Raw genomic sequence first — 71,524 nt, 5'->3', positions numbered from 1 at the left:
CCAGGGCCCCCTGCCATCTAAGTGGAATGCACACACAAGGATTTCTGCCATTCTTCTGCCTGCTCTAGGCAATCCCAGGAAGGGGAAGGGAGGAAGCTTGACTCCTCTTTCATGATTTACGTCACCTTTTCAACCAATGAGCCATGTAATTGGAAAACTCAAAACCCGCCATTCTCTGAAAACAGTAGAAAAACCTCTCCAGGGCCAGGCAGGAGGATCAGTGCTAGACAATGCTCCTGGACAGAATGGATTTTCCCTTCTGCCCAACACTGTCCAAGGAGACTAAACAATGTTCGCTAGGTCTTTTTTAGAAGGAGTAAAGACAGCTTCTAAAAAGATTTCCTTTGTTACCCAGATGGTTCCAGATATTAGGAAAAAATAAGTCATAAAAGTTAGAAAAATGTAAAGGTATACATAGGTCCCAGCTAAATACCCTCTGAGTGTTTAACAACAGGGAACTGACTGGGACAAGACCTTTTGCATAAACTGAAAGCCACCATCACCTTCTCTGATACAGGACAGCTTAGACTTACAGATACCCAGCAAAATTGTGGTGTCTTCCCCTGTTAGAAGAGAACCTCCTAGCTGAAAATTCTGTCCCCAGTTAAAAGATATAGTCTCTCAGATTGACAACCAAGATTCCCGGGGGTTTGGGCAGAAACGGTCCCCACAGGACTGGCCCAACCCCAAGTTCTTATAGTTGCTCAACTAATCAGTTCAACTACCCCTGTCTAGATTTAAAAATACCTAATAAGCCTAGAAACCAAAGGGGAAAATGCAGTTCATCTTGCCTGGCTTAGAGAGACAGGCATTCTGGTACCCTGCCAGTCACCATGGAATACATCTCTCCTGCCTGTGGAGAAACCTGGGACTTCTGATTCTCATGAGTATGACTGTTCCAGAGAAACAGGTGTACACTGTTGTGGACCAGAAAGATACATTCTTCAGCCTCACATTGGCAGAGGTGAGTCAACTCATCTTTGCTTTTGAATGAAAAGACCCAGAGGGAGGTTACAGGGCAGTTTACATGGACTAGGTTACCCCAAGGATTTAAAAATTCTCCAACCCAGTTTGATGAGACAATAAATACTGACCTCTTGCCCGTCTGTCAGAGGTTTTCTGGGAAAATAGATTATGAAAGGGCCACTGAGGAACTTCTGCAGGAGTTACAGACCTTGGCTACAGAATGCCGGCTAAGAAAGCTTTGTACATCAGAGGCTGCCTATCTTGGCTACAAGCTGTGGGCAGGCAAAAGGAGCCTGTTTCATAGTAGGATTGCCACTGTCCTTCAGATTCTAACTCCAAAGGCTAAGACACAGGTTTGAGAGTTCCTGGGTGCAGCTGGGTATCGCTGCCTCTGGATACTAGTTTGTGGAAATAGCGAGGCCTCTATACACCAGCACAAAGTGGGTGGGCACCAAGCCCCAAATCTGGACTGAGACTAAACAAAGGCATACGAGGCTTTAAAACCAGTTCTGACTTCAGCTCCAGCCCTAGCACTTCCAGATGCCTCAAAACCTTTTCATCTGTTTGCCCAGGAAGCAGATGGCTTACAAGGGGGGTTTAACCCAAACTTTGGGTCATGGAAATGCACTGTGACATAACCATCCAAATGACTGGATCCAGGAGCCACAGGATGGCTCACCTGTCTAAGAGATGCGGCAGCTACTGCTAGTGTAATGAAAAACAAACGAACAAACAAAACAATGAAGTTAACACTGGGTCAAGATCATATACTCACAGCACCCCATGTCACTGAGCCCCTTCTCCAAGGAACACCAGAACACCGGCTGTCTAATGACTGTCCCCGAGTCCAGCAAAGGGTGAATAGATCTCCTTCCTTTCCTTTGCTTTGGGCACCCTGAGCCCCGTATAGGCAGGGATTTACCTGCTATGAGATTATGTTGGGAAGAGCTCCCCCACTGCTTCCCAGGCTCAGAGACCAGCAGTTGGCAGCTCTCCAACCATCCCTTTCCCAAGTCGCCACAGGCCCTCCAGTCCATACACGCTATTCACTGGACTGAGAGACTCAGCCGAGACTCTGAGTCCTTCACTAGCTTCCCCTCGTTAGAGTTCAGTGATAGCATCTGGGTCAGGCAGGTAGCCTAAGGGGCACTGGAACTAACTTGGAAAGGATCCTGCAAGGTGGTCCCTCCACTTCTATGTCGGTGAAGGAAGCTAATATTACACCGGATCCACCACATCCAGGTCAAGAAAGCAGAAGCCACAGATCTGCTGCCAAAGGGACTGTCTCCGGACTATGGACCCATTAAAATTAAAGTTCCATCAGGCCTCAGGCCCTTCCACTCCCTCCCCTCTACCTCCTCCTGAGTCTTCTGTTTGGTATGAACACAGAGTCATGGTCCAGTACCCGCCACTCACAGGCCTGGACCTGGGAACCGAGGAAGACAGGTACAGGGGAGGCATTAGGTAGTGTGGTTACAGACCAGCAACTCTTACTCATCTTGACCTCTGCTTACTGGTGCCCACATGAAGTGTCTACATTGGAGAAAGGGAGGATGTGGGAGTCTATCTTGTGAGACAGGAATACAGAGTTTACAATTCTATTCATGCCCTGCAGCTGGGCCCCCTAATTCCCAGGAACAGGAGAATTTCCAGTGCAAGAACTGGGGCTGTGAAACTGAAGCTTCCTGGAAAATTCCTTTAAAATGATTGTGGCCTTTGGGAAACAGGGAGGACTTGGGGGATCAGATTCCATGCCACAGAAAGGGACCCTGGGGATCAGGTTAATCATTCCCAGCTAGAAACTGGCCAAGACTGCTGGTTACTCTTAGACACTCGGCCCTTGCGCTACACAGAGATTGGAGCTCAGACTTACTTCTCACGAGATACAGGAAACTATGTGTGGCTTTGGGAGAAGCCTGTCTGTTGTTTTATGTTAATCAATCAGGAGTAATTAAAAAAAAAATCTTGCCATGGTTGGGGAAAATCTCAACCAAAGAGAAAAAGAAACAAAGACACGAACCAGGTAATTGGTACCAGTTTCTGCTCTCTTGGTCCCCTGGCAAACTACTCTGCTATCAGCACTGGCTGGGCCTTTCTCATTCTGATTGGATTAACAGTGGGGCACCATCTTACACTATAAGGCCAATTTTGTATCAGTTCATTAAAATCAATGGTCCTTAGGAGCAACTATACCTCCTTAAAGCATCATGAGTCCACAGTTTGTCTCATTCACTAAGATCAGTGGGGGATAGGACAGGGCCTCTTTAACACGCCTGATTCCATGATGGAAGTGCCATTCAGGCTATAAAACTCAGCACGTCGACAGCATCACTTGCCAAAATGAAAATAAAGACTTAATCCATCAAGTCCGTAGTTCTGGGAAAGTCGTGCTTCCTGCCATGATGACAATAGACTAAACCTCTGAACTGTCAGCCAGTCCCAGTTAAATGCTTTCCTTTATAAGAGCTGCTGTGGTCATGGTGTCTCTTCACAGCAATAGAACATTGACCAAGGCATGATTTTTGTTGAAAATATTTTCTGTACCTCTGGCCTGGGTTTCTTCTCCTTCCTTTATTCCTATAATGCATAAATTTCACCTTTCTAGCATCCCAGATTTCCTGAATGTTTTGTGCCTGAACGTCTTTAGATTTAACGTCTTCTTTGGTGGAGGTAACCATTTCTTCTATCGTGTCTGAAATGCCTGAGATCTCTCCCATCTTTTGTATCCTGTTGGTAAGGCAGGCTCTGAGGCCTTTTGACCTCTTAACATTTTTTATTTCAGTGTTATCTGTTTGGGTTTTCTTCTGTCATGTCTTGAGCTGTTTTCATTATTTCTTTCCACTGTTTGTGTTTTCACAGACTTCATTAACGGACTCACTCATACCCTCTTTAAGGCCCTTGAGCACATTCTGTCATTCTTTTGAAGTCCTTGTCTCATGCTGCAGTTCTATTTCTCAGGTCTACTACAGCAGGACCACTGGGTTCTAGGGGAGAGGTCTTGTCTTGGCTGCTAGTGATTTTTTTTTTATGCTAGTGTCTAGGCTTCTAGGTTGGGATGGTGAGGTTATTTTAGGTGTTGACATCTGGTCTTCGTTGGGTGGGTGCTCTGTTCTTTGGTTTCTGTTGCCCTCTGGAGCTTAGGACCGTGTGATGGCTGTGGGTGGCAGGTTAGGGAGTGAGTGCCTCTGAGGGTCTGTAAGGTAAGCGGCAGGTTAGGGAGTGAGTACCTCTGCAGGTCGGTAAGTGGCAGGTTAGGGAGTGAGTACCTCTGCGGGTCGGTAAGCGGTGGAGAGGAATAGAGGTTGGCTAGGTGAAAAAACTGAGAAGCTTGAGGACAGAGCTAGGCAGATCCTGTTCATACCTAAGAGTCAGGGTCCACAGAGAGTAGAGGGGTAAGAAGAGGGAATCCTGTAAGTAGGGTGCAGTAAGGCAGTGAATTATCTGGAGAGATGGGGCGCAAGGGTTAGGGAGACCCTGGGTCTGAATAAAGAGTGGGAGTCTCCAGTAAATGGAGGGGAGGTGGGAGGAGGGGCCTGTAAGAAGGGGAAGGACTTATAAGAAGGGGAGGGGCCTGTAAGAAAGGGAGGGGCTTGTAAGAAGGTTGTTATTGGACTGAAAGTGAGAATGGAAAGTTCATAAATGAGGACAGGAAAAACAGTGTGATTTACCTACCTGAGTCCCTACCACATATGGCCACTGGGGATCCTGTAGAGAGTGTTTCTAGGTATAGCCAGCACCAAAGAAGGCGGGGTGGGGATCAGGGAAGCTGTGTCCCCCACAAGTTTTGGCAGAGTGCCCAAGGAATGAAGCTATGGAGGAGGAGAGGGCCCTGTAAACCTGTAGTGCATGTTCTTGATTGACAGCTGATGTAGGTGGCCCAGCTCACTAGGGTGGTACCACTCCTGGGCTGGTGGTGCTTGGTGCTCTAATAAGGCAAGCTGAGCAAGCCAGTAAGCAGTGTTCTTCCATGGCCTCTGCATCAGGTTCCTGCCTCCAGGTTCCTGGCTTGAGTTTCTGTCCTTGTTGGAAGAGAACTCCCACCACATGCAAAATCAACACTTAAACAGCCAAACAAATCAAACTGGTGTGTTCAGTCACAACTTCATAGAGATGACTTGGAGCTCAGAGAGAAAATCCAATATTGGGAGCCTAGTACCATTGTTTAGACGTTCATAGGTGGAAAGTACTAGCTTTGCTAATGGGGTAATGGGTGTGCTCATTGGATCAGGTCTACGGGTCCCATTCTCAAACCCAATTTAACTTCAGTGCTTCAGAGGCCTTATCTCCAAATACGGCCACTCTAGGAATTAAAGCTTTAACATATGGATTGGGAAGGGGGACAGAATATTCAGTCCATAATAGTGAGAGCAAGAGAGGGGGGTGGCAGGAGTAGACAGATTTCCTTTTTCTTTATTCTCTCATACAATACATCTTGACCTCAGCCTCCCCTTCCTCCCCTCTTCCTGGACCCCCCTCCACTCTCCCTAAGATTCAGAAAAGAACAGGCCTCTCAATGATATCAGCCCAATATGGCATAACAAGATACAGTAAGACTAGATACAAGGCCTAATAACAAGACTGGCTGAGGCAACAGAGTAGGAGGAAAAGGGTCCCAAGAGCAGGCAGAAGAGTCAGAGACACGCCCACTGCCTCTGATAGGAGTCCCACAAAAACCCCAAGCTACACAACCGTGATGTATCTACAGAGGGCCTGGCGCAGAGCCATGGAGGCTCTCGGAGCCCCTGTGAGCCGTGTTTAACTGATTCTGTGGGCAGCGTTCTCTTGGTGTCCCAGACCCCTTTGGCTCCACAATCCTTTCTCCACCTCCTGCAGGTATTCCTGAGTGTTTCCTAATGTTTGGCTGTGGGTATCAGTATCTGCTCACATCAGTTGCTGGAGGAAGCCTCTCTATTGACCATTGGACTATACTGTCAGTATAGCAGAGTATCATTATGACTTTTTTTTTTTTGAACAGTCATGTTTGTTTCTACCCTAGGTCTCTGAGCCATTAAGCTTCCAGATCCTGGCCATTCAGAAAGTGTCGGTCATGTGCTCCCATTCACGGCTTGAGCCTCAAGTTAGCCTGTCAGAATGGCTAAGATCAATAGCACAAATGACAGCTTATGCCGGCCAGAATGCGGAGCAAGGGAAACACTCCTCCATTGCTCGTGGGAGTGCAAACTTGTACAACCACTAAGAAAATTAATATGATGGTTCCTCAGAAAACTGGAAATGGATCTACCTCAGGATCCAGCTGTACCACTCATGGGCATATCCCCAAAAGATGCCTCATCCTACCACAAGGACACTTGTTCAACTGTGTTTATAAAGTTTGATTCATAATAGCCAGAACCTGGAAACAACCTAGATGTCTCTCAACCAAAGAATGGGATAAAGAAAATGTTATATATTTACACAATGGAGTGCCCCCACAAAATCTTCTCTTTACATATTATATAGATTACATATTATCCACTCTCTGATGTTCTGTTACAGCCACAGAAAATGAGCTAAGGGTATCAGTGAGATTTCTTGGGTGAAGGTGCCTGCCATTAAACCTGGTGATCTGAGCTCCATCCTAAGGACACACAGGGCAGGAGGAGAGAACCCACTCCCTCAACTTGTCCTTTGACCTCTACACGCACACCCTAGCATGTGCCTTCCCTCCATGCGCACAAAACAATAGCTGTAATAAAAGCTTTATTAATGGACTAATAGAGGACCCTGGGGAGTCCTCAGGAAGGCGATTTAGTTAGACTGTGGGAGGAAATCAAGAGGCCAGGTAACACAGATGAAAATATATTGGAACCAAATGATGGAGGGCCTGAGTGCCCGGGTGAGGAGTATTCTTCACTTGAGGAGGCTGTAAGCAGACGATGATCTGGCCAGAGCCCCTGGTTTGGAAGAGTTAGCTACAGCTTCCCAGTGTAAGCCAGGGAAGAGTTCTGAAAGCAGAGTGGAAGTGCCTCAGGGGTTCAGGACAGAGGTGAGTTCCAGGAGACAGCAGTGTGCTCACGTGGGAGGAGAGACATGGAGACAATGTAGGGAATGCTCAGGTGTGGTGTGTGCTAAGTGGAATGAGGGAGACAGAAATAGTCACAGGTAAGGTTTCTAGCTTAGAAAGCCATGACATAACAGGGAAAACAGGTCGGGTAGTTCAGGACAGGAGATGAGGCAGATAAAGAGCTCAGTGTGGATGCACTGAGCTTGAGGAACTGTTGGGACACTTAGAAGACATTCCACAGGGTATTGAAAATCAAAGTCTGGTTCAAGAGACACAAGGTTCAACTTCCAGTAATGAGAGGCAAACATTCTGTTTATGTTGGTCTTTTCCCCTCCCTCCCTCCCTCCTTCCCTCGCTCTCCCTCTCTCTCTTTCTTCTCTCTTTTACAAAGGGTTTCTTGCAGCCCAGTCTGGTTTTGACCTTGCAGTGTGGTTGAACATGACCTTGAACTAGTAGTTCCGCTTCCCCAATGGTGGGATTCCAGTGTGCACCACTCTGCTTGGCTAGTAATAAACATTCCATCAAGGAAAATTAGAAGTGTTTGGCAAAAGGATTTTGTTTTTTAGTATATGAGTCCGTGCATGCATATTCATGTCGGAGTGTGGGGATGTGCCACGGCTGTGTGCAGAGGTCAGAGGCAAGTCCCAGGAAGCAGCCTTCACCTCCTACTTGGCACGTTTTTGCCACTTCCTACAGCAGGCTCGTCGGCTTGTGTGCCTCAGGGAGGGACTCTCCTGTGCGTGCTTCTTCCCATCTCACTGTAGAGCTGCAGGGTTGCAGACTTGCTGTGTCCACGCCAGCTAGGGATTTGAACTCAGGTCTTCACACTTGGAGAGCAAGCACTTCCCTGAAGCATGGTCCTAATTAGTCTTATCAATTAAAAGCAGGAGTCGGATATCGGGGTAATAACCTGAAAGACCAGAGCAGCCACTAGAGACTCCTTACCTCTGCGAATCCTCAGACTGAATGAACAGAGATCCTGTCTCCATCTGCTTGATGTTCCTGCCTCCATCTCCCGATTGTGCTGGGATAAAAGACATGAGCCTCCCAATGACTGGGATCAAAGGCGTGAGCCTTCCAAGTGCTGGGATTAAAGGCGGAGCCGCCACCAACTGGCCTCTATGGTTCTGTTGATCTAGTTTTTTTTTTTTTTTTTTTTTTTTTTTTTTGGTTTTCTGCTCTTGCGCTTTCTACTTGTAGTCTCAACTCAGAGATCGCTGCTCTGCTCCGATCTGATTGCTCCAAGGCAAGCAAGCTTTATTAGATCACAAACAAAATATCACACAACACTCCCCCTGCAAAAAAGATTTTGTTTTATGTATTTATTTTCTGGTGTTTTGAGACAGAGTCTCTCTAGGTAGTTCTGGCTATCCTAGAATTCACTATGTAGACCAGGCTGGCCTTGAACTCATAGAGATCCACCTGCTTATATCTCCTAAGTGCTAAGATTAAAGGCATATGTCACCATGCCCAGATCCACTCCATTTTTTTTAAAAACAATTTGTTTTAGTTTGTGGACTTTTTAAAATTAGATTTACTTATTTATGTATACAGTATTCTGCCTGCATTTTTCCTGCATGCCAGAAGAGGGCATCAGATCTCATTATAGATGGTTGTGAGCTACCATGTGATTGCTGGGAATTGAACTCAGGACCTCTGAAAGAACAGTCAGTGCTCTTAACCTCTGAGCCATCTCTCCAGTCCAATGCACTCCAGTTTTTGAGACTGGGTTTCTCAGTGAACTGGGAACTTGCTGTTTCAGCTAGACTGGCTGACCATAGAGCTCAGGTCCCCCATCTTTGCCTTGCCTAGTACTAGAGTTACAGATGCACACACCAGCACAGCCAGTTTTTATGTGGGGCCTGAGGATGAGAATTCAGGTCCTCGTAATTGTACAGCAGGTAATTGACCGGCCGACTGATCCATGTGCCCACACCTGTGTTGCTTTCTAGTGGCATTCCAGGGTCTGGAGAGATGGCTCAGCTGTTGAAAGCACTTTTGGCTCTTACAGAGGACCCGAGTTTGGTCCCAGCACCAAAGTCAAGTAGTACACAACTACCTGTAGCTCCAGCTTCAGGAGATCCAACACCTTGTTCTGACCTCTGTGGGCACCTGCACATGTCACACACACACACACACACAAAAAAAAAAAAAAAAAAAAATTAACTCTTTAAAATAATGGACTTGGCAGTGGTGGCACACACCTTTAATTCCAGCACTTAGGAGTCAGAGGCAGGCAGATCTCTGTGAGTTTGAGGCCAGCCTGGTCTACAAAATGAGTTCCAGGACATCCAGAGCTGTTACACAGAGAAACCCTGTTGTAGCTGGTCTTTCTTTGGACTGCCAGCCAGCTCCTAAATAATGACATGGAGACTTCTTATTATGAAAGCTTGTTCCCAACCAGCTCTTAGAACTTAAATTAACCCATTAATATTAATCTATGTTCTGACACATGGCTCATTACCTCTGCGTAGTTCCATGTGTCCCATATCCTCCATGTCTGGCTAGCCAATCTTAGCTTCTCTTCTTCCCAGAGTTCCTCTCTCTTCCCAGAAATCCTGCCTATCCTCTCCTGCCTAGCTATTGGCCATTTGGCTCTTTATTAAACCAATCACATGTGGCAGAGGCAGATCTTCACAGTGTACAAAAGATTATCCCACAACACCCTGTCTTGAAAAACAAAACAAGCACAGAAACAAACAAAAATAATAAATAAAAAATATCTGATAGAGGGAAGTGAATCTCTATGAATTCCTGGCCAGCTGCGGGTACTCAATGAGACTGTCTAAACTAAACTAAACATAATGGGATCTAAATTTGAGATCTACTAAAAGTACCAATGAATGGGGGTGTGGCTCACTAGTAAAGCGCTTGCCTAGAACATAGAAGGCCCTAAGTTCCGTCTCCAACAGAAGACGTTGAAGACCCCCGTGTTCTGTCATCGTACTTGCCCCTGAATTCTGTCTTCAGGAGAGTTTTTTGTGTGCTTTGACTTTTGTTGGTCCATCCTCTTCATATGTCCAACTCACTTTTTATTTATTTATTTTTGGTGTTTTGAGAGGCAGACTCACTCTATAATTCATGCTGGCCTTGAACTCAAGGCCATTGTCCTGCCTCAGCTTCCTGAGTTCTGGGATTGCCAGTGTTGACTACCATGCTCTATTGATATCTCTCTAGAAACACTTATGATTATAAGGCTCTAATTGTTAAAAATTCCGTGTTGGGGGTTGGAGGTAGCTAGCATTGTAAGGTCCCAGATTTGATCCCAGCACCACAGAACAAACATTTTTTCCCCCGTATTGACTTTCATTACACTTTCAGTGTACATTTCATCAGAGGTACATAATATACCAGAAAAGTAATAACAAGGAACTATTAAGTGTTATATAGAAATGATTAAACTATTAAATATTACATAGAAATTTCTGTCTTAGAGGGATGGGTAACTTGTATTGTCTGTTGCTGTGTAGTGATTATCTCAAAATCTAGCACCTTCATAACAAACATCTCACATGGTCTTTCAGGCCAGCATCTGGACCAGCACAGCTGGGCAGCTCTGGCTCAGGAATGCTCCTGAGGCTGTAGTCAAGATGTTGACCAGGGCTGCAGCCCTTGAAAAGCTTCCCTGAGGCATGGACAGTCACGTCAAGGTCACTCATTGGGTTGTCAGTGAAAGCCTTCTGTTCTGAGTTACAGGGTCCTCTCCACAAGGCTGCTCACAGCACAGAACTCGACATCATCAAAGTGAGTGATGCAAGTGAGATGACCAAGACAGAAGCCAGGATCATTTTTTAAATAGATTTATTGAGATAGACTTTACATACCCTACCATATTCATTCATATATTCAGGGTTTTGTATCCAGCAATGATGAGCAATTATAATCATGCTAAGACATTCCCAACACCTCCAGAAGATCACAGCCCTTGACAGTGGCTTCTTCAAGCCCTTCTAGGCCTGGGAAACCACAGTCTACAGGACCTCACTCTGTAGGCTAGGCCTGCCTGGAACTCCCGAGATAGTCAGGAATGACCTCTTACTCCCTGCTCCTGCCTCCTCCTCCCACAAGCTGCGAGTGCAGGCCTGTGCCACCAAGTCTGGCCATCACTGAAGGTTTTAACCTTAAACTCAGCAGGCTAAGGTGCTTGCCAAGCCTGACAACTTAACTTTGATTCCTGGGTTTCATATGGTGGAAGGAGAAAGCTGAGTCCTGAGAGGGGCCCTCTCTGTGTTAAAAATGACAAGCGGTGCTGGTTACCAGGCAGAAAGGTCATGAGGCATAAGCAATGACGAAACCCAGTATCAGAGCTTAATTAGGAGGGGGGGGGGCACAAAAGACTCAGGCCTGGGGGAGAAGCACGTGCAGGGAGCAGAGAGAGGGGGAGGGGGGGCAGGAGAGAACAGAGCAGAGGAAGAGGAGGAGTCTGTGTCCGGCTTTTTAAGGCACAGTCGGGCTTATGGAGCTACGCCATGCATGTGCAGATTGTGTGACCATGCCGCCGTGCACACGTAATCACCAGCGCACACTGACAATGTAAGATGCAAGACCCCTTGCTTAGCTCCTGAGTTGTGCATGTGCAGTCTTGCAGCTGGAGTGGGGGCAGAATTCTAACATTGCAGATTTTTTGCTTATTATAAAAAAGTGGGTGAACAGGAATAGGGGCATCGTTTCTCCCAGAAAAACTGCTTCCAGCTGACTTGGTGGGTGTCGGTTGACTCTTGGGGGGGTAGGGAAGGGGGCTTCTGAGGTAGACAGGCGTCCTGGGATGGTGGGCTGTCATCTGCCTCGGAGCTGTTCATCTTTCTTGGCTTGGCACTCTGGCTGCTTTTGTGGCTGACAGGATGCTGGTGAGACAGAAAAGCTTAGAAAAGGGAGTTATTATTATTATTATTATTTTCCTTTGGGAAGGTTCCCAGGGTGATAGAGGGGGTCCTGAGACCAGGAAAGTTTGGGTTTGGCACTTATCTTGAAGTAGATCCAACCTATTGGATGGGTTTAAGCTGGTTTCTGGAGCTTAGGAAAAAAATTAAACATTACGAAGCAGTCACAAGAAAATTAAGTCCTTGGCTGGTGACCACTGTAGTGTTTGGTACTCTGTTTATGTTGGTTAGTATTGAGAGAAAGAGAGAGAGAGAGAGAGAGAGAGAGAGAGAGAGAGAGAGAAAGAGAGAAATTGGAACATGTTTTTAATTTTTACCTGAGATAAGCTTTATCAGAGACAGATTATTTTAAGGCACCTGTTTCCTTTATTAGTTCAGCATCCAGGAGACACAGGTGATCAATTGCTGAGAGCATTTAACAGTAATAGATTGTTATATTAAAGTCTGTTTTTGCAGAGCCCAGACACTTTTTTGGTCTGGGGGTGTAAATACCTTTTAAATGTTACTGTTTCTTTACCACCTAGGTATATATTTGATGATCCTTGGACTCCAGCTCTATGGTATTCCTTAATTAGCTGAGTAGTTAATTAGAAGAGGGAACCAGGAAGAGAAAAGCTTGTGGGGTGAGACCTCAGTCTTCTGGAATTGGTGACAAGGCAGTGGATCCTGATGTCCTCTGGAACTTGAGAGAGAGCCGGGCCCTGTCTGTATCCCTGTGCATGAGAAGCACTGCTGGCCGGTCTGGAGTAAGGCACATGGAGGGAGCAAATGAACTGAAAGCTCCTACCTTAGCTGGAAATCTCTTCCCATTAAGTAACCCTGGAAATACAATTAAGTCTGGTGAGGTGGGTAAGGCTACATCCCCCACCCTGATAATAGGGAAATGAGGAGAGGTGGGACCCCAAAACTCCCTCAGGACTGAGTAAGTGGCTCCGGTGTCCAGAAAGAAGGAGTTAGGTCACCCAGATATTATTATTACTACCCTGGGTTCCCTGTGTGAGATGGGAGTGGCCGGGCTGGGAAACGGGCAGCTTCAGTCTTTGCTGAAGGGCAAGCCTAGGAAGTCAGCTGGAGGGGAGTCCTGAGCTGATATCCCCATGCCGCTAGGTACACTGAGGCAGTCAGCTGACCAGTGGCCCTTCTAGCATAGTTTCGGGCAAGGCCCTATGGGTGCCCCCCACTGTGGGGCAGTGGTGCAAGTCGGAGCCCAATGGACTTCTTTTCCACACTTAAAACAGGGACCTGGCAGCTTTCGGGGAGCTAGTCGGATAGCGTGTACCAACATTTGGCAGTTTTGTTTTTGGTTTTGTTTTGTTTCATCTCTCCCATGGTACACTTTAAATGCCACCGCTAACACTTCTGCCTGTGGGGTCAGGAGCCTTGCTCTCCAGATGCTTAAGTTTTAGTCCTAAGGTCAGGGAGCTTTTCGAGACAAGCGACAGATTTTATTCCGTGTCTTGAATTTTTTTTTTTTTTTTTTTTTTTTTTTTTTGTTGTTGTTGTTGTTGTTGTTGATAGTTTGCTGGCTTGAGGACAGGAAGACCTGCCAGGAGGCAGGCTGTAAACTGATTTCTGGCTAAAGAGTCATCCAGATTATTGTGATCCCCATGTGGGTCCTGGTTGTAAACTTATTTGCATGCATCCTAGCCTGCTTCCAGACCTGTCCGTGCTTAGCGGCCCGTCTGGTACCAGAGAACAGATAAGATAAGGTTCTTTGGAGTCAGAGATTCCTTAGGTTCAGGAATGCAAGTGGGCAGGAGAGAGAATCAGAAAGGAAGGGTTTAGAGCTTAGGTAAAAGTGTGGGGAGAAGGTAACTCTCTTCATTTGTCCGTTCGCTGGCAGAAGTTAGATAATCCTGTGAAATATTGGGGTTCAAGCAGCCATTACACAGCCAAATTTACTGGTATCTGGGGATATTTAAGGCATTTGTCAGAGGTCGAGTGGAAGAAGCCTCCATGTCCCATGACTGCAGCAAAGGGAAAAAAAAAATTAAAAGAACAAACAGGATCCCAGGCTCCCGTCTCAAGTGTCCTTGAGGATAGGCAGTCTGTGGACTGGCATTAACAGCACAAATTACCCAAACCGCCGTCACAGAAGGGGTAAGGGCTGGGCATACATACCAGAGGACCCCCTGGGAGTCCAGACAGCATTCAATACTTAGTCAAGAGAGAGTGTCCTGTTACAGAGCAGAGGACCCCTGGTGGTCCAGCACGAAGAATATATCTCAGGCTACAGTCACGGGAAATGACGGGGGTGGGGGTGGGGGTGGGGGTGGGGGTGGGGGGGGTGGGATCAGAAAGGGGAAACTCACCAATCTGGCTAGCCGGTGTGTTGTGAGGAGTGGTCCCCAGGCTGGGCAAATGAAAAAGTGGAGCGGCAGTCGCAGTACAGGATTCAGGTCGCAGAGCCCGGGACACAGAGCTCGGGAAGAGCCTGTCTCGTTACAGCACCAATGATAAGCAGTGCTGGTTACCATGCAGAAAGGTCATGAGGCACGAGCCATGATGAAACCCAGTATCGGAGCTTTATTGGGGGGTGGGGTGGCACAAAAGACCCAGGCCTGGGGGAGAAGCACGTGCAGGGAGCAGAGAGAGGAAAAGAGAGAGAGAGAGTGGGGGCAGGAGAGAACAGAGCAGAGGAAGAGGAAGAGTCTGTGTCTGGCTTTTTAAGGCACAGGTGGGCTTATGGAGCTACGCCACACGCATGTAATCACCAGCGCGAACTGATGATGTAAGACGCAAGACCCCCTGCTTAGCTGAACTGTGCATGTGCAGTCATGCAGCTGGAGTGGGGGCAGAATCCTAACACTATGACTCTCACAGCATGTACACACACACACACACACACACTCATGCAGGCACACACACACCACAGAATTAAAAACTGTAATGAAAATTTAAAGGCATTGTAATGATAATAAGGTACAGAAACTTTTATATAACATTTAAAATTTGGGCTAGATGTAGTGGCTCACACCCATAATCCCAACATTGGAAGGCTGAGGCAGGAGAGTTTCTACTCATCCAAGGACAATCTGGAGTACATTGTGAGACCTTGTCTCAAAAACCGAGGAAACAATATGGAGAAATATAATTGACGTTTTCTGAGCAGTAAATGTAATATAATGACTTTAAAATCCATGCATGTGCAAAAACAATGTGTTCATTAGTGAAAACATCAGTCTTCACAAATACTTTGAATTTTGTTTTAAAAGGCCATAGTTATATGGGATTAGCACAATCTTGATAAGAAACAAAGCTACAGACATACTGTATTACTGGAAAAGGCCTGGACAGAGCTACGTGACATACACTTCCGGTCTCTTCTCTGTAATGAAGCTGCAAACCCAACACAGAGTTCATGGAGAAGACAAACTTGGAGTCTGTAAAGTACGAAGATCAAACTGTGAAGAATCAATCTTGGGGCCTGGAGAGGTGGCCTAGTCCTCAAGGCCCTGCTGCTCTTCAGAGGACCAGACTTCCATTCCAGTCCCAGCACCCATACAGTCTGGCTTATAACTACTTGTAATTCCAGCTCCAGGGGATCCAGGGCCACTGTGGGCACCTTCATACATTCATACACACATATAAATAAAATGTTTATCTAAAAAATAGACAAAACAACAACAACAACACACACACACACACACACACACACACACACACAAACAAACAAGGCCAGGTGTGGTGGTGCACACCTTTGTCCCAGCACCCAGGAAGTAGAGGTAGGTAGATCTCTGTGAGTTCAAGGCCACGCTGATCTATAAATGAGCCAGGGGACAAAGATATTTGGGGAATTCAAAACACCTGAAAACAACACATTTTGAGCCGAATGAAGGAAAACAGCACTTATGAGATGAAGTTGAAGCTTTGAGTGAAGCTTGTGGTATTTAAACGGTAATAGTAAGGGGAAATATCTTGACTAAGATTCCAGTTTAAACTGGAAAAAAAGAGCAATGTGAGCACAAAGCAAGAGGAAAATGAAGAGGTTCACAAATAATAAAAACAGATAAAGCTAGAGAAGCGAGGCGTGGAGACGCGTGCCTGTGATACCAGCTCTTGAGAGGTGGGAGCAGAAAGTCAGGAGTTCAGGGTCGTCCTGTCTCCAAAACACCCAGCAACAACAAGACTAGAGAAATTAATGAAATCAAAAGCTGGTTCTTATAAAAAAAAAAAAAAAAAAAAAAAAAAAAAAAAAAAAAAAAAAAAAAAAAAAAAACCTCTCTAGCCAGACTAACCCAGAAACAAAAAAGATAAAGACAATATAAATTATCAGTACAGAAATGAAATTGCCTGCAAACTAACAGTTAATAAGAGAACACATGAACAACTCCACCTGCATGGATCTGACAAACTGAGTGAAGTGGAAGAAGAATTCTTTAATTATCATAAACTACCCACTAGAGATAAGACAAACTATCTGAGCAGGCCTATAACTATTTAAGAAATTCTGTTTGCAAGACCTCATGAAGATCACCTGCGGTGGTTTGAATGTAACTGGTCTCCATTAGCTCATAGGGAGTGGCACTATTAGGAGGCGTGGCCTTGTTGGAGCCAGTGTGTCACTGTGGGGTGGGCTTTGAGGTCTCCTTTGCTCAAGCTACACCCAGTGTGGACACAGACTCCTTCTATTACTTCTGATCATGATATAGAACTCTCAGCTCCTTCTCCAGCACCATGTCTGCCTGCATACTGCCATGTCCCACCATGATGATAATGGACTAAACTTCTGAAGCCATCCCAATTAAATGTTTTCCTTCATAAGAGTTGCCATGGTCGGCCAGGCGGCGGCACACGCCTTTAATCCCAGCACTCTGGAGGCAGAGCCAGGCGGATCTCTGTGAGTTCGAGGCCAGCCTAGGCTACCAAGTGAGCTCCAGGAAAGGCGCAAAACTACACAGAGAAACACTGTCTCAAAAACCAAAAAAAAAAAAAAAAAAAAAAAGAGTTGCATGGTCATGATGTCTCTTCACAGCAATAGAAACCCTAACTAAGACACCACCCCTAGCTCAGGAGCTATTAGCAGTGATGGCTGCTGGAGGGAGGGTCAGTTCAGGATTGAATGTGGTACACATATATACATGCCGGCCAAAGTGTCCATACACATAAAATAATAAAATAAAATAAAATAAAACGGATACAACTAAAGAAAGACCAACTATCCAGTTGCCAGGTGTGGGGGCACACACCTCTAATTCCAGCACTTGTGAGGCAGAGACAATCTGATGTTTGTGAGTTCCAGGCTAGCCTGGTCAACATAGGGACTTCCAGACCAGACACAGTTACATCATAAGACCCTGTCTCAATACAAATAAAAGTGGACGGAAGGAAGGAAGAAAAGAAAGAAAACCCTGTACATGAGTGCTTGTATTGTTTTGTTTCTTTTCACAAATACCTGAAACTGAAAACAACTCGGAGTTCTGCAGAGGCTGTTGGTAGTGCAGGGGAAAGGGATGAATGGTCGATACAGAGAACTACTTAGATCAATCTCAAAAGCATGGGCTGAAAAGCTCTCAAAAGTCACAGGGCATCCTTAGAAAGATGAGCCTCTGGTGAAGGAAAAGCTCTTGTTTTATTTTGATTGCAAAATGATTAATTTTATCCATGTCAGATAGCTCATAATTGCCTCTGGCCTGTAGGCATCTGTGTGCGCGTGTCTGTCTGTCTGTCTGTCTGTCTCTCTCTCTCTCTCTTTCTGTGTGTGTGTGTGTGTGTGGTGTGTGTGTGTGTGTGTGTGTGTGTGTGATTCTTAGAGACAGGGTTTCTCTGTGTGGCCATGGCTGTCCTGGAACTCACTCTGTGGACCAGGCTGGCCTTGAACTCAGAGACCCACCTGCCTCTGCCTCCCGAGTGCTGGCTTGAAGGCTGAGCCACCACCGCCCGGCTGGCACCTGTACTTATAAGGCATACACCTACACAGAGAAAGACAACCCCACAACACTTAATTAAAAACAAATATTTGAAGAGAGTGAATACTAGTACACAGACAGTAGAATAATCCCTAAACCCAATAATTATATAAAAATCATCCATGCAACTTGGAATGATATATAATTTGTCCCAAACAAGATTTATCCAAGGAATGAAAGGAAAATTTTACATCAACAAATTAGTACTAAAAATGTGTCCTATTAATAGGTAGGAGAGAAAATGCATGCTCACTTCAGAATATGGCAAGTTGATATTGATATTGATATTGGCATTGATAACATGCAACGTCCATCTGATAACCCAGCACTCAGGAGTCTGAGGCAGGAGCATCCTGAGTTTCTAAGCCAGCCTAGACTAAATAGCAACACACATTCTCCATCTCTCAAAAAGAGAATCCGTCTTGATATTGTAAATATATTAGTTTTCTCTAACTGGATCTATAATACCAACAAAGTAGTAACAGATTCTCAACAGGTCTGTGTAGATACAGACAGCCTGATTCTAAACTGTGCTGGATCTGACAATGCTGTGTTTAGGGGGACTATGCTAATGGCATACGGCCAAAGAGGTGTGGTGAGAGAGCATGTAAACACAAACGCATCCCTGCAGAGGAGGGCCAGGGCCAGTGTCTGTTTGGTAAAAACAACAACAACAACAACAACCCCACTTATAAACACACACACACACACACACACACACACACACACACACACACACATATGCACGCACACACGATCAATCAATCAAACAATTTCTTGCAGGTTTCAGACCTCAGTATGAAGGGCTACCAACCATGTTTTCCAGAGAGACTGGAAAGGAACACTACAGGACTTTAAGGTATCAAGTGACTTCTTCAAGCAACCCAGAGGAATCAAACAAGATGGGCATAGTGGCAGACACTTGACTCCCAGCCCTTGGGAACAGTTGACAGAATGGTCACCTCAAGTGAGGTCTGGGCTAATCAGGGATACAAAGAGATGCTTTCTTAAACAAAACAAAACAAAAAACAAAAAACAAACAAAAAAACATAAGACGTACAAAGCAATAACAACAAAAGACAAATCAAAATGAAAACATTCCACTTTGGATGAAAGGCGGCAGAGGAGGAGGGTGGTGTACAAATGGTAGTGTCTTTTAGTCCCAGCACATCAGGAACTCCTGATAAAAGCAGACAACCAAGAATAATGACTTTGTGAAAAAAACTAAACAATTACTAACACACACACATACACACATACACACACACACACACACACACACACACACACACACACACGAGCTTAATTAAGTAGCAATCAGTGCAAATAAAAAACATGTTGAGATTTTATACCACACTAAATATAATTAAAAAGCAAGGCAATACCAACTATTGACCAGCAAGAAAGTAACAGGGCTTTTCATATACTGCTGATTGCAGATAAACTGGCACAATCACTTTGCAAAATGTTTTATCATGAGCAACAAAGCGATTCTACTACTGAATATACAGGGTAGATAAACTCAAGTACGTGTATATGAACAGACTTACGTAAGACAGCACTGTTTGTAATCTCCCGACCTGGAAACAACTCAAATGTTCATTTGTCGACTGGGCAAATCAAAGGACACATTAGTATGACAGAATGCAGAAGTGAAATGGAAAAACACCTGTGAGCAGTAACATATAAAAACTGAGGCTGGAGAGGTGTTTCAGTGGTTAAGCACATTGGCTGCTTGTATAGAGGACCTGGGTTGAATTCCTAGCACCTACATGACATCCCACAACAGTAACTCCAGTTCCAGGGAGTCTGGTGCCCTCTTCTGGCCTCCACAGGCTCTGCATGCACTTGGTGCACATATCTACATGCAGAGAAACACATATGCATGTAACACAAAAATTTTTAAAAAAAATAATTTTGAGTAAGCAAACTGGACACAAAAGAATCTCTGCTATACAGTTCCCTTATGTGTAGTGTTGAATAGAGCAAACAGATTCCTATGTCAGGCCTGGTAGCACAGGTCTGTAATACCAGGTGTCGGGGGCTGAGGCTAAGACAGGATTATTGCAAGTTCATGGTCAGCCAGGGCTACAGAGGTAGCTCAAGGATAGTTCGGACAGTTTAGTGAGACTCTTTCTCAAAAAGTTAAAAGAGGGCAGGGGAATGGACATAGTTGCACGATAACGTACCTGCCTAGCGTGTGTGACGATCAACCTTTAGCCCCCACATGGTCTCTTTAAGGGGTAAAATTACGTAGAGAAGAAACACAGCACAGGTTCATGAGAAAGGAGGTCTAGTCAGGCCGATGACCACGCAGCACACGCCAGGGGTAGCGGAGGCTCTGTTTTCCGGAGCAGAGGTTACATAGATATTTACAGTAACTTTTACCCTGTACAGTTCCATATCATGTATTCGTCTACGTGTGTATTATATTCATTTTTTTCTAATTTTTTTTTCAGGTAGGGTTTCCCTCTGTAGCCCTGGCTGTCCTGGAACTCTCTCTGTAGACCAGGCTAGCCTCAAACTCAGAGATCCACCTACTTCTGCCTCCCAAGTGCTAGGATTAAAGGTGTGTGCTACCATCACCCAGCTTCTTTTTTTTTTAAGTTATATTTATTCATTTTTATTTTATGTGTGTTTTGCCTGAATGCACATGTGTCTGTGCACCAAGTGGGTGCCTGTTGCCTGAGGAGGTCAGAAGATGGCATGGGATCCCCTGGAACTGGAGTAACAGATGGTTGTGAGCCACCATGTGGGTGCTGGGAACTGAGCCTTGATCCTCTGTGGAGAGAGCAAATGCTCTTATCCCCCAAACCATCTCTCCAGTCCCTGTATGTTCTTTTTTGTTTGTGTTTTTTGTTTTTGGTTTTGTTTTGTTTTGTTTTTGAGACAGGGCTTCTCTGTGTAGCCCTGGCTGTCTTGGAACTCACTTTATGGACCAGGCTGGCCTTGAACCCAGAGATCTACCTGCCTCCACCTCTCAAGTGCTGGGATTAAAGGTGTGCGCCACAACACCTGGTTCCAACTCTGTTGCTGAGGACTGGTGGTGTCAGTCAGGGACAGCACAGTTATTAGCATGTGTCAGGCTGTGCATAGGGTCCCCAGCACTACTACAAAAGAAAGTTCAGAGTGTGTCTTCAGAGTCTGCATAGGTGTCCCAACATAGTCAATATACAGCCACTTTTTCAAAGAATTTTTTAAATTATACTTTGTGTGTGAGGGGTGCACGTGCACATGTAGAGGTCAAAGGACAACTTGTGGGAATCAGTTCCCTCCTTCCACATGTGGGTCTTGGGGATCAAACCCAAGGCGTCAGGCTTGGCAGCAAGCCTTTACCCTCTGAGCCATCTTGCCGGCCCTCAAAGATGCCTTCTTCAAAGAATTTTTGCAAAATAAATATAAACTTGTTGTTGTTGTTGTTGTTAGGTTTTGAGACAGGGTCTTGCTATGCAGCACTGGCCTAGGACCCCCTAGAAGCTCAGACTGGCCTCTGACCTTCAGCAATGCTCCCCGTCTCAGCCTCCCAAGCACTAGGGTTCCCAGCCTTGCATCGCCAGTCTAGATGTCTTTTAGATGATACGTAATATGCAGTTAGACATGAAAGGATGGGAGCTTGTTCTCACAGCTAAGAAGGTCAGAATGCTGAGAGGACAGATATGATAGCAAATATTTTCCTAACATTCTCTCTCTCTTTCTCCTCTCTCTTGTTTTGTTTGAGACAGCATCTCTCTGTATAGCCCTGGCTGCCCTAAAATTCACTATGTAGACTAGGCTAGCCTCAGCCTCACAGAAATCTGTCTGCCTCTACCCCTCAAGTGCTGGGACTAAAGATGTATGCCACCATGATTGGCTTATAGCATACTCTTAGCAAGTCTGGACTGTGCTTACAGAGACTGACAGACGTAGAGACTCCCCATTATTCTGTGGTCTGAAATGATACCCTATGGTCTTCCAAGACTCTCAGCTATACTCTTTGTTTTGTCCTTATAAACCTCTTCCTCAGCACTCAGAAGGATGAGTTCAAGACCAACTTCATAAGATTCTCAGATAAAACCTCAGATAAAAATTCTCAGAAAATCCGTTTTTCTTTGACAGAAACAATTTCTCTGATAGCAGTTAAGTACAGAAGAGGCAAGGTTATTTAATAACTGTCATCAAATAAAGGTGTTCTTTGTCTTTAACTATCAGGGAAATGCAAATCAAACCCACGATGAGATGCCACTTTGCATCCTTATTCAGAAAGATAAGATGTGTGAGTGAAGGCATGGGAGACTGCAGCCCTCCAAGCCCTCATGTGCGCTGGTAGAAACTGATACCAGTTATTTTGGAAATCAAGTCCATCATTTTCTCCATTGGTTAAACACAGAATTACTAGATATACCTTCCTAGGTATGCACCCAAGAGAAATGAAAACATACATTGTCATAAAAATGTGTATACTAATGTTCATAGCAGCAGCATCCATAATGGCTCCAAAGTAAAAAATCATCCAAATGTTTATCAGCCAAGCATGCTATAAAAAGTGTAGCACTCTGTTGGGATAATCTTTTGTACACTGTGTGAAGATGTCCCTGTCCTTTCTCACCTGCCTAAGGCACCTTATGATTGGTTTAATAAAGAGCTGAATGGCCAGTAGCTAGGCAGAAGAAGATAGGCAGGACTTGCAGGGAGAGATAGGAACTCCGGGAAAGAATCTCAGGTTCACCAGTCACATGTAAAGGAAGTCAGACGTATGATATTGAAAGGTAACAAGCCATATGGCAGAATGTAGATTAAGATAAATGGGTTAATTTAAGTTATAAGAGCTATTTGGGAATAAGTCTAAGCTAAAGGCCAAGTTCTCATAATTAATAAAAAGTCTCCGTGTCATTATTTGGGAGCTGGTGGTCAAATGGAAGACCTGTTATATTTGGTACCCAAATGTGGGGCCCATATATCTAAACATAGGGCCTGAGAAAGCTGAGAAAAGTTCTGGATAAGGAGCCAGATGCAGCTTGCTAGCAACTGCAGTCTCTCAGGCAAGCCTGGTGCTTCTAGCATATAGAGGTGTGGCTCCTTTAAGAGACCCTGCTGTGTAGCTGAGCACTTGAGTGGAACCTTTGAACAACCAGTGTGCTACCCAGTGGAAGACTAGGGGCCTAGCAACTTCCCAGAGGTGGGGCGGGTAGGCAAGCCTCCTGGCTGTAAGGATGGGACTTGCCATAACACCAGGCGTTTGGACCTTAGATAGTGCTACATTAGATGGTTTAAAAATAGAAACAGAAGATGAGAAGATAAATGACTTAACTGAGATTGGCTTAGTAGCGATTATGATTACTATCATCTTGGTATTTCATATTCTATTCTTACTAGCCATAGTGGCTTTCTATGCCCTCTCAAAGAAAAAAAGCTTTATAAATACAGGAAAAAAGAAAAATATAAAAAGTGGATTGATAAAAGACAAGCCTGATAAGTAAAAATAAGAAAGATACTAAGACAGAGACAGAGGAGTTGCTAGATTTAAAAAAAATAAAGATGTAATTTCATATGGTATGCATTTACCACTTGTGAAACAGATATTAAATTCTTGGGCAATTCAAAATAGAGTAATCCCCCAAGACTAGAAAGATATGATAAAAACAGTACTAGAGGCTGGTCTTCAGTGACCGTGGCAATCATGGTGGAAGGAAGAAGCAAGGAGAGAGAACAGAGAAATGGGGCTAGAGGCATCAACATTTCCCAAGATCAATTTTTGGTGAAGGTCAATATGCTGAGATACAAATGCAGGGTGAATATGACGATACCACCTTGGTGCTGTGTTGTACAGTAGCTTTAAGTGCTTGGGACAAGGTTGAAGAAGCAGAAGAAAGATCTGAACCATTTACTAAAATTATACAAGGTCTAAGGGAAGCATTCACTGAGGTGTTTTTTTTTTTGTTTTTTTTTTTTTTTTTTTACAAAGATTGACTTCAGCTGTAAATAGAAGATTATCAAATTCAGAAGCTAGGCAAGTATTAATCAAATCTTTGGCTTTTGAAAATGCCAATTCTGAATGCAAAAAAGTTATTAGACCTTTAAAGACAAGATAAACAACAGATGAATAGATTAGAAATACGGCTGATATCAGATCTCATACTTATGATGCAACTTTAATGGGAGAAGTAATCTCTAAAGGTTTTAAGAAAAGCCAAACTGTAGCATGTCTTGGCTGTGGCAAGCAAGGTCATTTCAAAAGAGATTGTGGATAAGGCATTCCTAGAAACAATGTTTTTTCTAGAGATAATTAAAAAAGAAAGCCCTAGCCTTCTGGAGTATGCAGAAGGTGTGGCAAAGGCTGGTATTGGACTAATGAATGCAAATCATCAAGGGACAGGCAAGGTAACCCCTTGTCAGAAAATACTCTTGGGGGGGGCCTCTTGATGGCCCTGTTGGCCATTTCAAGTTAGCAGCAGAGAAACCACAGAGCAGTTAAACAGCACTGCTCTGAAGATAGCCATTAATAACTCAGATATCAAAGTCAAAGCAGCTTCAGGATATAAAACAGGAAACTCAAGAGAGGCTAGAAAACAAGTATTTTGGCAAGCTGCTATAATGATCAGAGGCCAAAACTAAAAGTATTTTTAAATGATATTGAAATTGTAGCTTTGATAGACACAGGAGCAGATGTAACAATAATTTCACCAAAATCTTGGCCTCTATATTGGCATCTCCAGGAGGCAAATATTCAGCTCCTAGGAACTGGTTCATTGTCTCAGGTAACAGAAAGTCTAAAATGGATTAAATGTGTGGGACCAGAAGGTCAAATAGGAAAATTAAAACCACGTGTGGCTAATATAGCTGTAGATCTATGGGAAAGAGATCATACAAGAGTGGGAAGCACAGATTAGCATTCTTCCAACTCCAGAGACAGGCTGTAAAGAAGAGATGTTCCCAATAAAGAAATTAAAAGATGTTATTAATGACAGTCACAGACTGTCCAGGTTGTCCATAAGCAGGACACAGCAGAGGCTGGCACTTCCACTGCTGATAGAACACCAGCTGCCCCACCAGTGAAGTGGTTAACTGACAAGCCAGTTTGGGTAGGGCAATGGCCTATTAAAAAGAAAGGTTACAGCTCTGGAACAGCTAGTCCAAGAACAGCTGGAGGCTCAACATATAGAAGAGTCCACCAGCCCTTAGAATTCCCATATGTTTGTCATTAAAAAGAAATATGAAAAAAAGGAAGATGTTAACAGATCTGAGAGCAATCAATACAGTCATTCAGCCTATGGGTTCCTTACAACCTGGAATCTCCTTAACTTCTTTATTACCTAAGGCATGGCCTATTACAATAATTGATTCAAAAGATTGCTTTTTCACAATCCCTTTGCATGAACAAGATAGAGAAAATTTTACTTTCACAATGCCTCCATATACTAATTCTCAACCTGTTGAAAGGTACCATTGGAGGGTCTTGACATAAGGATTGTTAAAGTCCTACCTATGTCAATACTTTGTACAACAGCCATTAGAAGTAATTCATAAACAGTTTCCTTAATCTATAATTTACCATTGTATAGATGAACTTGATTAGCTATTAAAAGGAAGTGTGCTAAAAGTCTCAGAATTTGACAAGAAACAACATGTTAACTGCAAAGGTTTAAAAAAAGATTATTTGGCAACAAGCCAAGGTAGTTATAAGGAAATACCCTACTTGTTCTTTGTATAACCAAACTCCATTACCTACAGGAAGTAACCCAAAAGGTATCCAAAGAAATGAAATTTGGCAAGTGGATGTGTTTCATTTTTCAGAGTTTGGAAAATTAATGTGTGTGCACCATACCATAGATACAAATTCAGGGTTTCAATGGGCGACTGCTTTAAATTCTGAAAAGACTGATTCTATAATTATACATTTATTAGAAGTTATGGCTATTATGGGTATACCTGTACAAATTAAGACTGACAATGCTCCAGCATATGTCTCTAGTAAAATGAAACTGTTTTTTTGCATATTACAGCATAAAGCATATTACAGGCATACCACATAATCCTACAGGACGAGCATGTGTAGAAAGATCCAATCCTACTTTAAAAGAAATGCTTAGGGGCTAGAAAGATGGCCCCTAAAGCATTTGAGAGCACTGTCTGCTCTTCCAGAAAACCCAGGTTCAATTCCCAGCACCCACATGACAGCTCACAAACTGTCTGTAAACTCCAGTTCCAGGGGATCTGATACCCTGACACAGACACACATGCAGGCAAAACACCAATGAGCATAAAAAATAAATAAATGCTTAATAAACAGAAAGGGGTAACAGAGACCCTCAGAGATAGATTACATAATGTTTTATTAACTTTAAATTTTTGAAATGCTAATGAGCAAAAAATAACAACTGCTGAGAGACATCAGATTATGGAAAAACAGCTGAATGATCAAACTAGCCTATGTATTTTAAGGATGTTTTAACTTCAGAATAGGAGTTAAGAAATGTGTTACATTGGGAGAGACCTTTGTCTCCACAGGAAACAAAAAGCTATGAATTCCTTCAAAATTAATAAAGATCAGATTTGACCTGGGGAGACCTCCTGAAAATCTTAGCTGCAGATATAAAGGAAGAAACCAAGAAAAACTACAAGACAGATGACATGTATGCTGATCCCTCTACACGGGAACAGCTCTGAGACTGGATGAGACATAAATTTTGTTGGCTACAGAGTCTTCATGGCTTATTATTGCATGTCACCCTTTTACATGGCATGGATGGAGATTTATACTACAGTTTCCTTATGCAGTCCAAATGGACCTATAATATTAACAGATGCCTTTTACCTGCCCAAACATAAAACAAAAAATCATCTTTAACTGACTTGTGCACACCGCACATTGCATACCTGTGTTAATGCAGATATATACATGTTACCTTTAAAGTTAGTGTGTTTTCAGAAAAAACAAAGAGAGAGAGACCAGACACCAATGAAGACAAGTAGCCCAGGGGATCCAGCCTCACAGAGTGCCTCTGTTGCCATTTCCTCAGAAATCTGCATCCAGAACAACTTCAAAGCTGCTAGCTAAGATGATCCTGCCTCATGCACTTCTCCAGCCAAGACTTCAGTTAAGCCCCGCCCTTTCCTGTCACACAGAGACAACAAATGAGACACCTGGTTCTCCCAGGACTTGACCGTTATTCTAACTTTCTCCTCAGGGTCCCCTAAAGATGCTGTCACCCCCCAGACAACAGGAAACAATTTTAAGAACATGATGCTCACATTCCTGAGAGGTGAGCTGAGGAGTTTTGGTCATTCAGTGGATTATTGGCATTTGTAGTCATTTAGGGGGTTGGTTGCAAGTTGTTATTGATCATGGTCAAGGAAGAAACTAAGCAAAGATGGTTAGATTAAGGGATCTCTTTCTATCTTTTTATTTCCTCTATCCTTTATCTCCTGTATTGTATTGGGGGGAGGAGGGACAAGGGATGAAAAGAAAAAAAAGGGGTACATAGGAATGATAGGATAAAGGAGTAGATTATTGAATCTACTTTTAAACTAAAAAGCAACTACTAGTTTCAAATATTTTACATTGGTATGGATTTTTGTATATTGATACAAATTTAAGATTATTTTTGCTACAACATACTGTATATATGTTTCTACTCTTGGTTAAGATAGTGTACCCATGCAACTCATTTAAAAAAGTTATGATGCTCCAGTTCTTGAAAGTTACTATTACAAAGTGTTTGGGATAAGTAAGAAACGCAGGTTAGTAGTTAGTGACCTGTAACAATCAAACCTGTAGTCATGTTAGGCATGTTTTCAAGGTTAAACAGAGACATTGTAGACTGGTGGTCTTCTGCAAGAGCAGCCCGTGATCTCGACTGCTGAGCATTCCACACGCGCTAATTCACTGAAACTCCCCCTTACACTGGTAGGCAGGCTGGCTCATTATCTCTCTGTTACAGAAAAGGAAATTAAGACAGAGAGATAAATTAACTGACCCAGAATGACCTAGTGGGTGTTTGAACTGGTCCTCAAACCGCACACCTGCTCCCTCTCACAGCACCCACAAGCTTCATCCCGCTCTAGGTAAGGATTTCTCTCTTCTCCCTTTACTGCTGGCTCTTCCACCTCCCAGTTCAAACCCCACGATCCCGGGGAGGGTCCTCAGTGAACCTTTCCTATCAGAAGAGGTTGTAAACAATCCTCAGCTTCCCCACAAATGAGACACCCAACCACCCCAGTACACAAACAGGACAGGGCTGTCGACCCTGCTTGTCCCTTGTCCCTGAGCTTTGCCCACACACCACCTTCCTCCCCAGACCCAGAATGGGCCCTTTTTGCCTCCCTGGAAGACCAGAAGCAAACATATGCTGGAAGAGCCCGCAGCATCACAACTCCAAACAGACACTTTCTTGTCAGTCTAGCAGACCACTGAGAGGTAACTACAGGGGTAGAGAAGGGGGCGGGTTGGACATCTTCTAGCCAGGGTCTAGAAGGAACTTCAACCCCCCCCATACCCTGAGGGCTCCTTTTCCTGTCTCAGTTTGGAGTAACTCTAAAAACATTCTACCTGCTAAGGGACCAGTACCTGAGAGATGTTGCCGCCCCACCGACCAGAGACTCCACACCAGCTAGCCCAGACCTTCTCCTCACTGGGAGCATCCCCAGCCCAGAAGCTCCACTTTCAGACCCAAGCATTGACTAACACTAAAAGGAACTCAAAGGCCACATTTCCTCTCTTGCTCTTTGTCATTAAATTGTGAATAATAATGCATTTACTTATTCTCCCACTTAAAAAGTTGTTTAAATTCTTTGAAGAATCTTGCAAGGTAGCTTGGCTAAACAGCAAGCAGGACAGTCCAGGGCCTCAGGTGGGGAGGCGAGGATCTTCCATTCACCTATCTTTTGGTCCAGCAAGTAAGCATTAGGATTGATGGTGTAGTCCTTTGTCTGGACATCGCTGGCTGTGGTGACACCCCCACATACAAATACCTTGTTGTCCCCAATGGAGCAGATAGCGTGGGACACATCCAAGGGACAACTGTTAGGCAGCAGAGGCACTGAGGATGTTGACTTGTTGGCCTTTATCTTCTGTAAGTTGATTTCCACGCTCTGCCGGTGGCTGTGCACACGGAGGATGTTGTCCTGATGGAAGGAGAGCAGGGGCCGGTGGTTGAACTCAATGGGGAAAGTGATACACTGGACCACTTCCCCTGTGGTGGTGTCAAAGCAGTCGACTACACCGACCCGGGAGATGTAGCCCTTCACCAGGCATCGCCCAGTGACGATGTACAGGTTCCGGTCACCCTTGGTGATCACTGCTGTGCCATCCATAGGGATGCTCATCTTCCCTGCCAGGCACCAGGCCTCCTTGCGTTCATCATAGCGATAGATGTTGGAGACGTACCGGCGTGGGGCAATACTCCCACCCACTGAGTACACCGTTCCCCCGCAGGTCACCATGGTGTGGAAGACAAGCCCAATGGGTAGGTCGGGTAGCTTGGTCCAGGAGTTGTCATCCATGTCATACCGCCATGCCGTCTTGAGGCCTGAGATCTGTTCAGTGGTGCCACCGGAGATATAGATGTAACGGCCGGCGGCTGTGGCACTCAGGGCGGCTGCGCGGTAGGGCATCTCTGAGAGCTTCAGCCACAGGTTCTCCTGGATGATATAAGCAAACACTCCATCGTTGAACTTGCCATGGGCCTTCTGGCCACCAAGGATGACCACTGAATCGAGCAGGGCCCCCTTCCGCTGGTAGCTCAGCAGGCTGCAGGGGCGCTCCTGCTTGCGGTCCATTAGGACACTCTCGATCAAGGTCACGTGGGCGGAGTTGTTCTCCAAGCTCGTCAGCTTGTTGCTGGCAAACATCAGCGTCTTGTTGGAGACAGCATTGAGATTGATGTAATTGAAGAACTTCTTGAAGTATTTTTCCCGTTCCTCCTGCCGGAAGTACACCCAATTGATGAGGGCGCTGAGAGCCTGGTCCTCGTTGAGCACATGAAGGTTTTCATCCCGGAGCAGGCGGCCGAAGATGACAGGGGGGCAGCGCATGAAGTGCATGGAGCCCTCGGGACTGGCCCAGAAGTGGAAGTTGTCACGAATGCCGGAGTAGGCCAAGTCTGATACTTCTTTGAGCTCGAACAGCTCAGCCAAGAAGAGGTAGCGCAAGCAGTTGGCACGTCGAATGGACTTAATAAGGAAGTCATTGCAGTGAATCCGGAGGCGTGGGGTGTTGAAATACTGAGCGCCCCGCAGCAGCTCCTCCACGTTCTGCTCTGAGATCACCACTTTGCCGCTGTAGAAGTAGTCCAGGAGCTGGTCCACCGTGCAGGCGCTCAGGTAGTTGGGGTCAATGGTGATGAAGAGCTCGTCGGTGGTCTTCATGTCGTTGCTGGAGATGAGACTTTTGACCAGTGGAGAGACAGCAGCCAGCACGTTGCGATGTGCGAAGAAGACGTGGTGGTCCACAGTCAGGGCCATGTCCCAGTACTCTTTGCGTTTCCTCTGTTTGTTCAAGTTTTGCAGCACAAAGCTGTTGTAGTTCTTCTCTGTGAATTCCAGTTTCATGGTGCTTCCTCGTTGGCTGAGACAGAGATCAGTGGCAGGGACTGGAGGACAGACTTTTTCAGGCCTTTGGGATTCGGACTGATGGTTGTTTGCAGAGCAGCTGACCAGAGAGGAGTGGGGGTGGGGGGTGAGAGAGAGGCTGATGTCACAGAGCGGATGAGGTCATCATAATGCAGCCCCCTCCCCACCCCGGGGCCTTTGTTGGGGACATGGAGCCTTTCTCTGCTCAGCTGGATTCCACCTGCTGAGGTCATAAGGACCTAGTTCAGGCCCGAGCTCCAGAGGGAGCTCAGGGGATGGACCACGGTGTCCGCCTGGGGCTTTCCAGTCTCAGTCCAAGGCTCCGTTAGGAATGTCAGTGCGGGTTTGGGTGGGGGAAGAAGGCAGCTGTGTGTAGTGGAGATAATGGAAGGGAGAACATCTAGAAGCCTCCCATTTCACCAGTCCTGATAAGAAAGGGCTGCCCGGTGTCATAGAGGCAGCTGGAGGCAGAGCAGGCCGAGAACTCCAGTGGTGTGTAGGGCATCACCCCCTCCCCCTTCACCCTTCCAGGAAGCCGGAACCACCCAGTTTCCATGTTCTGATTCTTAGACCCTTTCTCTGCCAAGGTCCCTGGACATCTGAGAAGACAAACCCTTGGCTCCGGACCTTGGTAGTCAGGACACCATTTTCGTTCAAAATGGAGAGGTGGGAGACACTAGGGCAGAAACGGAGAGGACGGCCAGCTCCGGGAAGATGGGGGGTGGGGGGCTTGGGAATGGCCTGCTCCAGATTTCCGAGTATCTAGTAAAATGCTGGGACAGTGCCGGGCCGGTTCTCTCCATCCAGAGTTACTTGGACAAGTTCGCTCGGGTCTCAGAATTCTTCTCTGTGAGATGGGAATAAATAGCTGGGCAGCAGTAGGCACCGTGCTTACTTAGCTTGGGGCAAAAGTTCTAATAAATGCCAGCTGTTTCTTTAGTCAACATTACCGCCGCTAGGGGGCGCTGGTGGCAGGCTGTGGGCGTCCCCGACGCTCTCGGCGGCTTGCAGGAGCCTGCTGCGGCCGCACGGTGGGGCGGCAGGTCACCTCCCGGCTGGGAGCCCCGGCTCCCTCAACCGCCCCAACCGTTTAGCGAGAGGAAACCCGCCGCTGGGGCCCCTTTCCGCCTGCTCTGTCGCGCCGGGGACTCCTTAGTGTGGGAGCGACCCGGAAACGCACAGGTCTGGACCCAGGGCGCACAGTCTGGCAGACCCACATCTGTTCTCACTTTCCAGATGTGGACAGAGCCCAGAGGGGGTGCGTGAGCGCTAACCAAGAGCCTTGTCGTTTGGGCCCTTGTACTGGTCAGGAGGGCCTGGCTCGGTTAGGTCCTCCCGAGTGCCCCCCAGGGAGACTCTCAGCTTCACCCCGACCACTCTCCAGCCCTTCTCTCGTTGGCTTTGATTCTCATTCATCTTTTCATTCAAAACCGGGCCTTTTTTTTCTATTTGGTGGCTTGGTAATTTAAAGTTTATTTTTAAAGCAACAATTGCTCTTTAATATTGAATTTACACATCTTGATGCCTAATTTCCGGGACAGATAGTCTCTTTAGATGTGATACCAAAGAAAGGCTCAGAACTTCTGTCTCCCCATTTGGAGGAATACTTGGGTTCCAGCTCCATTCCAGAGAACTCCCTGTGTGGCTCAGCTCAGTTCCCCCACAGTCCAGTCTCTGTCTCTGGGAGAGTTTTTCAGCTCTGCACGCCTCTCCCGATCTCATCACCTGAGAAGCAGAGGCCACTTGCCCGGAGAAAGCATCATGATGCTGATAAGGATGCTTGACTCCCTGCGGCATCCTGGCTGCCAGACCCCACTTGCTGGGACATTTACCAGACGCAGAAGGTCATCAGACCCCCCAGCACCAGGACAGGAAGGAGCACACTCACTGTGAGCCTCCAGCCAGAGATCATGGCCGTCCAGGGACACCTGACAGATCTGATATCTGAGGCCTGGAGAGCAGAGGCTTGCTCAACTCAAGTTCAGCGGCCATGCACTCTGATCTTAATTGTAGGGCTTGCCATCCTCAACAAACTCAAGACAGAAAGCTCAGAATCCCCGTTAGTTGGGAGGCAGAGGCAGGAGGATCTTTGAGCTCAGGAGTTTAGGTCAGCCTGGGTAACATAGAGAGACCGTAACACAAAACAAAAAGTGGGCTGTGGTGGTCCAAACGTGTCTGAGCCCTCGGGAGACTGAGAAAGGATAGTAAGTTCAGGCCAGCCTGGGTAACATAATAGGCTGTCTCAAGGTTAAAAATTTCAAAAGGAAAAAGAACTGGAACACTAAACTGGACCTGGTCTATAGCTCAGTGGGTAGAGAGCTTGTCTGCCACACACAAAGCCCTGGGTTGGACCCCTAGAACCACATAAACTAGGCACGGTGGCACATGCCTGTGTAACCCAAGCACTTGAGAGATGAAAACAGAAGGACTGGGAGTTCAAGGTCACCCTTAGCTTTATAGTCTTGAGTTCTAGGCCAGCCTGGAGTACTTGAGATTACAAAAAAGAAGTATGTGTAAGGGGGTGCTACTGAGGTGGCTTTGCAGGTAAGATGCTTGCCCGACAAGCCTGACCACCCAAATTCAATTCCTGGAACCCACATAAAGGCGGAAGGACACAAGCAACCCCACAAGTTGTTCTTACACACACACACACACACACACACACACACACACACACACACACACAGAGTTTTGCTTTGAGACAGGGTGTTTTGGTCGACCTGGATGCATCTGTGAAGAGGGAATCTCAATTGAGAAAATATCTCCACTAGATTGGCCTGTATGCGAGTCTGGGAGGTATTGCCTTGATTAATGATTGATGTGGAGGACCTAGCTCACTGTGGTTGTTACCATCCTTGGGCAGGGGTCTTGGATGGTAAAACAGGCTGAGCAAGCCAGTAAATAGCATTCCTCCATGGACTCAGCTTCCAGGTTCCTGCCTCCAGGTTCCTGCCCTGACTTCCCTCAGTGATGGAGTGTGACCTGAAAGTGTAAGATGCAATAAACCCTTCCCTCCCAAGCTGCTTTTGATCATGGTGTTTTAGCACAGTAATAAAAACCCTAAGATACAGGATCTCTGTAGGAAGCCTGGGCTGTCCTGGTACTTGCTAGGTAGACCAGGCTGGCTTGGAACTCACAGACAATTGCTTGTGTTTGTCTGCCTCTGTTGGGACTAAAGGCGTGTGTGGAGGGGCCCCAAAACAGCTTGACCACACAGCTGCCATGACAGGCTTAGAGGCCCAGACACAGCTTCTGACAGGCAACACCTGAACCCTGGAAAAGCCATAAACTGACCCTACCCAGGGAAGGCCTGCATCTGAGGGGAAATACCTGATATTTTAAACATTTTCTATACCCTAGACAAATGTCAGCCAATCAGGGTCCTGAACTCTGGAAATCGCCTCACCCCAACCTCTGCTATGATAAAAAAAAACCCCACCCCACCTGAGCTCAGGGCTCTCTGTTCTCACCACTACGTCAGACAGACAGAGAGACCAAGCTCCAGAGCTTGAGGGTAATAAAGGCTCTTTGCTTTTACATACAGGATTCAGTCTTTGTGGCGGTCTTCTGGGGGTCCCCTTGATCTGGGCATAACAGTGTACACCCCCATGACTGGTTAATAAAACATTCTTTAAAAGAAGGAATGAGCTGGGGTAGAATTACCAGTTTGAGGCCAGCCTCGTCTACAGAGCTAAGCCAGTCAGGGCTACTCCATTAGACTGTCCAAATAGAAAGAGGAAAATGGGTGTGCCCGTGTCCATCATCTGTTCAGCCAGCGTCACTGCCTGGCTCTTCTCCAGTCCTGGAAAGCAGCTTTGTCCTTAGTCCCAACCTACTGTGGAAACAGACTCCAGCTTATTGACTGGCTTTGGGCCATCTTCCGCCACCTGGTCATATGTATGTTGCCGTTCCTAGGAGTCACCAGGAAATCAGTGGCTGTTTGCTTGGTGTGGCCAGAAAAGGGTCCCTTTCAGATCTCTGCATTCCACTCCCTCTCTCTTCCGCCCTGCTCAGAATGTTCCATATTTGGGGATTTCCTGGGGAGGAGGCCCTAATATTCTAATCTTTATAGATTGATATTGTACTGCAAACCCTTAATCGAGGGCATTTTCAAAGATATACAGAATTACAAGTAGGAAGGTCGGGGTCTCAGCATCTACTCTTCTCGAAACTTTCTCTGAGGCCCCGGGGCTTGACGATAGAGCCTCAGGCGGGCAAGCCTTTTCTTTTTAAGACAGAGTCTCACTAAATTGTCCAGGCTGGCCTTGAACTTCTGGTCTCACTGCTTCTGTTTTCAGAGTAGCTAGGATTCCAGGCTTGTGCCTCCAGACCAGGCTCACCTGTCTTTACCATTAATAATTGGACTCCAAATAGCTTAGGTCTGCTGGGGCTCTATTTTAAACTTCCACCACCCTTATGTTTTCAGCTCTACTAGTAAATTCTCGCCATGTGTCTAGGCTCAAATTCCTTGTCCCTGGCATGCCTAGGTTCTGTCTGTCCTCAGATCAGGGCCTGTCTGCCTTCAGATCAGGTAGTCCATTCATCTGTGAGCTAGTAGGTCACAGGCTTCCAGTGTGGCTATTTGGGCAGCACAGTCCCCTAGGGAGGGGCTGGGGAGGTGGCGTGGTTCAAGATGGGCCAGAGTTCTGAATGATCTCAGCCATAGACCAAAAGCATTAGAGGAAGAGATTACACAAAAGGAAAGGATTTTATTGTCTCGTTAGGAGATACCCCCGGACGAACCAAGTGGCACAGCGTGACACTGTTCACAGTGTAACGAAGACCCGCCAGCCTCCTCTGTCCTTAGGTCAACAACCTCTTCCTGGAGCCCTTAGGTTGGCAGAAGGAGATACCATCATTCCAGGGACACTCAACTGGACCTCTGGCTTGGTCCCTCCCGAGTGGACCTGGTTAAACAGCTGTTCAGAGGGAACTCTGTATAGTCTGAGGCAAAACACAGAATCGAATTAGCGTTCTTGAGCTCCCGGTTTGGGAATGCTCCGGGGAGCATTTGGGCTTGTCACACATTCCAGGACAGCTCAGCGGCAGCTGCCGGGACGAGCCTGGGTGGTCACTGCCTGCTGGGGTGGGGAAGGACAGAGGCTGTGGGGTTTCCTCCAGGGCCCCCAAGTGAGCTCATCCTCCCCCCTACACCACTGACTTCATAGTCCAAGGCCTTGGCCAAAAGCCCAAGCAGTGTGAGGGTCCAATGAGATGAGGGTGGGGGGCAGGGCTGCATTCCAGCCCTACCCCCACCCCCAGAAGCCAGAGCTAGAGCTGTAAGCACTGGAACTTTAAAAAAAAATGTGTGAGGTGTGAATCGTGCTAGTGGCTGTGGTATTTGCTCTTTAAAGGGTAAAAACTGCAAGGAAGTAAGGTTGGTTTTTTTTTTTTTTTTCCTCTTTCCTTCTCCGTTTGCTCTTTGGCAATTCCATTAGGGAATCCCAGAGGATGTGGGATGATATCATGTCTTCCCACTGAGAACGAAAAATCTCACTGACTCTATGAGATGGAGCTGGTCACGTGTCTCTAACGCAAGTTGTTTTATGTCACATTTAAAGGAAGGTTTAATACTCTTCAATATCCACCAAAAGGAGATTACAGTGCAGGATGATCATGTAACATGACCTCACCGCTCAGCATGGCAAATATTCAGAACACACAAAGTCCGAGGATGGATATTAGAAGTAAGAAAGATACGAAAGAAGTCTGCTTAAAAAAATAACAGCCAAAAGATGTCATAATTGATCATACTCAAATCTAAGTAATTGTGGTCTAGGTAACCCTCTGGATAAATGCTTCAGATGCCCGTCCTTTAACTGGAAATGAGCTCATGCGCAGCTGCCTGGAGTGTCTGCACATGAGATGCTCCAGAGTACACAGGCCCACGGGGACAGACGCTCGGCTGGTTCTTTGTTGTTCTATAGGCACTTCGTATGTGTCTCCGCCTTCTTTTACGTTTGAGAGTTACTTCTTTGGAGGTGGCACATTTTCTTCGAAGAAGCCCTGGTTGACGACATTCCCTGCTGGGAAGTACCTGGCCACCACAAAGGAGGACCCATCACTTGCAGACGCCTTGCCTATGCCTATCTTCTTTGTATTCTTCCATACCATGGCTGTGAAGTGTCCTGTGGGAGACAAGAGAGGAGCAGTGATGAGCCAGCAGAACCCTGAAAAGGATGCTTCGGGGACCCTCAGAGTCCTGCATGCTCTGGTCAGGCTCAGGCAGTAAGATATTTGCAGATGCCAATCACGAAGAAGAAACAAAGCACGTGGCGGCATGTCCTGCCCATCGGCCACACAGACCTCAGCCACCTCAACACTCTCTCACGTTCTTTCTGAGATCACCAGGAAGCACGGTGATCCAGCACCCGTGACATCAGCTTACCAACTTCCAATGGTGCCCCAAACTGAACTCTTTATTTTTTAGACTTTTAAATTTTATTTTATGCATATGAATGTTTTGCCTGCATATGGCTCCCTAGGAGGTTGGAAGAGGGTGTCAGACCCCCTGGAATTGGAGTTATGAATGGTTGTGAGCCACCATGTGAGTGTTAGGAACTGAACTCTGGCCCTCTGCAACAGCAATAAATGCCTTTATTCACTGAGCCATCTCTCCAGTCCCCAAACTGAACTCCTTAAACATCTCTGTCTGTTATTTTCTGACTTTGTTTTGTTTTGATCTGGGCCTTAGTTGACTTCTCAGGAACATTACTACAGTCAATGCCCCTTCTTTCCAAAGCCTCCTCGCTCCCTGAGTTCCATGACACTAGTCTCTTAGCGTCCCTCCCATCTCCATCTTGGGCCTGTAGCTCTGCATCCTCCATCCGGGTGCTCTCTCCTTTTTCTTCTACACTCTGTCCTTCAGGCAGCTTTGTCTTTCCCTGGCTCCCAGATGGATTTCCTCAGTTCAGTTCTCTGCTCTCTGTTCCAGACACGATCACCACACACTTCCACTTGGATGATTCACAGATGCGATCTAGCGGAATCTCACTCTTGGTCCCTCGGGATTACTCCTTTGCTGACCTCTCCTCCTGTATCACTAGCATCTTTGTGCACGTACTCGAGGGATGAACCCGCATCCTTTCCTCTCTTGGATATTCCTCACAACAACCTACCGCTAATTCCCAAGGAACTCAACTCTAAAATCTAGCTCAACTAAATTCTTCCCAAACCTTGCTTTCATTCATAGTTTCTCTCTTGGAATGATCTCCTGACTGTTCTTGGCTCCACTTCCGTCCTCTCTCACTCATTCGTCACTGTGAGAATGGGAAATGCACTGTGAATGAATGGGGAAGATAATGAATTGGATCATTCTGAGACATAAGTCTTATCTATTTAACTCTTCCGCTCCCACTTGCACCAGGAATGAAAGCTCACACTTGGCTTGGTGGCCTCCTTCCATTCCCAGAGCTCAGCAGGCTGCTCCCCATTGAGAACCCCTGTGGGATGAATGAACCCTTGCTCCAATCAGCCTACATGTGGATTTTTTTTTCCAATACTGGGACTTGAACCCAAGACTGTACCTGTCAGTAAGCACTCTACCACAGTAGACTCCCAGCCCTTGGGGGCTCTTCTACTGACGAACCGTTCTTGTCCCTTAGGTCTCTGACTAAATGTCACTTGTTTAAATAAGACTTACACAATCACCCTTTCCTTTACCAAACATCTCCCTCCCGACCCTGACCACACCCTGCCTTTTCCCTTCTCCGTTCCTGCTGGCTCCTTCACCTCTGGCCCTCACATGGCCGAGAACAAGTTGTTGTTTTGTTTTTACAGAGTTGGAGTTCATTGAAGATGTTTTAAGTTGGGCTTAAACACGAAGGTTAAGTGGGAAAAGGAGGTGCCCAGAAGAAATCCAGGCACCCTCAGGAGCGTGGGCTTCTCAAAGAGAAAGTCACCGAAAGGAAGACGCACACACCCGAGAATGGGCACGGCTCTCCATGGGGGTCACAGTCCACTGAATGTGGCTGGTATGTAAGAAAGATGGCGAGAAGGGAGACGTTGCGCTCTTAGAGTTAGGAAAGCAGGCTTAGAGGGAAACTGCTAGCAACTTCAATGACTCTTTTTTTTTTATTAAGACATGGTCTCTGTATCTCAAGGAAGCCTCATATTCAATAAGTAAGCAAGAATGACCTTGAACTTCTGATCGTCCTGGCTCACCTCTCCTTTTACGGCAATATCAGCACGCCGGCTTTTATGCAGTACTGGGGATCAAACCCAGGCCTTCCTGTGTGGCACACAGGCACTCCTACCACCACACCCAGCTTCCGTGGTGCCGGGGATTGAGCCCAGGGCCTCAAGTTTGCGAGGCCAGCCCTCTGCCAACTGAGCTGTGTTCCTACCCACTGATTTCCATTTTTACTTCCTCTTTGGCCCCTCACTGTCTTTGAACTCAAAGACTGGGGCCCTCTTCCTGCCACTGTGCCTGGTTCACACTTATTTTTTTAAATTTAAAATCACATTTGTCACCAGGCCTGATGCCACACACCTTTAATTCCAGCACTCAGCAGGCAGAGGCAGGTGACTCTCTGAGCTGGAGGCCAGCCTGGTCTACAGAGAGAGTTCAAGGACAGCCAGGGCTGTGCAGAGAAACCCTGTCTGGAGAAACAAAAGCTAAAACCAAGCAAAACAAAAATTCCATCTGCCTGTGAGTGAGTGTGAGTGAGTGTGAGTGTGTGTGTGTGGGTCACAAGCATACCTCGGAGAGAACACCTTCAGGAGGCAGTTCTCTCCCACCAAAACTCAGGTGGTCATCTTGGTGGCAAACGACGCTAAGCCATCTCACAGGCCCATCATTTAAAAAACCTGAAACTCCAGCATTTAGGAGGCAGAGGCAGGAAGATCATGAGCTCTAAATCAACTTGGAGTAGGTGACAAATTCAAGCTTCCTTCAGCCATACAAAGAAATCCTATCTCAAAGATTTATTGTTTTTAAACAAAAGAAAAACTGCCCAGTTATGATTCTAAATCTTTCCTCATCTTTAACCTTGTATTGACGGCAGCGCTATAAACTCTGGTTTTCAGCTCTGAACAGCCTGGTCCTCTTGGTTGTTCTGCTATGGATCACAGCTCCAGGCACTGGGCAGCCTGGCCAGGCAGTTCTGCTTCTCTGACTGCCTCTTGGCCAGGGCTCAAGCCCTTTCTCCCACAGCCTTCTCTAAAATGACCACAGGCTTTGGCCATTGACCATCTTTCTCTCGGTTTTTCCCAGAGAAGAAGGAAACTTCCATCATCCACTGGTTGCCAAGCAACTGGCTGGACGGAACGTGTGCATCAGTGGCGAGATGCCCGAGGCAGCTTCTTCTTAGGGGAGGAAACTGAGCAATCTTCTCTGTGGAGGTTTCCGTTCGCACAGATAATCCCGTTATGGTATTTAGAGGTATTTAGAGATGAGGTAAGGGACACAACTTCCTTAGCAACATCAGATGCACACCGGTTTCTAACACTAACTTCCAACAGTTCCTTTTTCTTTTTTTCTTTGTCTCCACCCCTTAAAGGGATCACATCCTCTTTCTGGCTGAGGACTGAAACTTCCTAGAATATGCCTTTGAAAAACCACACCGAACCTATTACAGTATATCCTTGCAAAGAAATAACGTGCAAAGATAAGAAAGGACGAGACAATTTCTTTACTGGTATGAAACAACCTCTGACAGTGCAAAAGAGGGGACACACACACACACACACACACACACACACACACACACACACACACACAACTCAGAATCGCTTTAGGCTAATACACAAGAAACCAGAAGCTTACATCGCTTTCATAACTGTGCCATGTCAGGTTAGTCCTCACTTAGAATAAATAAATCTACTCACTCAAACAGGACAGAACAAAATAACTAAGGAATGTTTTTCTCATGCAGCACATAGCAGGGACGAGTAGGCTTTATCATGAGGGGTTGGCTGGGGGAGGGGCTGTCAGTCCAAGCAGATATCAGGTATTTCACAGACCTTTCACCTATATGAACTCAGGCCAGGGAACCCCAAAACACTATGCAGCAAGAAGTTAGAAACTGAGAGATTGGAGCAGGACGGGCCTGAGTCTGGAAGGTTCCGGAAGCCTCAGTTCTACAGCACCAGACAAAGCTCCACTCCTGCCTAAGGCCCAAGGGTCATTTGTCCCCAGCCTTGCACAGGCACCCTCTCTTGGTGTAGAGGCCGTGGGACCGGCACCGCGTAGAACAGAAGACACGAGAAAAGCCTTCCTCTTTGTAGGCCTCAGTCTCCTCCTTTTGCTAAATGGGCAGAACAAGGCCCTGCTCTCAGCCGCCTTGGAGGCTGGTGTGGCTGTGGATACAACCACTTGGTAAGCATCAGGCGGTGCCACACGCAGCTCCAAGATCCGGCGGCACGCGTCTGCTTGCTCAAGCGCCTCATCCCTGGGGAAAGCGAGCTATGAAATGAAAGTCTCTGGACACCATCTGTATTAAAAGGCGACAAGGTTCTGCCTACACATCCTTAATCACTGTTCCCTCCTCCTCCTCCTCCTCCTCCTCCTCCTCCTCCTCCTCCTCCTCATTCAGTGGCCAGGTCATTGTCATCTGAAGCTCTGTCAGCTGCTTTCTGCTCCTCAGCCTGGCAACCTTGGCGGGGGTGGGGTGGGGGTGGGGGAGTGGGGGGTGGGGGTTGGGGGGGGCTAACGGAACAAGAAATGTCCCAAGTCTGCACTTAGAGTTACAAGAATCCTTCCTGGACAGGGTGAGCAGTAAGCCACAGGAAACAGTGAGAACATGTCACTTCCTGCTTCTGAAGAAACTTGCCAGGGGGTGGAAGGCCCCAAGTGGCTCCACCTTTAGTAGATGGGATGATGGGGTAGGGGTTGGGGTGGTGAGGAGAACCCCCCCCCCTTCTCTGGTGCTTTGAATCAGACACACATTCCTTCCTACCCTGTCCCGGGCTCAGGAGGGGTCTGAGTCACTTCTTAGGAAAGACAAGGGGGGGCGGTGGGGCCAGCAAATGGGGCGGAAGGACCTCGGAGCCCAGACAAGCTGCCCAGACTTTGAGAAGATGGAGAAGCGGTTCTTCCTCAGCGCTGGTGCAGAAAGCCTGCCTGGCAGCACTGTGACCCAGCACTAGGGTGGGGAGGGAGCTCTCTGGCTGGCCAGTCCAGTCAGTTGCTGAGCTCCAGATTCAGTGAAAAACCCTCTCTCAAAAAACCAGGTGGAGAGCAACTGAGGAAGACATTAGACATTACCCTTTTCACAGAAACATGCATCTTGCACCCCCCCCCTACACACACGTGCATATCTTCACGAACACACTCATACACGCTCAAGTTTACTGTTCACCCTACAGAAGGCCTATAAGGAAGGCGGTCTCCTCCGCTTCTGTGTCAGCAACTCCCAGAAGCACCTGGGAGACACCACGTGTCCTTGGACAGGGGAAGAAGTGACTCCAGTTCACACATCAAATGGCAAAGCTAGGGAGAGCCTGGGCTTTTCTGACTCCTAGACTCACCTGCCACAGCCCAGAATGCAAGAGGGAGGGGAATCCCCCAGTACCCTGAGGTGTGGAGAGTGGGCAGGAAGAGGAGGGAGGTGTGAAGGAGGGGGAGGGGAAGACAGGCCTGGCCCTTTCCTGACTGCCTCTAGGGAGCCACAGCCCTGTGGAGAGAGCAGCTGAGGCAGAAGAAACTCCAGAGGCAGGGTGACTGGTCTGTCAGACATGCTCAGATGCCAGTTCAAGAAAGAAGCACCCAGCTAAAATCCAGGCCCAGAGAACGTGCTGCAGTGAGGAGAACAATACAGTGAGGAGAACACACTGCAGTGAGGAGAGCATGCTGCAGTGAGGAGAACATACTGCAGTGAGGAGAACAATACAGTTAGGAGAACACACTGCAGTGAGGAGAGCATGCTGCAGTGAGGAGAGCATGCTGCAGTGAGGAGAACACACTGCAGTGAGGAGAACACGCTGCAGTGAGGAGACCACGCTGCAGTGAGGAGACCACGCTGCAGTGAGGAGAGCATGCTGCAGTGAGGAGAGCATGCTACAGTGAGGAGAACACACTGCAGTGAGGAGAGCATGCTGCAGTGAGGAGAGCATGCTGCAGTGAGGAGAACACGCTGCAGTGAGGAGAACAATACAGTTAGGAGAACACACTGCAGTGAGGAGAACACGCTGCAGTGAGGAGAGCATGCTGCAGTGAGGAGAACACGCTGCAGTGAGGAGAGCATGCTGCAGTGAGGAGAACAATACAGTGAGGAGAGCATGCTGCAGTGAGGAGAACAATACAGTGAGGAGAGCATGCTGCAGTGAGGAGAACAACACAGTGAGGAGAACATGCTGCAGTGAGGAGAACAACACAGTGAGGAGAGCATGCTGCAGTGAGGAGAACATGCTGCAGTGAGGAGAACACACTGCAGTGAGAACACGCTGCAGTGAGAAGAACACGCTGCAGGAACACACTGAACTTTGACCTGTCTGTGGGTAACGGGGAGGGCAGGATCAGCACCCTGGGTACCCTCAGATGAAGAAAGACTACAGGTCTGGGATTGGTGGGCAGGTGCTGGGGAAAGGAAGCTTTGGTTTCTGGGCACTTAAACCAGAGGGCTGTGGCTGAGCCGGTGCAGGAGGAAAGAGTCAACCTTCGGAAGACGGCGTTCAGCCCAGGCCCCACTGCCACTCACCCGTGCCCGAGGTGAAGCCAGGCTGCTGGAAGTTGTAGTTCTTGATTTCACTGTACCACCGATCAGCCACTTCCTTTCCTGCACAGAAAAGGCACGTGTAAACTCAGCCCTCAAGTCTACACACTCCCTGCATCTTCTCCCGCAGACCCCAAACCACATTCCGCACCCCATGTCTGATTAAGCGGTGATGAAGTAAAGCATTGGGGTTACTCCCTGCAGACTCCTGGGGACTCAGGTGAAGACAGACCCTTCGTGGGGATGAGCACTGGCCTGGGGCCAAGCAACGGTCCCCAGATGAGGTAGTCTACATCCTACCACTGAACTGCTGTGGCATTCTGGGCCAGGCCTTTTCTGCTCTGGGCACCTACAATAGAAAGGTTGAGCCGGGCGGTGGTGGCGCACGCCTTTAATCCCAGCACTCAGGAGGCAGAGCCAGGAGGATCTCTGTGAGTTCGAGGCTAGCCTGGTCTACAGAGTGAAATGCAGGTCAGGCACCAAAACTATACAGAGAAACCCTGTCTCGGAGAAAAAAAAACAAACCAAAAAAAAAAAAAAAAAAAATGTTGAACCCAGTGCATCCCGAGGGCCTTCCAGCAATGGTCTGAATTCCTGGGAGGCTGTCCTCATCCTACCCGGGGTCTGTTTCTAACACAGGCCTGCATAAAAGCAGTTGGTCCAGTAGGCCAAAGGTCACTGTCACCAGAAAGGCGCTCATCTTGAGCATCCACTGTCAGCTGTGGGGTGAGGAAGCACTTCCCTGGGTCTGTTGATCTCAGAGTCAAGAGGAGTCACCTTGGGACCTTGTTACAGTTTGAGTCTGATCGAAGGAAGTCCTAAGAGGGGCTGTGACTCTTCCTTCCACCAAGTTCCCTACGATTCCCGCTGGGTCCTGAACTACACATCAGCCATGCCCGGGGACCATTTAAAGAAAGCTGAGGCCCAGGTCCTTCTTCAGCTGTATTGGTGTCTCTGGAGGAGAGACCTAGGGTTGGAAACATGGAAAAGCTCTCCAAAGACTCTGGTGTGTAACCAGGGGACATCAACCCAAACCTCTTTGTGTAGGAATGGGAGAACTAGGGCCAGAGAGAATAGGGATTTGATCACGGTGCCCAGGGAGCCAACGCAAGGCCAGGCCAGGCCAGGCCAGCAGCCTTAGTGCCCAATCAAGACTCCCTCTCCCGGCCAGGAGAGGCCACAGCCTGGGCCCAGCGTCTGCAGGCTGAGGAAGGGGCTCAGAGGCCCCACCATCAGCTGCTCTCCGGGTACATAGCTCTTGGGGAGGGGCTGGATGGTGTGTGGGTTGTACTAGAAAAACCAGGCAGCCTGGGGGGTCCCCTTGGGAGCTCTGGGGAATGTGAGACTGGGGAGGAGAGGAGTCATTCTCTCCTGGGGTTTGGGGGAGCTCCAGGGATTGCGACAACTTTCACTATTTCCCTAAAAAGCTGCTTCAGAGCCATAGGAGCCCGTGGGGTGGGGCCATTCCCTCCTGGGCCCCGGGCAGAAAAATCATCTTTTCCCTCTTTCTTTCTTTTCTCCCTCTTTCTTTCTTTCTTTCTTTCTTTCTTTCTTTCTTTCTTTCTCTCTCTCTCTCTCTCTCTCTCTCTCTCTCTCTCTCTCTCTCTCTCCCTCTCTCCCTCCCTCCCTTCCTTTCTTTCTTTCTTTTGAATAAAAGAAAAATGCTCAATTCTTTTCTTCTTTCTGATGATAAAAGTAATATACCTATAGTGTAATAATAATAATAATAATAATAATAATAATAATAATAATTTAGAAAAAGCGAGGATGCTCCGGTGCCCACAGAACCAGGCTGAAGTTCAGCTGGTGCTGCAGTCTCTGGCGCCCACGCCTCTGAGTTGGACTTCTGCACCCAGAGCTGTCTATCTGACTCATCTGTTCCAGGCTCCCAGCTTCCTGGCTCTGCGCCAGCCACTGAGGTCAGCCCAGGAGCAGATGCTGAGAACTCAGGGGGTTCCTCTCCCTTTCTGGGCCCGTGGCCACACCATCGCTGAGCTGCAAAGGGCGTGGTGTCAATAGGAGTCTGCAGACCTCATCCTAGGTCCAGCTGGGCAGAGAGGCGAGGAGCCGGGAGTGTGTCCTACCTGTCTGGTCGTAGGATGCCCACGCCAGGTTCTCTCCACACTGGCCACGACTGGACTCTGGGCTGTGCTTGAGGATTCTTGTGCTGGCCAGGGCCTCTGAATACCTGTATAACATGTCTCCTCAGAGCAGGCCCAACCTAGGGACCCTCCACCCCAACCCAGCGTCGGAGCTTTGATCTAGATGGCTGAGGCGCCTTCTCTGTCTGGGTTCACCAGAGGGATGGCGGGAACATCATTCCCGTGCCCAGGCCTCCCGACAATCCCATTTTCAGACGAGCACACTGAAGCTCGGGAGCAAAGGGAGCCTGCCTGGGCCGGCAGCAGAGTGGTCCTTAAGCCTGGCTGTATCTGAACCCCAGCCACACCCCTTCGACCACCCCGGACCCCTCCACGACTGCAGAAGCAGCTCCATGACGGGCCCGAGCCCGGTCAGCACTGGGGACTCACTGCTGAGCTTCCTGGTTGAGCTTCTTGCAAAGCTTCAGTGGGGGGACACCGTGCTGAGCCCGGTACTCGTTGTGGGCCTTCAGGACCTCGTTATTAAACTGTTTGGAAGCTAGAAAGACAGAGGAATGGAGGACAGCTCAGTGCAGGGGGGAGACCCACCAGAGGTGAATTGGCATGCTTCAGGACACACAGGGATGGCAGGCCTCTTCTCCATCCTGGTCCCATGGCCCGGTTCCACACCAATGGCCACCCTGTCTCCATCACCGCTATCGCCTTCCATGTCTCTGCAGATCAGAGCTCTGCGGATGATGTAGGGTCTTCTGGCCATGGTGGGATTTGAACCTTTATCTAAGGCAATGGCAGACCATTAAGCAGAAGTGGGGGAATACGTGATTCGGAGAGTGTTTCTCAAAGATGCTGAGTGGTGCTGAGGAAGGTACAGAGCTGGTCAGACATTTCTAAAGGAAAATGTCTGAAGGTGAGTGGATACCTCAGACTAGACCAGTGGAGTCTGGGAAGGGCTGGAGTCGTGAGCTCAGGGAAGAATAGCTTATCTAGGGTGCATCAAACCAGTGTAAACAAAGTGGGGGAGAGGGAGGGAAGGAGGGAGAAACACACACTGACACACACCGACATACACGCACTGACACACACTGACACACACACACACACACACACACACACACACACACACACACACAATCAAATACAGCCAGATAAAGAGAGAGGACCAAATAAAGCAGCATTGAGGGTTGGAGTAAGAGGGGAACATAGAAAAGGATCGGTGGTGACGGCAAAGGAGGATGTGATCATCTGGGCGAGGCTGTGGCGAGGGCTGGGGTTAGGGAAATGGGGGACGAAGAGCAGGAAAATCAAGACAAAGCCCACGCTGCTTCAGATCTTAACAACCCCACCCTTCTAGCATCTTTCATCCATCCAATGCTTATCCCAAACCACGCATCAGTCCCCTCCAACCAACCAACCACCATTCACCAAATGTCCATTTGCTTTCCATCCATACCCAGCATCATGCATCCATTTCTCCCTTTCCAGCACTTACCATTCACCAATTCATCATTTGTTGGGCAACCACATCCACCCACCCAAGCACTGACCATCAGTTCAGCCCAATTCTAGTCTACGTATCAGCTCCCTGAGCACTGTCCCACGTGATGACAAATCCTGACCTCAAAAGCTCACACAGAGAAGGGTGACGGCTTTGTAAGTAGAGAATAGTAGTGGTGCCAGAGGAGCCTGGAGCAAGGGGCCAGGATAAGGTCACACGCCTTAGGAATCTAGGAATCCACCCCTCTCTGTAGACATGGGGTCCTGGGAGGGCTGTGAGTGAACATCACTGGTCCATCTGCCAGGAGCCTATCTCTTGGTGGTGGTAGGAAGGGTGTAACCACAGTCATGAAGGAAGTGCTCAGGGCTAACTACAGGCAGGAGAGAGGAAGAAATACAGCTCATGGTTGGTGACCACCATGTCCTAGGACTTTCTGACAAATATAGAGGAAGCAGACTGCCCTTGGGGGCCGTAGGGTCCAGCGAGGCTGTGTAGGAGATCCAGTCTCAGGACCATGTGGTGAAGCAGGGTTGGAAGGGCTCTGAATCGATCTGTGAGGTCTGGGGGGCACAGAGATGTGAACAGAGGTAAACATGGTAATAATGACTCAGCCTGAGGCAGAGGGGGAGCTACAACCAGAAATCCTCGTGTCCTGGTGGCCTGCCAGAGAAGGTCCACACCCTTGTGATAGGAAAGGCAGATTTCAGGGCTCCTGAGGTGGGAGGAAACAGGTGGTGTTCAAGTGTAGAGTTTGCAAGGTGAAAAACCCTGGAGCTGGTCCGCAGCTGTGAGACCCCATTTGACAGTAGGAGGCACATTACCAACGGAGCATCTCCAGGGAGAGTTCCGTGTGCTGATGTGCACCTGGGGACATCAAATCACAGTCTTCCAGAAACCGTGGGGGACAGAAGGTAACAGGAACAAGAGCAACTCCTGGACACAAGTCACAAGTGTGTCTAGTGAGCTAAGGAGCCAGCAGGGTAGTGTGGTAATCAGGACCTTAGGCTCCTAGGCCGGGGGTGCCCCACCCTGCCTTGCACACGTGGTGTCTTGTGAGAGTAGCCCACACTGGGCTCTTTATCCTGGAGGCCAGACTGGAAGACTGGGGTGGGGGCGGGAGTGCTCTGGGGGATTCTGGGGTCCTCCAGGACAAAGCTGGAGCTGGCAGATAGAAAGCGCAGGGCGACAGATTGCAGCCGGGAACAAGAAGGTCCTTTCTCCCAGTCAAAATGTTCCTGGAGCTTTAAGGGAAGAAGCCTGAACTCTGGCGGCCCTCACAAGCGAGGATCCACCTCAGTACGCCGAGACGTCATCCTTGTCCTCTCTACTCCAAGATAAACAGCAGTGGAAAGCAGTGAAAGGCGACAGTGTGGTCACAATGGGAAGAGGAACAGAAGATCCAGGGGCCGCCACATCCATCTTGGGAGTCCCGACCCAAGGTCTGGGTTTAAAAGGCAGGCAAGTCGTGAACCAGGAAGCCATTCTGCTTCCAGGTGGCCCCATGCAGCAAGCCCTGGCTTGCTGGGGTTGCAGCCTTTTCCTTCCCGGGCAGGAGACTCCTGGGGACATTCCTTGGGTCCATTGTCCCAGCAGTTAGGTATCTGAAGTCTGCACCACTCTTTAGAAATATGTACTTCTGCCGGGACTGTTCCAAAAGCTTTCTGGAGATTGGGCAGGGCTCCCCCCGCAAGAAGGGCAGCAAGCTAACTACCGCTGGGGCGTGCAAGCAAGTCAGTCTCCATTCCTTGTCAGAGATGAGGGACACCATGGCCTGTGACTTCCAGGAGTTTCCCGCCCTTTGGTAAATAGACAGGGTACTAAAACAAGGGCTTGTGTGAGCTGCACCCACGGTCACGGGGAGGAAGGTCCCCATCTGCTTGACAGGCACAGCCAGGGCCACCCTAAACTTCCAGTTCCCATGTCTCAGACAGGCCCCGGAAGGTCTGGCGGGACACCGTGGGAGACACTTGAGACTCGGTGACATGTGCAGTGTCACAAGAGCCCCCTGGAAAAGGTGTTCCAGGTTCAGGAGGTCGAGGAGGAGGCCAAGGGTTCGGTTATTACTGCGCCCAGGAGAAAGGGAGCCGATTTAAGGCAGTTTGGGTGTCGGGGTCTGCCTGCAGTGGACCCCCCTTGCTGCAGCGCCTGCAGGCTCTTAAGCAGAGGCGTATGCGGCTTCTAAAAACCAGGTCACTGTATTCCCGGCAGGGGGAAGTTCCAGGACAAAAGTGAAAGTTCCTGAACCAACACAAGATCCGTGCCAGAAGCTGACGCCAGGCGCAGGCCCCGGCGGGGCCAGGCTCCCTCAGCCAGGGCCTCCGTAAGGGGTCACCCGGCCTCAACAGAGGGCTCTCTTGCATCCCTAAGCTGGAAGCCAGGGGGCCCTCGGGCCACTTCGGGCTATCTTAGGAGTCCCCACCCACTCCAAGCAGGACGAGAGCTCCAGGGGGCAAGTTATCAATGGTGACCACATCCAGCCGGAGGCACGCCCTACTTCTATAGAAAAACCCAAGAACACAGATAAAGTCAAAGTCAAACCAGCCACCCACAGCCAGGCAGGGCGGGCCCTCCGCAGTCCTACGGTGGAGGAAGGGCAGGGACCCACATTTTATTCTGCTGAAGAGCCAGAAGGAGGGACAGGCAGACCCATCTGCCCTGGGCTCCTGCTTGCTCCTGCTTGTCTCCCAGTGGGCCTTGGAGACCTCATCAACCACCTCTTAGGGCATCCTTACCCTACCCACATCCATGACTAGATTGAAAAAAAAAAGCTCTGCAAGGGAAGTAACCCGCCGGGATTCCCCTGCTGGTCCAGGAGTACCGTCAGGAGGGATCTAGACTTGAAGCAAGGCCCTGTTCTGAGGCTCTGCCTCTCAGGCCAGGGTCACCAAATGGAGCGGTCGAGATGTCACCTCGGTGACACTCAGGTTCAGGAGGACAGCTGAAGTGAGCAATAGGGGAAGGGAACCCGCATGGACAGCTGCTTCTTACCTCACAGGAGGAAGGAAGGGGAGAAACAGCTACATGTCTTCAGAGCCTCCTCAGAGCTGGGGTGGCAGAGGCTGCCCAGAGCAGAGGGGAGAGCAAGGCTGGACAGTCTAGGTAGGGCTACTCCATCTAGATCTTTTAGGGGGCCGAGGAGAGTGAAGGAATTCTGAGATCTGTCCTTAGCCCTCCACACCCCAGTTTTTGGCAGACAGGCTCCTCCCTCAGTACCCCTTCCCTGAGGCCTCATCGTCCTGTATCACTGCCCTCTCCTGACTCCCCACGAAGATTCGAACAGGCCCCTCCATCCTCTTGACAAGAGGCTGGAAAACAAATAGCTCCAGCCTCTGGGACAAAACATGTTTTGCATCTTTAGCAAGAGTAGAAAATGGACAATCAGAGGGAAAACAGTTTTTCTTTTTCCAGTCAGGGTTTCTCTGTGTAGCCCTGGCTGCCCTAGAACTCGCTCTGTAGACCAGGCTGGCCCAGAACTCACAGAGAGCCACCTGCCTCTGCTTCCTGGGTGCTGGGATTACAGGAGTGTGTCACCACAGCCTGGCTGGGGAAACAATTTTTGAAGATATCTTTCAGTTCTTCCAAGCACGGAAATCTGCTAAGTGAGTGAAGGAACGAGGTGCTCACACTAGGTTCGGACAGCGCTAGGACAAGACCCCTGCTGTTTCCGATGAAGCAGTCAGCATCTGGGGCGGTACATGAACGGCCTCAGGTCACCCTGACCCAGCAGGCCCTGGTTAAAGCCCCCCTCCCCCTCTTCTGCCCCCACTCTTGTACACTTGCTGATTTACATCCAACGCCCCCTTCTCCTGAGGGCAAGCGTAGGCTACCAAGAGTTGCTTCCTTGCCTGTGGGCAAGGAGTCCATTTATTGGAGCGATGGCCTCCTCCAGGCAGGCCTGTCTGAAAGATGACCAAGTACACACGTGGTCCCTGGGTGGCTGAAACTGCCAGATGGAGAGGCCTTGCTCAGGCTGCTAAGTGCTAGTCCTGCCCAGCACTAAGATCTGCCCAGAAACAAGTTTCTGCCCCCTGGGGCCCCAGGCTCCCCTCTGTGGACAGAAGATGACAGCTGCGGGTTTCAAGATGGCCTCAAAGCAGGGGAACCTTCCAAACGAGGCTGGCAAAAAAAAAAAGAACAGATGAACCGGAACAGCTGGGGTTGCCCTGGCCCACGTGGCCTCTCCCTGCAGTGGTCCCAGGGGCTCACCCAGTAGAAAATTCCTGGTCTTCTGCTCTGATATCCTCTGGTGTTAGCAGTCCAGTGTCTGAGACACCAAGATTCCTAGAGATGACTGGAGTATGTGTATGGGTCCCCACTAGCCAGAGTCCATTTGGGATGGGGACTGGGGTGAGGGCATTTGGTCAGTGTGCTATGGAAGCATTCAGAAGGCAAAGAGCTAGGTTCTGCACAACACACACACACACACACACACACACACACACACACACACACACCACTCAGAGCTAAATTCTAATCCTAATTTGCTCACTTACTGGTCCAGACACTATATAATGAGCAGATGGTAATGACCTAGAGTGCTGTTGAAAAGGGTTAGTAACATAAAAGGCCTAACTTCACTGCCTAGCATACAGCAGGAGGCTAATGATTGGAAATCGTTATTATTCAAGGCAAAGGGCTGTTGCAGCCTGAGGTCCCAGCACACCTGTGGCACAGAGGCCCAGCAGGGAAACCAGGGTTGCGGGCAGGATTGAGAGCTTCCAACGCTGGCCCACGCTTTCTAGGTTTGAGCCTTGGCGGCTGTATGATGACTTCATGGGACTTCTCACACTCACCATGAAGCTCTGGGGGTGTCTGAGGTCTAGTCCATGAGGCCAAACCAGGACCCAGACAAGGCAGGGGCTGACTCCTTAGATGGTCTAACTCCTCTGTAAATGGGTGTCTCTTAGAGGCAGCTCCCCAAGGCCTCCATTGGTGGCCTGGATCTTCAGGCTTGGGTTTGTGGAGAAGGCTCACTGGGTCTGAGTCACCCAGAAAAGTCACTTTCTCTTTGGGGAACTTAGAAGAGGCAGATGCGAGTGACTATGAGGGACGGAGGCCTGGACTAGAGGTCTAGGGAGTGAGTGGGGGGACACCTCCTCTGCCAGCTGGAACCTGCTTTCTGCGGTCAGTACCCTCTTTTCATCTTCTCTGCAGTCCGCATCAGCACCATTTTGCAGGCGGACTCACACCTCTGACCTTCCCTCTTATTCCTTACAAGATGTCACCAAGTCTACCGGGATGGCCATTGGCAAGCCCATCCTTCCTCCTCTCTGGCTCCCATCCTTGCCCTAGGCCACCGCTTCCATGGGCAAAACCCCATGTCGGCACATAGCTGAATGTAGAGGTGGTGAAAATTTTGGCAACAATAAAAGATTTCTGAATCTACAACAACTACGAAAACTTGATTCAAAATCAAGCACAGGCATGCGTCTGAGGCGTTTCTGATAGTTCTGGGCCAGGCTGTGTGGTCCGTTTCTCTGCAGCCTTGGTTCCGAAGCCACCAGATGAACGCTGTGCACTGTACACACACCATCACACCAGGCACTGGCACTGGCACTTCCTGGGCTAGCTCAGCTCATTTGTTATGAATTTCCGTGTCTTTTCTGCACGTACGAAGTGTTCCGCTCTTACAGAAATATAATGGTTTAATTACAGAAAACAGTATTTTCCTACGGTCATTTCTCAGTCAAATGACTATAGCTTTGGATTGTGTCTTGTTAGAATGCTTTGAAATTTAGTTAGTTAGTTACATTTTTTCAGGTCTGCGTGTGGAGGTCAGAGGACAACTTGAGGGATTTGACTGTCTCCCTCTATCATGTAGGTTACAGAGATCAAATTCAAGTCTTCAGGCTTGGCGGGATGCAGCACCTTTATACCCAGTGACCCGTTTTGTTGACCCTAGAATGCTTGATTTAAAAAACTGCTGTTGAGGGGCTGGAGAGATGGCTCAGCGGTTAAGAGCACTGACAGCTCTTCCAGAGGTCCTGAGTTCAATTCCCAGCAACCACATGGTGGCTCACAACCATCCGTAATGAGATCTGGTGCCCTCTTCTGGCCTGTAGTCATACATGCTGCATACAAAATAAATAAATGAATCTTTAAAACAAAAACAAAAACAAAAAACAAAAAACTGCTGTTGAGTTACTCACTTGAGGGTCATAAAAAGGCCCCAAAGAGCTAGGGGTGCAGCTCAGTGGTAGAGTGTTTGCTTGGCACATGTAAGGCCCTGGGTTCAATTCCAAAAAATCATTGAATGAATTTTGTCTTGAGTTAGGACAGAAATTCCAATCATAAACTGGGCGTGATAACACACGCCTTTAATCCCAGCACTCGGAAGGCTGAGGTGGGTGGATCTCTGTGAGTTTGTTGAGATCCTGTCTCAAGTGTGTGTGTGTGTGTGTGTGTGTGTGTGTGTGTGTGTGTGTCCTAAAGAACTGTTTTAAAATGCATTTCTTAGAGCAGGGAAACTGGCTTTTGGTAAAATACTTGCCATGCAAGAATGACAATCTAAGTTTGGATCCCCAGCATCTCTGATTAAAAACAACAACAAGAAAACAAAACAATAACTGGGCACAGCCGCCATGTCTGTAATCCCAGAGCTAGAAAGGAGAGAGGGGGATCCTGGGCTCACTGGCCAGCTAGTCCAGCTGAGTCAGCCAGCCCTGGTTCAGAGAGACCTTGTCTCAAAAGATAAAAAGCAACTGAAGTTGACACCCACTGTCTACCTCTGCCACCCACCCCCCTCTCTCTCTCACACACACACACACAAGCACTTTACACACAGAACATACACACATAATAAAATAAATTTCTGTATGATTTATTATCAGTAAACAGTTGATTTGTATACTTGTTTAATATGCCTATACACCTGGAGTTATATAAGCATTTGTTGGGTGAGACTACTTCTTTCGCAAATAGAGAGAGTTTCAGAAGCCGGGCCCTAGGTGCCTGCACCCTTGCTGTCTAGGGAGGCAGGCTCTCCACTCCCTGCCTCCCCCTCTCCCCTCTGATCCTCCACTCTGCCACAACAGTGGTCCTGCCGTGTTCAGCCAGCGGCACCCCATAGCCCATAAGATGACTTAGGTCCTCTCAGGACCCTCCAGAACCAATCACTTTCCTCACACTCCTTTATGGCCCCTCACAGGTGAGGTCTCCCTCCAGTGCCTCCCCCACCTCCCCTCACTCACAGATCTTGGAGCTTGGATCATTTCCCACCCCTTCCGGAGTCTCTCCCCACCCCTCCTTCATTTATTCATTTCACAAAGGAACATTCCTCAAGATTGGGCTGTCCCTCCACTGCACCCGGTCCACAGCCTGGAGAGAGGACAGATGGAAGAGGGAGGGAGGGGACATGGAGAGAGATGGGGAACAGGTAGAAGGATGATGTCACAGGTGCAGTTCTAGAAAGTTGTACCTTAGAGCAGGGGCTGGAAACAACCAATTAAAATGTATCTTTAGGGCTGCGGTGGGGGCGGGGCGGGGCAGGGCAGGGTGGGTGGTTTGCCTTTAACCCCAGCACCAGAGAGGTAGAGAGGCAGGTGGATCTCTGTGAGTTTGCAATCAGTTTGGTCGACATAGTGAGTTTCAGGCTAGACCAAGGTACATAGTGAGACCCTGTCTTATAGCAATAATAGCAACAATAAATATTAATAAAATGAAATGTAGCTTTAGAGAGTCCCCGGACTGCCTCCTAAGTCTAGAGAGGAAGGGGTTAATTTTCCACGTAGAGATGTCAAAAGGTCTTCTCTCACATCCATCATTTGTCCCATCACCGATGACCTTTCATCTCGTTCTTTTAATCATGTGACATCTTCTTCCTGTCCACTGCAAAGGCTCTTGGGGGTCATATGAACCACCCTCTTTGTACAGATGGGTAAACTGATGCCCAGAGGAACACAAAACCTTTCTTCGCATCACATAGCAAATGATTAACAGGGTCAGCATTGAAAGCCAAGCCTGTCGCTGAAGTTTAGGACCAGGCCAGAGAAGGGCAGTCCTGTGCATCTCTTGAGTCTAGGTCCTAGAGGGTAGACCCAAGAAGGGACCCAGCCTTCCTCAGCTGAGCTGACAGCCCATTGACGCCATTGTTTTTTTTAGAGCAGTGGTTCTCAACCTTCCTATCACTGCGACCCTTTAATACAGTCCCTCATGTTGTGGTGACCCCAACCATAAAATTATTTTTGTTGCTACTTTTTTTTTTTTTTTTTTTTTTTTTTTTTTTTTTTTGGTTTTTTTTTGAGACAGGGTTTCTCTGTGTAGCTTTTCGCCTTTCCTGAAGCTCACTTGGTAGCCCAGGCTGGCCTCGAACTCACAGAGATCCGCCTGGCTCTGCCTCCCGAGTGCTGGGATTAAAGGCGTGCGCCACCACGCCCGGCTTGTTGCTACTTTTTAACTGTAATTTCACAACTCTTGTGAATCATGATGTAAATAGCTGTGTTTTCTGATAATCTTAGGCGACCCCTGGGAAACGGTGGTTCCACTCCTAAAGGGTTGCGACCCACAGGTTGAGAATCACTCATCTAGAGCCTCCTGTGAGGCAGAAATAATGTCCCAATAAATAGAAAGCCTTGATGCCCAGGAGGGAGAAGTCTGGGAGAAGTAGATCCATTGCCCAACACCTGTCCCTTGTCCACGCAGGAGTGAGGGCAGATGATACAGGGTGTGGGCTGTCCCTCCGAGGGAGGAGGGCGAGATTAGGGATGGGATCCCCTTCACAGGAGTCGAGCACAGAGCATGGGGAGTTTCAGGCTGGATGATGGGAGTGTTGAAGACTGGGCCCGGACACCCAGGGGAAGGGGCCTGAGTGCCTGCCAGCCAGCACAGCTGTGCGGCAAAGAGGGTGGTGCCAGTGGCCAGGGAGCCTGACAATGGGGTGGGAGAGAGCGAGCAGGGAGCAACAGGAGATCTGGTTTTCAGAAATTTCATCCTTACAGCCACAGTGGTGAGGATGGGCAGAGACCACAGCGGGAGCGGATCTGCAAAGCACCCAACCTGGGGCTCTCACCCGGGAGATGAGCCCAAAGAGAACGAAAAGGATTCTCAGACCCGCCCTTAGTGGGATGGGACCGGACTAGCTGCTTCACAGTCAGGGGTGCTGTCACAGTTGGCTGACTTTTTCCAACTGTAACTTTGTCCTCCTCTGGAAACAAAGCAAAGCCACGCCTCGGCAGACTCAGAGAGCTATCCCGGTCAGCGCTTGGAAACCCTCCCTGACGCAATCCCTGGCTCGAAGCCAGAGGGACCCTCCATCGCTTCCCCCTCTTTCTTTCTCTCCCTCCCGGTGGTCTTTCCGCTACCTCCGCTCCCGAGTTGAACCAGAAACAGCCCCAGCTGCGCCTCTGGGCGCCTTGCCCCGCGCTCTCCATCCCCACCCAGGGGTCAAGCTTTGCAGCGAGAGCGGCGGGAACATCCGAGGGGCTCCCAGGGGACCAGGCCCCAGGCGGGGCAGGGTGACGGCGAGTGTCCCCGGAGCCATCCCTGCACCCCGGCGGGCTGTACGGGCGGCTCACCTGACTTGCCCATGGCCGGTTGTGTGTGCGCTCCTCTGCTCCGCCGCCGCTGCGCTGCGCTGCGCCGGGTGGCGGGTCCCAGCAGCTGGCCCGGGCCAGGAGGGGCAAGGGCGGCTGCAGCCACTCCCCCGGCGCCGCCCGGCCCCGCCTTATAAGGCAAGGGCAGCTGCAGGCGGAGGCGCGGGGGGCCACCCCTAGAATTCACATGGCTTGGGGGGATTCCGCCGCTGGCGAGGGCGGTCCAGATGTGGACGCGGATGCCGGTTCAGAGCGGCCTCTCTCCCCCTGGCTGAAAGCGCACGTGAGACCTAGGGGAGCCTGCGCCTTCCTGGTGGTTCCCCATGGCTCCTGCGCGACACAGGCGTCACGAAGACTGCTGTGCTCACTGTGGCCTGGCGAGGTACGGTTCCCGCCGGTGCCACCAGGGGTCGGTACCCTTCCAGTCTCGGTCTTGGGGGACACTCCCGCCCCCAGTGTGCTGCCTCCTCTCCTCTGCTCCAACCGCATCTTTCTAGGACTCTTCCGCTACGCGACCCGGGCTGTAACTGAACACGGCCAGCCTCTCCAGCTCCAGCCGCCCCAGGGAGGTGCGCACAGCCCGACTTGGACCTGTCTGTGCTCTTGAACCTCACAGAGACCAAGCCAAATTCCCCACCCCTGAGTCTGACTCCAGACGTGCATCCTCACCTCTCTAACTTTATTCCACGGTCCTGTCCAACCAGATCACCCAAACGTTCCCGGATTTGCTCACCCATCCCTCGGCAGGAACTGCCGCTGACTTGGCCCTCCCAGCCTGTACTCTGGGGGCTGTCGGTTTCTTCAGATCTCAGCAGCCCTTCCCTTCGCTAATCTTAGGACAGAACACACCTGACATTGGAGACACTGGCTCAGCTTCACCCCTGAGAAGAGCACCAAACAAGGCACAACCTAATAAGCTCCCCGTGCCAAGGGAACTCTTCCTCACTGGTGGGCCAGAGGATTGGGAAGCCCTTGTGGAAGATAAGTGTTCAGGCTTTTCCGTTAGGACTGGCGAGTTGGCTGGGTGGTAAAGGCACTTGAGGCCAAACTCCAAGTTCTGAGTTGGATTCCTGGAAGGAACACAGTGGAAAGAGAGGACCACTCTTGAAAGCTGTCTTCTACACAGGGATGGTGGTGTCCCCTCCCCACATTGGCATTGTCTAAACTGAGTCTCAGTTTATTCAAAACACGTCTTTTTCTCACCGCAAAAGATTTAATAAATGGGGACTGAATTGAACTGATTCAAAGATTCCAAGGACAGAGTTTGCTCTCTTTCTCTCTCTGTCTCTGTCTGTCTGTCTACATATATTTTAAAAATACATTTATTTGGGCCAGGCATGGTAGCACACGCCTTTATTCTCAGCACTCGGGAGGCAGAAGCATGCAGAGCTCTGTGAGTTCGAGGCCAGCCTGGGCTACCAAGTGAGTTCCAGGAAAGGTGCAAAGCTACACAGAGAAACCCTGTCTGGAAAAACCAAAAAAAAAACAAAACAAAAAAAAAACAAAAACCTGCCTGGTCTACATAGTGAGACCTTATCTTTAGATTTTTTTTTCGGGGTGGGGTGGGGTGATGTATGTTGAGTGTTTGAGTGTCGTGGTGTGTGTGGAAGTCACAGAACAACTGGTGAGAACCTGTTCTTTCCTTCCACCACGTGAGTCCTGGGGTCAGGCTTGGCAGCCAGCGCCTCACCAACTAGTTTATTTTCTCTCCTTTATTTGATTTTTTTGAGGCAGGCTCTCCTGTGGCCTTGGCTGGAGCTCCTGTGAAGCATGACTTTGAAGTTCTGATCTTCCTGCTTCCACCTCCTCAGGCCGTGACTACAGGCTACATCCCTAGCTGTCCACACTCTTTGAACTAAAATGTATTGTTTTAGGTTGCTGTTTGTTAGACGGTCTCAGTGTACAGCCCAAACTAACCTCACATCACCATACTCACTCAGGTGCCGGATCTCAGGTCAGGGCTGCGCCACCACACCTGGCCGGAACCTGTAGTGCTGAGTTTAGATGTACCCAGTAGGTCAGCACAGAGCTGCACACGGAGCTTCTCTTCCTCCCCCTCTGTCCATCAGACACACTTACTGCCTCCTAGCACTTCCAAACAGGAGCAGAGTGGATACTGGTGCCCATCTGACGTGAAGGACTTTTAGTGCTGGGTAGGGATTCTGACTCCGTCTGTTCCCTTCTCCCGACAAATTCCCATTGAAATAATCAAACGAACACAGGAGGGGTCCCTATCACACGTAGGATCTCTAGAAAGGTATTTCAGAGGAACCAGAACTGCAAGGCCATGAGGAAATAGCTGAGCACAAAGGAGTCATCCACCATATGCGGAAGACAACGTCAGGGGCCACCAGTCTCCCGTCCACCTTGTTCAGAAGTGAGTTCAGAAGGAGAGGGCTAAACTCCTGCCTCTGTGGCATCTGAAGAGTCTATAGTCGGTGAGTTGTGGGCTCTGTAAACTGACTTTGCCAGCAGCCTGCCAGCAGTGTGCCAAATGAACTTAGGCATGGTCCAAGCTGATTTCTACCAAGGACAACTGGGTGGCTGGAGAGGGAGGTGCTGCCTCGGCCAGAAGACAGACAAAAGACAAGTCGTAACAAAGGGAAGACACCAAGAAGAGGGATGGTCTCAATTCATGTTTTGTCACCTAGCCCAGGCTGGCCTCAAACTAGCCACGTAGCTGAGGATGGCCTCGAACTCCTGACTCTCCTGACTCCAACCCCCAAACAATTTATCGATTTTTCCCGAGGGTGTAGCTCAGTGGTAGAGAATACTCAGCACAGGGAAGCCCTGGGTTTGCCCCCCATCATCACTAAGCAAGCAGGAGAGTTCCCATTGTCTTCCAAAGCTCGTCAGGTCTGGCTCTTACACTAAAGCTTTGTCTTGCATTTTGGTTATGCGAGCATGTGGAGCCAGCCTGCTGTCCTCTCTCTGTTTCTGTTGTTGTCTTTATCTATTTAACGTATGGTCAGCCCAGTGCACCAGGTCCTTTCTATTTTGCTCTTTCTCCTCCTTTACCTCTTCTTTGTGTAAAGCAGATAAGGACCTTCCCAGCGCGAAGGACCTCCCACGAGCACGTGCTTGTTACAAGGCTGTCCCTCCCTCTCCGGAAGACAGCAAACACACGAAGTGCCCGATAAGGAGCATGATTCCAACTCCATGAGTGTGAAATGCCTAGGATGCTCTAACAGCTCGCTCTCAGCCCGCACCGACTTAGCCTTGGTGTTGGCTGCTCCCCCGTCCTCTGGCCACAGGCAGGAAAGCGAGGCTGAGAGAAGGAGGCTCCTGCAGGGCAAACAGCACCCAAAGCACCTGGGCCAGTGGCAATAGAGTCCAACACACACGTTTTGGATAAGAAAACACAGCAAAAGGAGACCGTGTCAACGGGCCGCACTGGGGAGAAGGAAGGGTCTGTGATGTTCCCCAGCCCCCGGACGCTCTTGGATCTTCACACCGGTTTAGGTTCAGTAGAGGCCAAGGTGTGTATAACTAAGCAGTCCTTACTGCAGGCCCTGTCTCCAGTCTCCCCCCGCGCCCAAACAAGTTCCTCTCGGGTCAGCACCTGAACTAGGTACTTCTCTATTGCCTGATGTTACACCGTGACCAAGGCGATTCACAAAAGAAAACACCTAATTGGGTTTACAGCTCCAGAAGGTCAGAGTCCATGATGGCGGAGCCAAGGTGTGGTGGCAGGGACAGCTGAGACCTAACATCTCAAACCTTAAGTGGGACACAGAGAGCATATCAGTTTGCCTCACGGACTTTGAACCTTTTTTATCTGAAAATAAACATTTATGACTTTTATCATCTTGATAAGTTGACCCCACCCCTCACCCCAGAAATTAAACTCAGGGACTCATGTATGCCTGGCAAGCATTCTACCACTGAGCTATAGCCCTGGCCCAATAAATTAGTTCTTCTATCATTCAAAAAGAGGTCCGCCTCTCACTCTCTGCCTGTGAAATGTGTGTCTGATGTTAGTGCAGTCAACCAGCTTGCTTCCAATGAGTGAATAGGTTTGTCAGTCTGTGGTGAATGAACCTGGCGCCTTGCACATGCTAGGCGAGCCACCTCTGAACTGAATTATCCCCAGTCCAGGTCATCTCAGTTTTATCTTTTTACTTTTTTTAATTTCAATAAGTTCAGAAGACTGTTACTATACACAGCAAAAAACAACAACAACAACAAAAAACACACACACACACACCAAAAAAAAACAGTTACTTTTATGATTTGTAAAATTAACCTTTGCTGGCGTAAAACTTGATCTGGATATATTTTCAAAGTGTACTGCCTACCTTCTTCATTACCAAATCCTTGATTAGAATCAACTTGAGAAAGACATGTCGATCCTCGGTACTTAGGGGACACGGACTCCTCAATCCATTCCTGTTAGGAAGGTATAGCAGGAGGGAGGCTGCCGATCCCACAGCAACCACAGTGGACGCGGAGAGCGAGCCGGAAGTGGGGGCTGGACTTCCTCCAGGAAGCTCCCACACCTCTCCACTGAGCACCCCCACCAGGAGACCGAGTGTTCAGATGCACAGGCCCGTGGAGGACATTCCACTTTGAAACCACAGCCACGGTGTGGAGTACTCGAGGGGGAACTTCCATACAGAGGCAAAAGGAGCGCTACACGTTTTACTGCAGGATTATCTGTGTTAAATCCCCTGTAGCTTAACGTTCTGCAAAATGTGAAAAATGAACCCTGCACTGGGCAGTGGTAGCTCACGCCTTGACCCCCAACACTCGGGAGGCAGAGCCAGGCGGATCTCTGCGAGTTCGAGGCCAGCCTGGGCTACAGACTGAGTTCCAGGACAGCCAGAGCTACATACATGTTTTGTTTTCCTCAAACAAAACAAGACAAAAACTATGTGAAGCCAAAGTAAGAACTGGAGCCGGTAACTTGACTCGGTTTCCTCCTCTGTAAAAGAGATGGTCATGTATGTCTGTGACCAAAATTCCTGAGAAGACTGCAGGAGGAACTATTTATTTGGTCACAGTTTCAAAGCCTTCAATCCACAGTGGGTGGGGAAGTCATGCAGAGCAGAAGACAGGAAGTGGTAAGGAGTAGGAACAGGAAGGGGCTAGAGAAGTCCCAAAGGTCATGCCCCTCGTGACCGACTTCCTCTCATCAGGCCTCACTTTCTGGTTGTCAATTCAAATTTTAAAAAGTGTGTGTGTGTGTGTGTGTGTGTGTGTGTGTGTGTGTGTGTGTGTGTGTGTTGCGGGGTGTGCATTCACTGTTGAAGTTTGAAGCTCAGGGGACAACTTGCTGAAGTTGGTTTTTTCCTACCACGGAGATTCCGTGATTGAACTCAAATCACAAGCTTGACCACAATCTTCTTGTCCCACTGAGTCATCCTCCTGCCCCACCTCCAGCCATCTTTTTTAAACTGAAAGTTTTAAGTCATCCTGACAATTTTTTTTGATCCTCTTAGAATACTGAAATGCAAAATTAAAACAGATGTTTACAAATGAATAATAATTGGACTGTGGGTAATGGTTGAGTGTGGGTTGAAGTTGGTTTCATGGTGACCAGGATGGAACTCTGGATCTGCTGTCTACTGTGACTCTGATCTAGGTGCTGGGACCTTACTATGTCCTTTACCATTTCTGTAGAATGGAGATAGTGATACTTGGAGATTCTTTCTTCCTTCCTTCCTTCTCTCCCTCCCTCCCTCCCTTCCTCCCTTCCTTTCTTACTGTAGACAGGGTTTATCTGTGTAGCTCTGGCTGTCCTGGAGCTCACTCTGAAAATCAGATTGGCCTCAAACTCAGAGATCTGCCTGCCTCTGTCTCCTGAGTGCTGGGATTAAAGGCATGCACCACCACTGCCCAGTTCACAGCAGCTCTTATAAAGGAAAACATTTAACTAGGGCTGGCTTACAGTTCAGAAGTTTAGTCCATTGTCATCATGGCAAGAAGCATGACAGTGTGCAGGCAGACATGGTGCTGGAGAAGGAGCTGAGAATTCTGTATCTGGATCCTCAGGCAGCAGGAAGAGAGCTGGGCCTGGCTTGAGCATTTGAAACCTCCAAGTCCACCCCCTGTGACACACTTCCTCCAACAAAGCCACACCTCCTAATAGTACCACTCCCTATAGGCCTATGGGGGCCATTCATTCAAACCACCACACTGAGGCAGGAAAATTCAAATTCAAGTCCAGCCTGATTGACACAGGGTATTTCTGTCTCAAAAAACGAAGACAAAAATAAAATGAATCAATCAATCAACCAACCAATCAACCAACCAACCAACTAGCCAGACAGCCAACCAATCAACCAACCAGCCAACAAGCTGACTGAGCTCTTAAAGGCAGAGGTTTTCAGGTGTGTACGCATTGCTGCATGAGGCACAAATGTCCTTTCTTCGTACAGAGGAAATCCGATTCTACTGATTATATTCTCACTGCTGTGAAATTTAAGTGTGTCCATTCAAGGAACCTTGGTCACATCCACTTCAGCTCCTTGGGGGAAAACATTCAAATAACTCAGAACCTTTCTGGGCTCCTTGCCATCCTTTTGAGTCAGCTCCTCCAGACCCAAGTTTTTGAGTAGGAGCCTGAGTTGACTGAGCCTGGGTCCTGCCCTCAAACCAGGTCCAGAAAGAGACTAGGACAAACCTCCCTCCCTTCACGGTCAAGCCTGTGCTGCATTTACACTGACTTTGCTAAGCAACCTAACTCCAGCTCTCACCACCACCCCCTTCTTTTCTTTTACTTCCTTTCAGATTTTGGTTTTAAGAGACAGGGTCTCGGGTAACCTAGGGTGTCCTTGAACTCTATATGGAACCAGATGATCTTGAACTTCTGAAACTCCTGCCTCTACTTCCCAAATGCTGGCATTATACACTACCACACCTGGCCACACACACACACACACACACACCATACAACACACACACTACATATAATCACACACATACCCTACACACCGCATATACACATACACAGAACATACACACACACCCTATACACATATACATCACATAAACATACATACAACAACACATACCCTACACACATCACTGTGGTGGTTTGAAAGAAAAGGATCCCCAAAAGGAGTGGCACTATCAGGAGGTGTCATATCCTCTGACCCACTCTTTATTATTGTTAGACAACATGGGATGTAAACAAAGCTGTACCTAAAGGAAAATGGATGGTTGTAGTGGGTAGCCATTCCAGCTTGGATCTGGAAGTTCCAACCCCCATTGAGACTCTGGCAACTGTCACACCTATGAGGCGGGGCCAGGGGAGGCGCCTGGAGACCTGAGATCTAGAGCGCTCTCTCTTGCTGCTGGGAGCTGGGACGCTAGAGGTGGACGAAGGAGAGTTCTCCAGAGAACATCACCAAACTACTGCTGCGTCTTTCCCAGAACCCTCAACCTACCTATTCCTTCATTTGTAAGTTACACCATTAAATAAATTTCCTTTTAACTACGTGGAGTAGCCTTAATAATTTCACCAATAGATGGTATGATAAGTGTGAACATAAGCTTTGTTAGACTTGGATTCAGAATATCTTTGTCCTGCTTTTAATCAGCTGTGTAACCTCCGAGAGTCATGGCTGTGAACATCTGCTCTGACAGGAAACACCAAGTTCAATTCCTTGACTCATCAACTTAGAATGACTAAGGTCAAGTCTTCTTTTTTTTTTTTTTTTTTTTTTTTTTTTTTTTTTTCGAGACAGGGTTTCTCTGTGTAGCTTTGCGCCTTTCCTGGAACTCACTTGGTAGCCCAGGCTGGTCTCGAACTCACAAAGATCCGCCTGCCTCTGCCTCCCGAGTGCTGGGATTAAAGGCGTGCGCCACCACCGCCTGGCCTCAAGTCTTCTTTTTAAAGCATATCGGTTTATACAATTAATTAGTATGTTAAATTTCTCAAGTTTTTTTACATCATTTGATGCATATTCTCTGAAGGATAAGGCAATGAATTGTTTTGTTTCCCAATTTCTATGTTGTATGATGAATTATTAATTTAAAAGCCTTTTAAACTTTTTTTTCTGTTAGTTTTGGGATCATAGTATACTTACATCATTTCTCCCTTCCCTTTCCTCCCTCCAAAACCTTCCACATACCCCTCCTTGCTTTCTTTCAAATTCATGGCCTAAATTCCAGTAACTGTTATTACATACATACATGTATATGTGTCTATACATATAGTCCTAAATATAGCCTGCTCAGTCTGCATAATATTACTTGTATGTGTGTTTTCAGGGCTATTTGGTATTGGAAAATCAATTGATGTGCTCTTCTATGGGAAAAACTATTTTTTTCCACTCTCAGCATTCCTTAGGGGCCTGAGGTCAAGTCTTCTTGGAAAAAAATATATAGCTGGGTGGTGGTGGCGCATGCCTTTAATCCCAGCACTCGGGAAGTAGAGGCAGGCTGATCTCTGAGTTCAAGACCAATCTGGTTAACAGAGCAAGTTCCAGGACAGCCAGGGCTACACTTGAAAAGCCCTGACTTGAAAAAAATTATTTTATTTTATTTGATATGTATGTGTAGGTGTCTAAGTGTGTACCACGTGTGTGCAGGAATCCACATAGGTTAGGAGAGGGCCCTGGCTCCCTGGAACTGGAGTTACAGGTGTTTGTGAACCACTGTGTTGGTACAGGGACCTAGACTTGGGTCCTCTGCAAGAGCAGTAAGACTCCCAACCTCTGAGCCGTCTCTCTACACCCCTACTGTTAAGTCTAAATTGTATCAACTGTGTGTTGTTAGAAATGCTGTGTCTGAGAATTTCATGAGATAATTCATTTAAAATGTGTGGAATCCTTGGACAGTCTTTAGGAAATGGACCAGGAATCTTGATTCTTCTTTGTCAGTTATCATGTGACAATTCTTCCAGTGTTGGTGACATACAAAGCACGAGCTGTCCCATCTCAGGGACAACTGTACAGCAGAGCACAGGGTATATCCAAGACTCTACATTTTTCTGGTTTTTAATACAAAATCCTGTAGCAGGTCTTTCTTTGTACTGCCTGCTCCCAATAATGACAAGGGAGACTTATTAATTAGGCTTATTCCCAACTAGGTCTTATAACTTAATTAACCCCTTTACACTAATCTACATTCTGCCGTGTGGCTCGCTACCTCTGCTCAGTACATCATCAGTGCATCCCACATCCTCTGTGGCGAATCCAGCTTCTCTTCTTCCCAGAGATCCTATCTCTTCCTGGAAGTCCTTTCCTTCCTAGCTATGGGCCGTTCAGTTCTTTATTAAACCAATCAGAAGGTGCCTTGGCAGAGACACATCTTCACAGTGTACAGAAAGATTATCTCCCAACAAAATCCCTGTGATGTACATGCCCAACTCATTTCTAGTGGTACAAGTGAGGAAGTCAGATGACGTCTCTGGCAGTCTAGGATAAACCACAGGAAAATAGGAAGGCAGAAAGAAGTGACCAAGTTACATTCACACAGCTAAACTGCAGCTGACCTTCTCACCGCACCCTTTCTTTTTCTTTTTCTTTTGTTTTTCGAGACAGACTTTCATTGTGTAGCTCTGGCTGTCCTGGAACCCCATTTGTAGACCAGGCTGGCCTTGAACCACAGAGATCCGCTTGTCTCTGCCTCCCAAGTGCTGGGATTAAAGGCGTGCACTACCACCACCCAACTCAACCACACCCCTTTCTGAGGGCCTCGAATGATGACCCAGAGCATTGAACCCAAGAAGGAGAGAAGACTGACTACCAAAGGGTGAAGGGAAAGTATAGAGATGTATTATTACTTAATGCTTCCTTGTCAAAAAGAAGGCGCACTAAAGAGAGAGCCGATCTTACCACTTCTGTGCCTTAGCGTTCTGACACCTGGGCCAGAGGGACGGCTCAGAGATTGAGCACTTGCTCTTCCAGAGATCCTGAGTCCACCCAGCACCCATGTCAGGTTGCTTACAGCTCCAGGGGACCCAGTGCCCTCTTCTGGCCACTGTGTACTCATATACATGTGGCACACATGCAAGCACACACATCATATTTTCAAATTTTAACAAAGAATTCTGCAGAGAAACCCTGTCTTGAAAAACAAAAAAAAAAAAAAAAAATCTGAATCTTATATTAATTTATAGAGATAATATATTCTGTGCTGATGCAAAATATAGTCACAGCTCTTACCACAAAGACAATAAAAGATTGGGGTTTTTTGTGTGTGCTGTTTTGTTTTTGGTGTTTGTTATTTTAGATAGGGTCTTAGCCCAACCTGGCCTAGATTGACAGTGTAACCCAGGCTAGCCTGAAACTCTTGGATATTCTGCCTCAGCCTTTCAAGTACTGGAATTATAGATGTGAGCCACCACATCTGACTATACTATACTGTTTATAGAGAATAATGAGCAAATAAAATAATTAAGAAAAAACAAATATATACAGACAAAAAATATAAGAATATGTACTTTAAATTAGTGTAGACCAGGGGCGAGGGAGGGTGTATGCCACAGTGCCATGTCACAGCACATGTGCAGAGGCCAGAGCACAACTCTGTAGAGTCTGTTCTCTCCTTTCACTTTTATGTGGCTTCCAGGAATTGACCCATTGGCCTTAGGTAGTCACGTTTGGGTGGCAAGGGTCTTTATCCACTTAGCCATCCTGCCAGCCAAAGAATATTTTTTTGATCTGTGGTCAGTTGAATCCATGGATGTGGAACCTGTAGATACAGTAGACTGACTATATTTAATGTTCTAAACAATGTAAAATCTCTCTCATAATTTAATAAACATCACTTACAAATATAAACATCAAGATTTTAAGTAAATCCTGCCAGTAGCCATGAGCTGTGTCAGAGGATCAGCAAGAAGCAATTGAAGTTCAGGTGTCAGCCCACCAGGAGAAAAACTCTCTGATGGGTGTGTCTTGTTTAAGCAAGGCTTGTGAGGATAGACTCCAGAATGCATTGTGCTTCTGTTGTGCCTCTGCATGCTTGCTGCTACGGTGTATATGGTGTGGGGAGTCCCCCACTACCTGTATTATAGTGTGTCTATCTCATGATTACATCTCCATCTACTGGGCATTTAATTCTGTGGATTGTCAGAAAGATGATTTCTCCTTAAGCTGTATTATCTACTGACACAGAGTTTTGATGAATAAAAATAATACTAGGATATGTTTCATAACTAAGGCCTATTGTTCCACGAGAACTGTGAGACACTTAGGACCTGCTTTAGATCACAGCTCAGGTTAACATAGGAAAATAGTTGAATTTCCCCAGCTGCCAAGATAGCTGTATACTATTAGCTGATATAAAGCTTCAAAAGAGCTTTAGATTAGACCAGGTGCCTTGCTAATGGTTTTTTAGATAAATGTTTCCAATTTTTAATTCACAAGGACACACAGCTGTACTGTCCGGCTAGGCTGTAAATACAAAGACAGCCCAATTATTGCTAGCTGGCTAATAATTAAGTCCTTGTACCTATTTCTGATCTCAATTTGTGAAAATAAATTCTGACTAGTCAAGGCTACAGAGAAAAAAATTTGACTCTGTACCCCCAAATGAGGACTGCAGGTGTTCTTGGATAATTAGAACTCATATTGCCTGAAAAAGTTGGTTGGGATATGTAAACTGTAAAAAGACATGATAGGACAGAGCAATGTAGGGGAGTGACAAGAGAGAATAAAGAAATGAATCCATCAAGAGAGTGTGTCAGATTACTTTTTCCCTAACCCCCTCAGATAACAAAGTCTTAGTTTGTGCTACACTGCGGACTTTCCCTTTGAGCCCTGTCTGCAGCCTGGAAACTGGCTCTTCAAGGGCTGTGATAAAACTCCGCAAATTAAATCAACTGTGTATTAATGGAATAATTCATCATGACCAAATAAAAACTGAGGTGTAAAAATGAAATAATAACAAGAAATATACGCCCGGTGGTGGTGGTGGTGGTGGTGGTGGTGGTGGTGGTGGTGGTGCACGCCTTTAATCCTAGCACTCAGGAGGCAGAGCCAGGTGGTCTACAGAGCGAATTCTAGGACAGGCTCCGAAGCTACTTAGAGAAACCCTGTCTCGAAAAACAAAACAAAACAAACAAAAAAACAAAACAAGACAAAAAACCCCAAAAACAAACAAACAAACAAACAAACAAAAACCCCAAGAAATATGTTCATATATATGTTCCTTGGATCCACCTGGTGGAAAAAGAGAACCAACTCCCACAAGCTGTCCCCTGCACGTGTGAGACATGGCACACTTGCACCTACACACAAATTAAGTGTAAAAATTACTTTTACAATTTATAAAATTAAGGACTTGGAGCAAAATATAATACGAGAGGATTCTTCTGATCTTCCTGCCTTCGCCTTCCAGGTACTGTAATTGGGATTGGATTTTTTGAAATAGGAGAGAGACCTGAGGAAGGAAGTGAGGCTGTGGAACAAGAGGAGTCTGTTGCTTGTCTGGAGATGGAGGAGCACACAGCAAAGCCAGAATGGTCTCTTCCTTCATGGAAAAAAAAAAGTGTTTTCCTATCAAGACTCTGGTAAGTAGAAACTGCAGAGAGAAACAAAACCAGGCTGTGTACTCAAGTGTGGTTTGTGGCCACAGTAACAGCCCTTCACCATTTAGCTTACCTACACTGCAAAGCTTGGATCGCCTTCGGCAGCAGTTCAGCCCCTAGACTAAGCCAATTACAGCCTCGCTCCCCTTGGCCGGTAACTAGTCTAGTGTGGGAGTTTGACCCCGTCTTGGCCATAGAGAAACAGTTGATGGATGTGGAAATTTTCTGATAAATAGTTCTTATCCATTAAAGCCATAGGTGATAGAAGGGAAGTCACTGGGGCTCATGTCACTTTTCTTCATGCTTAGAACACTGGAGGTCTGTGGACATGGCTGCATCACCCACGATACAGATCTTTCTCTCAGCCAACCTGTCTTCCTCCTGCGAGCCTTTCTTGCTTGAGTCAACTCCGGGGCACAGGAATCTCTCGCTCAGCTTAGGTCTCTGCCTGCAGATCTCAAGATCTCTGCTGGGGCAGTGGGAGGGGAGAGGCTTCTGGCAAGAGCTGCCCTTGCTTGGGTGCTGGGAAGTCATTCTGATCTGTGCACAAGGCAACTGGGATGTCCAATGCAGTTAGCATCAGGGCCTTTAAGGACATTATCCCCCAAGCTAACCTGCTCCTATCACCATTTTCAGGGTTCTTGTGATGATAACCCCCAGAGCAGGACCAACTTTAGATCTCTCCATTCATACATTCCCTCACCCAAACCTAACCCCTGACTTCCTTCCCAGGCCACAGCATTCCTGTCTTCCTAATAAAAACCCCAGTCAGTCCTGGCTCTGGATCTGTCCTCACGAGGGAAGACCTCAGTGGTAAACTGCATTAATCAAAGTACCCGTCGACTCTCCCCATGACACACACACAGCACCACAGGAATACTTTACATCCCCACCCCAAATTTTTGCTCAGGAGGAGCCACGTGACTTGCTCTGGCCACCGAAATGGAGGCAGAAATGACTGGCACTTGTGAGTAGAGACTCAGAGGCAGCTCAGGGCTGTCTCTGCTCCTTCTGTGAGGACACGGGGAAGGGACCTGGAGTGAAGATGTGTGAGAAGAACCACAGCTGCTGCAGTGGATGAGCGACACAAGCCTGATTGGCTTCCATGCACTCAGCCAGTAATTAGTTAATAATTTAATAAGTTAATCCAGTCCTCATCGGGAGCCGCTCCAGACCCACACTCCAGAGTCATCTACTCCCAAATGTACCCTGGAGCCGGAACATGAGGCCAAGGGAACAGACCTGCCTGGTTCTGTCTTGGAAGGGCTGAAGCTGGAGTCTGCACCTGATTCTGCCACTGCCTGCCCTCTGGCTGTGCCTGGGTGTTCAGTACAGCTGTTTCACTCTCCCAGAGGCCTGGGATGATGCCATCCAGAGCCTCTCACCATACAGTAAAGACACAACTCACTTGGGGGTGAGAAACAGTTTCAATCTGAAGGTCCACATTACCCGGAAATACACATGATCATATAAAATGACTTTTATTAAAATAGAAAAGCTTTCTAGTGTATTGCTGTAAACTATATATAGAATATATATATATAGCATATTGTGGTAGACTATATATAGAACATATATACAATATAGTCTAGTATGTTGACATTTAGACAGAAATTGGCAATTGCAACAGAGGCTACATTAACATCAGCACGGAGATTCTCTGAAAGTTTTAAGTGCCCACTTTTCAACAACATTTTGGTATAATAAGCATATTGCTATATTTCAGAGAGTACATGTAACACTGAAAAATACTGCATGTAAAATCTAAGTTCAGGTGCATACAAACAAGAAGTATTACATTAATAGCTTATTTCAAACTGTGAAACATTCAAAGTATCCAATTTCTTAGACAACATGCAAACATTTTAATACTTAGCCTGACATTTTAAATATATAAACCACATTCTTTATAATTCTATATAAAAAGAAAGTCAGACAGACACTTATCCATACTGTGCACATCACAAAAAGCAAATGTGTCTTCATGAACGGAAAGTATGGGGCTAACACATATGATTGTCATTTTACAAATATGGCTATTCACCTTCTTCATAATAAAATTAAAAAATCATGTACTATTTACATGAACTACTAATTATCTTACTTTTTGGCAATTAGATAGTAGCAGCAACTGGTTTAAATCTGATATTTAAACTCTGAACTTGGTGAGTCCTGACGAGTGTATGTGGCTAATAAACTGCATGACGCAAGACGCGGGGATGTAGGGGGGCTGCCCCCATTCCCAGGCACAAACCGGCAGGACTGAGAGGACCACTCGCAAGACAAGTGCATGAGTGTCACTTGGTCAGCTGGGCCTTTGCTAAGCACATTAGAGCCCTGCCTCAAATGTCTATGGAGTCAGCTTGTGATCATTTCGAAGAAGCTTTCTCTCCCTCCACGCCGGCCGTCACAGCAGTGGCTTTTCACTGAGTCCTCAGCTTCTAGGCACAGGAACAAGACACCGGCAACCTCAACACTTAGAGGAACTCGGAAGACATTAGGACACGGACCCAACAGCAAAGGGGTCTCCTTCTATAAAGTGACCGTCTCATAGGCCAGTGACGGTAAATTCGCTTTGGAGAAGGGGCCTTCTCTACTGAGCAAAATGTAAACTGTGGCCCCGCGGCCTACCAGCAAGAGATCCCGTTACACTGGGAGAGCCTAGTTTATCATTTTAAAATCAAGGCAAAACCCCCTAATATTGGCAGGTTAAAAAAAATACTGTGTGGTGCTCAGAGGAGACATGCGCTTTTGCTCGGCCGCCAGCTAGCAGTCCTGAACGTCTTTCACAAGGTCGGACAGCCGAGTCGAGGGATACTTTGCGGTTTCTGTGGACAGTCAGAGACGAGTCCAGAGCAAGTGTGCGGCGAGGCCCAGGCTGGAGAGGAGCAGGGAGGGGCTGGGAGGCCTGCCCCCATCAGCAGAGGATGGGAGGCTTCTGGAGACCTGCACCTG

At 47.7% G+C, this 71,524-nt stretch overlaps 2 protein-coding genes across 2 annotated transcripts; both read right to left on the bottom strand.

Annotated features, from left to right (window-relative positions):
• Positions 1 to 28,444: 28,444 nt before the first annotated feature.
• Ccin (calicin) lies at positions 28,445 to 30,394 on the bottom strand. Its single transcript, XM_028894769.2, has one exon. It carries the CDS (start codon positions 30,282 to 30,284, stop codon positions 28,518 to 28,520), a length of 1,767 nt encoding a protein of 588 aa, XP_028750602.1. The 5' UTR covers positions 30,285 to 30,394; the 3' UTR covers positions 28,445 to 28,517.
• A 4,600-nt stretch (positions 30,395 to 34,994) lies between these two features.
• Glipr2 (GLI pathogenesis related 2) lies at positions 34,995 to 56,183 on the bottom strand. The gene is made up of 5 exons (XM_028894751.2): positions 56,068 to 56,183; positions 45,490 to 45,598; positions 45,043 to 45,146; positions 42,944 to 43,021; positions 34,995 to 36,433 (listed from the first exon to the last, which is right to left on the bottom strand). Exons 1-5 carry the CDS (start codon positions 56,078 to 56,080, stop codon positions 36,273 to 36,275), a joined length of 465 nt encoding a protein of 154 aa, XP_028750584.1. The 5' UTR covers positions 56,081 to 56,183; the 3' UTR covers positions 34,995 to 36,272.
• Positions 56,184 to 71,524: the final 15,341 nt, after the last annotated feature.

The sequence above is a fragment of the Peromyscus leucopus genome, chromosome 2 (genome assembly GCF_004664715.2).
Source record: "Peromyscus leucopus breed LL Stock chromosome 2, UCI_PerLeu_2.1, whole genome shotgun sequence".
NCBI lineage: Eukaryota > Metazoa > Chordata > Mammalia > Rodentia > Cricetidae > Peromyscus > Peromyscus leucopus.
This window is presented reverse-complemented; position numbering and strand designations above follow the sequence as displayed.

Coding starts and splice junctions, on each gene's coding strand:
- Glipr2 (XM_028894751.2), bottom strand. Junction 43,022..45,042: donor GGCATCCTACGACCAGACAG/GTAGGACACACT, acceptor TTTTCTGTGCAG/GAAAGGAAGTGGCTGATCGG. Junction 36,434..42,943: donor TGGCTTCACCTCGGGCACGG/GTGAGTGGCAGT, acceptor TGTCTCCCACAG/GACACTTCACAGCCATGGTA.
- Ccin (XM_028894769.2), bottom strand. CDS start 30,284: ATGAAACTGGAATTCACAGAGAAGAACTACAACAGCTTTGTGCTGCAA.